Here is a 72,089-nt window from a genome sequence, read left to right on the forward strand (position 1 = left end):
AATGTATTAACGATAGAAGAAATTCGAAGTTCTCTATCATATACAAGAGAAAATTTCTAGTTAAATTTCTAGTTAACCATACTAACGATACTTGACATAACATTGATCTCTAATTACCTATAATTACCGTAGAAGTTGCATTGAATAATTTATCCTGAAGTCGTTAGATCAAACGTGAATATTTTTTTATCGTGTTATTTTACAAAGAGTGCATATTAGGGATAGTATTTCGTGCATTTCGTAATTTTCTAATAAGGTGGTTACGAAAGGAGAATGATAAAGAATCAATCGTGACAAATCTTCGTTAATTTAATATTCCATAAAAAACGATGAGAGAATTTAATGCGGCAAATATTATATTATTTGCAGGTTCCATACGTTTTCATTGCTTTCTCTTTTTCGACTTTCTTATTTACAAAAGTTTATTGCGATTTAAATTTGTTCTATTTTTATTAATAATTTATAATCTCGTCATGTAATCGCGAGTGTACGTAGCAGCCATCGACGCGAGCTTAGGTGCGGTGCGGCGAGACGTGGGAACGGCGACGACGCCACGCTTCTCCTTCTTTCCCCCGCCGCCGCCGGCAGCCAATGCTTGAAACAGTAGGCCGTGCTATGGCTCGAGCGGCTCGAGCCCTTCCTTCGGCGCGCAAGGCGCGCTCTCATTCGCATAATTAAAAAAATTTATATCTCGATTATTAGCAGACCAAACCCACAACAATATTGAACTTTTATGTTCATCTCGATCCCATCTACCTTTTTATGAACAGTGACCAGTATGCTCTGGGACTCCCTGTATATGACTACACGGAGAGAATTTTCTCTTAAAAATTACCTTGAAAATCGTAGTAATTGTGAGACAACGTAAACCTTGAAGAATTTTAGTATACTTTTAACAAAATTTACTAAAATTTATTAAAATGTACTAAAATTTTAATAAAATTTGGTAAAGTTTTAGTAAATTTTGTTAGAAGTATAGTAACATTTACAAAATTTTGCCAAATTTTATTAAAATTTTAGTAAATTTTGTTAAAAGTATAGTAAAATTTTTTTCAACATCTTTTCAAGGCCAGATAACACAGAGAGTTTAAAAAGAACTCAATTGTATGTCACCAATTATGAATTCTTTTTAAATATTTTTTTAATAAAAATAATTCTTTTTTCATCTCAAAAAGAATTCATAATTGGTGACATACAATTAAATTTTTTTGAATTTCTGTGCTATCTGGGAATATTATATTACAAAATATAATTTTATTTTATAAATGTATACATCCGCGAGTAGTTCGCAAGATCACTGCTACCCCTACAGCATGAAATATTGCTGCAACGTTGCAGAAATATTATTTTGCAAGATTGGAATATTGCAGAAAATATTGCTGCAATATTCCTATGTCCGCTCCAAAACAATATTGTGCAATATGTCTGCAATATTTCTGCAATATTCCCCGTAAGATTTCTGTAATATTTCAGCAATATTGCTGCAATATTTCTTGTAAGATTGCTGTAATATTTCTGAAACGTTAATGCGCAATATGAAGGAAATGTTGCAGGTGGTTAAATTAATCAAATAATATGTAAGATGTGTATTATACGAAAAACGGAAAATGAATTTATTGTCATACCGTTACGGCACAATAATAAAAAAAATTATTAATTAAAAAAGTAATTAATTAAATTAACATACACCAACGGATATCGAATATTGTTCCATTCTAGATTTAAGTAAGCATTAAAATGAAGCAAGTCCAGAAAATGCCCATCCTGATCAATTTATACGCTAGAATTACACATGCATGTATGGTTCACACATGTTTAATTAATGTATTATATATATAAGTCAGAGTGAACATCTTCTGGACTTGCTTCACTCAATCTAGTATGGGACGCAACGCTGTCGTGATTACAGAATTTGTTGCACATCTATGTATCTTTTAGCTCTAATCTTACATAAAAATTTAAAATAAAAATATCCTGCTCTATTTTTTTATTTGTCCCTTAAAACTATGTAAAATATTACTTATTGTTAGTTCTAGATTAAGAAATACGGATTATACAAAAATAAATTTTGCACGGTTGCAATATAATATTGCCACAATATTGTGCAATATCTGTTAGGAAATATTACATTTGTAATATTGCTACAATACTGCACAACATCTGCTAAGAAATATTACATTTGTAATATTGATGCAATATTGTGCAACATTTGCTAGGAAATATTATATTTGTAATATTGCTACAATATTTCTGCAATATTGGTTATATTATGCACTATTGCAATATTTCTGCAACGTTGCAGCAATATTTCATGCTGTAGGGGTAAGTAAGGCCGCGATGCTTCTTCTTCTCGTAAGATTTACTCCAAAAGGCTTATAAAAGAAAACCACTCACGGCTTACCTAGCACTAGCAGCAACGTGTAGCACATATTACTTTTATTATTCAAAGAGAGTTTGTGGATCTCCGCAATTCGGAGAGAGCTTCCGAGATTTGAGAAAATATAAAAATAAAATTTTAAATTCTATGTAATTATATACGAACTTATACATACAATCATATAGAGTTATATATGATTAAATCACAATACTACTTTAAATATAACTTCTTTAAATATAATAACAGCTCGAATATAATTTTAGATAATTTTATATAATAATATATGACCATATATGGCTTTATGCGGCCAAAATTTATATATGAACATATAAGATTACTTCTTATATGAGTATATAAGAGCATAAGAGGTATTTTTTCCCGAGTTGCGCAGTTTTTCAATAAGTATTTGTAATAACACAGAGAATTTAGTATATTATACAATTAAAAACCCAAACATTATCATTAGGAAAAAATGTTATTTCTTATTGAGTTTAAATATTTTAATATAATTATTTTAAATATAATATTATTATTAAAAATTCTGCTTTAAAAACAGCTAAAATAACCATGCGTGCGTGCGTGCGCGTATATTTGTACACATTTTTATTATACATGTATAAATATATATTTTTTTAAATATAAAAAGTACTTTTTGTCAGTAATATTAAAGTAAGTCAATAAACTTTCTTAAATCGGCAGTCTGGCAAATCCATTTATTAGATACACAATGTTTCGACCATTGATTTTAGTCCTATTCAGGTGTAAGTAATTAAACATTTCACTTACACCTGAAGAGGACCAAAATCAATGGTCGAAACTTTATGTATCTAATAAACGGATTTGCCAGACAAATTTTATTAATTTATATATTTTTCTATTTGTGTTTTTTTGAAAATAATTTTTTTTTTTTGAAACTTTTAGATAAAAAATACACGCTTTATTTTCTTAATTTTAATTTTTTTGATTACTACACACAAATATTTGAATATTTACAGTTTCATACCTAGCAATTTTAAACATTCCACATGCATGTTGACCACACGTAAAGTGCATTGATCCTGTTGATACCAATGCGGTGAATCCTATGCATAAAGCTGCATTTATGTGGAATTGCTGTATATAGTAATATCTTTCTTGATCAATAAAGTAACTACTTAAGATTTGCAGGCGACGTAATTGAGACTCATTTGTTGATAAAATAACATCAATAAAATCTGGCCATAATTGGATGCTGACCAAAATAAGTAAGTTGGAAACGAGAACTACTAAACAATATTAAAACAAACAATTACTCTTGTAAAGTAGTTTTTTATAATGTAAATTTAAGGGAATGCTGGAAATGTCTGTTTTACCGACAGAAAAAAAAATTTTTTGTATCGCAATATCTTTGTATTTTTTTATAGATTTGGAAATCCTCTTTAAAAAAAGTATACGCATTACTACCAGTCTATAAATTGGAGTTTATATAAAAAACGGAATAAATTGTTAATTTATTGTCACATCATAAAATGTTTGCTTAATATAAGAGATCTACAGTTTGTACTTATGTAATTCATATCCATAAATTGGTAGACAACAGAAACAGTCGAGTTTCGAAAATTGGATAAGGGAATGCCAAACTGCTCGTCAAACTTGATCGAGGTCGATAATGTAGAGCCATTTGTGCACGTCATTAACAAAATTTTGTACATATTTCTTTTATAGATTTAGAAATCCTTTTCCAGAATTAAATAAGTTTATGTATTAATATCAGCTTATGAATTAAATTTCATACCAAAAATTAAAAAAAATTTTGCAAATTGCTCTTTTGAGACATGAAATGTTTACCAATGCGTTATATCTTTTTTATTAAGACGCCTACGCTCAATCTGAAAGCATAGTATTGTTCCTTAATGTTCACTCGTGTACGGACCTGACCTTGATTTATACGTACAAGGTGCACAACTTTTATATCAAGCACATTTTGTTACGAATCCACACCAGACGCCAACAATTAAAAAAATTTTTTTGATTTTTCGTATAAAATTGTTACGTCCGTACACTGTTATCGTTTATATTATACTTTAATTGTAGAGAAGGATTTTTAATTCTGTAAATGCAATAAAAAGATTGGCATTGGTAAAAATTGTCGGTAAAACAGACAACTTTAGGATCCCCTTATGTATAATGATATGTCGATAATGATATAATGATATATATTTGTTTATCTTTGTTCATAAAAATATTTGTTTCAAAATACAAATTATATAGATTACACGTACAAATGAATGGTATCTCTCAGTTTAGAATAAATTAAGGAATAAAACTATATTCGTCAAATTACGATTAAAAATTGTAAGAAAAAGTTATTTGTGTGAGGAAATTTTATTTATCTAAGCGTTTTCACTACAGATTTCTGAAAATTTGATCGCACAAATAACTTCTTTTTACGGTAATTTTTAATTGTAATTTGATGACTATAATCTTATTCCTCAATCTATTCTGAACTGAGGGATACCATTCATTTTGTACATACATAATAAGCTACATAATTTATATTTTGAAGCAAATATTTTTATGAACAAGGAAAAACGAATGACTCTACATTATTGACCTCGACCAAGATTTATGGACAGTTTAGCATCCTTTTAATTAAAACAAAATTGTGCTACAAAAATGTAGATTACATACGCGTGAAAAGTCGATAAGTAAAACAATAAAAAAAAAATGTTTTTTGTTTTTGATATAAAGTTCAATTTACAAATTGATATTAATATGTGTATTTTAATTTGCCTTGTTTAAACTAACATCAGCCTCAAGTGGTGACGATGATAATTAACTTATCTGGGAGAATAACACAAAAGGTGTGATAAGTAATAATTGTTTCTTAATTAATTTTACAGATATATTGGAATATGTATCCGATCAAAAATTTTTTATGTAAAAATATGTAAAAATCTAAAGAATTATGTATTAAAAATGTCCATGCAAAATTTTGTATTGTATATTTTTATATAATTTTACATAATTCTTTATAAAAGCATGTAGAAATGAATTTATACATGCTTTTATATAAAAAATTTGTTATTGAGAAAAAATTATTTATATATAATAATAGATAATTAAATATAATTATATATAATTATATATAATTGTAAATAAGCAATTTTTTCCTGGTAAAAAATTTTTTATACGAGAGCATGTATAAATCTATAGAATTATATCAGAATTATATAAAATTATATAAAATTATGTAAAATTATATAATATAAAATTTTGCATGGACATTTTTGATACATAATTCTATAGATTTTTACATATTTTTACATGAAAAATTTTTGATCGGGTAGAGACAGGTTTACGGCTTTATCAAAAAGGCGAAACATTTAACGTAAGACATGTATTTTTGTGTGGCATTGTTAAAAACACAGTTTTTATCTATATAGATTCTCTCAAAGACAACTGACAAATTCTTGATACAAATTTCTAGACTAATATTTTTTTCCATTTGTTCAGAGATTATTATCTTATTCAAAGATCTCTTTAAATTAAGAGACGGTACTAAGCCTATCTTTATAAAAATTAATATTAATCTCAAACGCAATGGATTCTTTTCTATAAAATTAAAATGCATCATTGTATGACAATGATGTATTTTATTTGACATTAAAAATTTTGGCTTTTATTTCACAAAACACAACTCTCAATTGAACTATTGATAAAATAAATATTTATACTTACTATTATTTGGTATATAATCTTTTAATAAAAATGAGCAGAACAAACATTCATGTAAGAGGTTACTTTCTTTCCGATCCCCCCTGGAAAAAAAGTTCATACAAAATTGGTCATATATGGATTTTGTCAATATCTGATCATATTTTGTCAAATATGGTCATGTATGGTTATCATATATGAATACATACAATTAGATCTAAAATTACAGCACTTCTCATACATGTTTAGATACAATCAGATACAAGGATAAATAGGATTTCAGGAAATTTGTGCACGTGTAATATTTAAGGCTATATGAACTAATATTTTCTGTGTAATACGTATTGCATAACCAATCAGAGGCGTAATTCTGTTACAACATTTGGGGTGTGGTTACAGAGTTTGAAATATAATGAAATTGAAGAAATAAGAATTAACTTTATAATCAGAACAATTTTATTCCGTTGTTTCATTGTTTTTGATTGGTTAACACTTACTATTTGTTTTTTCCGTTCTGTTATTTCGAATGTCATGTGACCGTACTTTAACAGAAACACAACAGAATTATGTCTTTAATTATTAATTATGCGGTACGCATTACTCAGAAAATGTTAGTATATTGAAAATAGTAGCCTTTATTTTTAAATTATGATTAAAATATTTTATACAATATTCCATAATTTGAGATCATCAATTATAGTATTTTTTAAATAAAAAAGTTAATCTGACATGTACGTCGAAGTTGAACTACAAATTATGGAAAACTATACACAAAAACATAATATGAGAGAGAAATACCACACATGCAAAGTTCTGCACATTTTTAAAAACAATGTATGAATTTTGTAAAATATGTATTTTAATATCTTAATTATGTTTTAAATAATTACTGTTTAGCCTATAATACTATACAATACTGTAGTATGTATCTTATCTATAAAATTGCACATGCATTAAAACATTTTCTTTGAGATTTTTTTGAAACAGTTAATCAAAATAAAGAAAAGAGTAAAAAAATATTTTAATATAATATTCAATTTGAATTCAATTTATTACGGTCTCCTCTGATAGTTGCTGTGGTATTATAATATAATGTTTTCATATTAAAATTATTTGACCATTTCTGATTATATAAAATGTCTCCGTTAGGAAGATTTTGCAAACATTGCACAATAATGGCATTAAAGATTGTGCTAAGATGATTCGCCATAACGCAACAGTTTTGTCAGAATATAACTCTTAAATAATATTTATTAAAGATTAGACAAATATTGAAATATAAATATTTTGCAATTATTTTAGCATTTAAAATTATCACATTATAATCTTCAATATTTTCACAATATAATGTAGCAATAATAAAGTAATAATGCAACAATAATAATGTGCAATATTTACAGCATTTAATCTTCAATATTTAATTCAAAATTAATATTAATAGGTATTACAATGAATTTAACAAATATTGCTTATTCACTAGATATTTAATAAAAATTAAAAAAGAGGCACTTTGTCTGACAGATTAGTTGCGTCCGTTGGAGAGTTAAGTATCTCATTGATAATAATAGCAGTCAGAAACTCTTAAATCATTCTTACATTATAATGCACAAATATTGAAACATGCAATATTACACATTCCATGTTTCAATATTTGTGCATCATAATTTAGGAATAATTGGGGAATAATTTAAGTCTTTTGTGCACAATTATATTTCTAATGTTTTAAACATGTTACGAGTGAAATATTTTTCTCAATTATTGCACATTTTATTTCTAAATTTAATTCTGCAAACGTTTATTAATATTTTATAAAAGACTATTTTTACATCTATTTTCTCAACATTTATTAATGTTTTATAAAAGGTTGTTTCTACATCTATTTTTTCAACTATGCTTTTATAATGACGGATTATAAATCTTTTACAATTCTTTTGTCATATAATTTTATAAATCTTTTCCTATTAGGGGAAATAAGGTATCTAATACTATTTTTTATGGTCAGAAATGGATACTATATCTAAGCATATATGTACAAAACTAAAAGTTTTACATATGCTTTGATAAAATTGTATATATAATAACATAAATAATCGTATATAATTATATATTATATATTACCATATATAACCATATATAATCATACATAATACCATATAAAACTATGTATAACTATATATAAGTTTAGCTTTTTTTACATAAACACACGTGGACTATTTTTTTCCAGGCCTACATGCAATAATTCATTTTTTACGAAAATTTTTGTTTTTTGGAAATGTAACGTCCTGTTACTTTTAAAATTGAGGAACACTATACCATTGATGTGTTTTATATTTTTCTTTTTTATTAAGTACTTTTGTATGAAGTATTCTTCGTACAATAATGTATTTTAATTTTATAGGAAAGAATTCATTGCGTTTGAGATTAATATTAATTTTTATAAAAATAGGCTCAATACCGTATCTTAATTTATCAAAAAGATCTTTAGATAAGATAATAACTTCTGAACAATTGGAAAAAAAAGTTAGTTGAAAAAATCATATCAAGAATAGACAGTAGTTGTTTTTGAGAGAATCTATATAGATAAAAACTGTGTAATTTTTAACAATACCACAATAAATACATATCTTGCGTTAAATACTGTTTCTTCTTTTTGATATAACCGTAAACTTGTTCCTACATATTCCAATATATCTGTAAAATTAATTAAGAAGCAATTATTGCCTATCACATCTTCCACGTTTTTAGTTATTCTCCCAGATAAATTAGTTATCATTGTCACTTGAGCTAGTTTGAAGAAGGCAAATTCTGGAAAAGAATTTCCAAGTCTATTAAAAGAATACATATAAAATCTCATTAATGATGGGCACGAATGACTCTACATTATCGACCTCAGCAAGTTAGAGAAGCAGTCCAGCATCCCCTTAATTTATGTACATTATATACAGGACTACCATTTCTGACGCCAGAGCTAAGCAGCGTAAGTACACTGGCAACGCGCTATATTATATGTATACGCTGAATGCACATATCACCGGAAGAGTATACAAGATGAAGCATTGCGCATAATGGCGGTATTATAGACAGAAAACCAATCAGAACTGCTCCAAACCAAAAGCGGGAAGTTATTTTAAAATGAAATAACTTCAACCAAATAAAAACACATTTTTGCCAAATTAAAATAATAGTATTAATAAATATACATATACATCAAACCAATTTTGCAATTTTTTACAAAATAGCTTGGCATTTTCATTAATATAGGTAAATAAACGAGCAAGTTTTAGGTCTAATGCTACATATGCTGATTTATTGTAAACAACAAAGAATAATTTACGATATCTATAAGAGACATTTCAATTTTACTAACAAGAAAACCTCGCGAATTCGAAAATTCGGATTTTAATGAAACTTGGCATAAATGTAGAGAGAGTGAATACATGAATTTAGAAATTTTTAGTTGGTGCCCAAAAACGGTTTGAAGGAGTGAAACCACCCTTCAAAGTTGAGACAATTTTTGCGGTTTTCCGATATATCTCGTAAATTAAACAAAATATAAAAAAATGTTTTATACGAAAGTTTTACAGTATAAATACCTTTATTTAACTATGCTATTTATTAAAAAAAAATTTTTTTTTTCGAAAAATGAATAGCGCAGTTAAATGGAGGTATTTATGTTGTAAAACTTTTGTATGAAACATTTTTTAATATTTTGTTTAGTTTACGAGATATATCAAAAAATCGCAAAAATGTCTCAACTTTGAAGGGTGGTTTTACCCCTTTAAACCGTTTTTGGGACCAACTAAAAATTTCTAAATTTATGTATTCACCCCCTCTACAATTATGCCAAGTTTCATTAAAATCAGAATTTACGGGTTCGCGAGGTTCCCTTGTAAGTCATCCTCAGTCTATATTACAATCATCTTCAATAATTTGAAATGTCAACGATTTTCCCGCGTTCCTGTTTTCTCGCAAAGTTTTAAATTGATCATTTCAAAAAAATATTGTCATAGTATGCACTGAATACTTAACATTTATTAATATTATTTATGCTGAACAAAACCTGTATGAAAGAATTGGACTACTCACTGTAACACATTGCATGTATATTAAAAAGTCTTTTTAAACTATTAAATTTCACTATTGACATTGGATCAAAGATGGATCATTCGGACTCCACTTTTTCGCGCCAATTAACGCAGAAACAATAGGATTTTTTATGTCGACTATGCGATTTAACATTGTCAATATATTGCGGAATGTTAGAAACTATTTGTTAAATGCTCTCTGTAAAAAATGCTGCGATGTAGTCGTTATTATATGTCTATATTGTATGTATTCAATTTTTACACACATAAATAGGGAAAATCGTTATGACATTTCAAATTATTGAAGATGATTGTAATATAGACTGAGGATGACTTAGTAAAGTCGAAACGTCTCTTATAGATATCCTAAATTATTTTTTGTTGTTTACAATAAATCAGCACATGTAGCATTAGACCTAAAACTTGCTCGTTTATTTACTTATATTCATGTATATATGCTTTACATAGTTGAGCTATACACTGAACATTATCATTTTCATTAATTTGACACTTACTATCAACTGTCACTGTACTAGCTGTCGTTCACTCTGCAATCTTGTGTCGGCCATAGTGGATTTTATGTTTGGGGCACTTCTGATTAGTTAATTGCTCCCCCTCTACTTTTGAACGACTGCGCATCCACCGAAATGCTTTACCTTATATACTTCCACCATATTAGACGTGACGCGTCATGGATACATTACTTGTGTGCGTACGCTGTTCAGGTGCCAGAAATGGCAATCCCAGGAAAACGCAATATTTATACTATGACCGGTATTCATAGTCGGATCTTATATTTAAGATCATCTTAAATACAGTCTTAAGATGCCATCAGCCAATCACAGAGCCGAGTTAGCATTTTAAGACATTGCTTGAGACGATCTTTAAATAAGATTCGACTATGAATACCACCCTATGACACTTATGTAATCCTTATAATTCATATCTGATAGCACATAAAAAATAAATTGATAAACTAGTAGACTTCTCATGTACAAAACTAAGTAAGAAAAATTCTTAATTACATAGATAAGGAAGAGTAGAAAAAAATACTTTTTAGAGTTATTAAGAGGAACGGATAATAAAGAGGAAAAAAAAAGAGGTGGAATTATGAGGAAAACAAGGAAGGAACGTAAGAAGGAAGAGTGGAGTGAAATATGGAAATTAATAAAGAAGATAGTAGAAGGTTGCTAGAAAGAGTAGAAAATAAGAAAGCATCAGGAATAAATAGTATATCATATTATATAAAAGCAAGAAGGTACGAAGGTGCTGCCATAAAAAAAAACTAACAAAGTTAATAAGACAAATTTAGAAAAAAGCAGTATATTAAAAAATTAAAAAATAAGTGTAATAATACCGTTATATAAAATAGGGAGGAGTTTCACTTCTTTGTATAGCTGTATAGCATATAAGATTTACGCAGAAATTGTAAAAAAAATTTTAAAAAGAAACAAAAAGGAATAATGTGCTAAAGAAAGTCAAGAAGTTTTTAGGAAAAGAAAAGGGACGGTACACTGTAAAACATTTTTGTAAAATTACAAAACTATAATTTTGCAGTGTACAAGTAAAAAAATTTAATTTGTCGTAAATTTGTTTACAGTGTATACACAAGTGTAAAAAATAAATTAAGGAATTATTGCAAAATTTATTATACAAAATATATTTTACAAAATTACATACACAAGAAAATTTACAACTATTATAGTTGGTCCTAAAATTACTCACTATTATAATTGTAATTTTACAAAAATTTTTTACAGTGTAGACATACTTATTTCAAATTATATAGTGCAGAGATGGAAAATTAAAAGTTTTCACCCTTTTTATGGATTTATGGCTATTGTGTAATGCTACAATTCTCGAACGCAAGCGAAGGCGGGCCGCTTGAACATCGACAATGTCCGTTTAAAAATCGGCAGAAAATAATATTAAAAGTCGAAGCGAAGAGAAGAAGAGAGGAATCGGGTATACGATTACGAGCAGATCACTCTGTAACATTGGCGAATATAATAAATTCGAGAGTTTAACCATACGGATTGAGAGTGTTCATTTCTTTTACCCCAGAAACTCTAATTATCTACACACCAAAGTGGTAATTGCCAACGTGATATTTTTTTTTTAGCAATAGAAAATTACTTTTTCATGTTAATGACAACTCAAGAGCTTTGTAGTAATCGAATTTCGGGACACAGACAAATCCGTATCCGGTAGTGAAGTGCGTGAAGGATATTTACATAAGAAACGTCACTGCGACAAATAGTCAGCGGTGCAGAAACCGGCGAAGCAGTCAAATCTTATTCATCTCGAGCATCAGGGACGCCTCGTGGAAGCGTAACACCCGGCGATGACAATATGCAACCACATATCCGTCAAACGGGTATTTTATTTCTGAGCCTGAGATTAGCCGCGTCGGTATGCGTTGCGTATACCGGAATTCACGCCCACTAATCTGGAATTGTGGTTCAGCATCTTGGTCCGCAGGGCTGCGTTCGGAAACATCACTCGAGTGCTCTCGGATATCATTCTATCTTTGTTTCACATAGAACGAACAACAAGGATAGAATGATGTTTCCGAACGCAGCCCAGTTTTCAAGCTGCTGGAATAGCGGCTGATTTGACGAAGTTCAAGTACACGTTGACGGCAATCGGACCGCGTTAAACTATGGAAATCCGCAACATAATTATGCATCCGTTCGCGGAGCAGTTGTACGAGACCTTGAAGAGTGAGTTAATCAAGCGGTTTAATCTTTTGCAAGAACATAAGATGGAGGTTGTTGAACATGAGGAAATAAATGAGGAAATAGATGTCAAAAACTGTCGTAGTCATCTCCGCTATCTCGCGAGAAGCGTAATTGGAGATAAAAGACGATTTGATTGAGTCACTTGCCGGCCTATATTCAGCCACATTTGGTCACTAGAACGAATACACTTGATTGATTAGCGGAGATTGTCGAGCCCACTCAGGTGTCAGCATTTCAGATCACGGAAACCGCGCGGACTCCGACATCTCGTGATGTCGGACCTGAGTACAGAAGATGCAACATTAGTTGAGGCAAAATTAGAGTTGCGCTTCGCATAACTACGATTCTCTTTACAGCAGGAGATTACGGAACAGATGACAGCCATCCGGAGATCTAAAGGCGATCGGTGAAACCGGATCGTTGTGTGAAGTCGGAAGCGTTGTTGCGACCGGCGTTCATCCCGTTCGCGTTAAAGATCGCGTTCACGTGGCCGTGAACCGACCTCTGTGTATATACTCAGAGGATGGTCTGCGAGCCATTACAGAGGTCATCCTATGAACTTTAGCAGCAAATAACACAATTATTAACACATACGGCTCGGTGACTCTCGTACTCAATCTTGGATTAGGGTGCGCATTTATGTAATATTTTGTGATCGCGAACATATTGTGATTGATCATAAGCGCCTATTTTTACGCACATTACGGACTTCCTGTTGACTTGAATTCGCATCTCGTGGATTAGGTGACAAATTTCATCGCGCTAGAACGTTACATACGGTGTAACATCTCGAGTATTAAAACAATTACAAGAGAATTAATTATTGTACCATAAATTGTTGTCTCGATACTCAGCGATAACGAGACTTGAAAGACCGGAGATAATAAAGCATGTACGACACAATATTGAAACGGCACCAAAACCACCCATGGCGTGCAGACCACGGAGACTCGAAATGGATTGTCTGATCATCGCTAAAAGAGAATTTTAAAAGATGGTGGAGAGAGGCACGACCAAAGCTGTTGGTTGTCATTTTTATACTTAATGCCCCGGCCTCTGATACTGAACAGTTTCGCGTGACCTCGTTAGTGTCCGACATCCGCTAAGGGCGCTGGCAGTAACATAGTCCTTTTACAATTTGTTGCCATGGTTGCCATCAGTGCCATGACAGCGTACGATTGCACGCGACAGCAATTGATGACATACATAACAATAAATATGAGTATATTAATTAATCAGAAAATGTTTTTATTATTTTGTTTAATATTTGTAATTTGTAATTTGTAACATTTGTAATACATGTTTAATAACACACGTGTTATATTACAATTACATTATTGAGTGGGAAATTATAACTAACAGGCACGTTACATGTAACTTGGTGTTTGGTAGGTAAGTTCTTTGATATTTTTAGTGACAAAATTGTTTTCTATTTTTATACATTGTACTGTGACAAATGATTCAATTTTAGTTCCGTTACAGATGAGAGTACGTCTAGACCATTTTACTGGTAATTGCAATGTAGTACAAGCTACCAAATCTATAAATGAGAATTTAGGCTTATTTACTGTTTCTTGTGCATTTTCTTCTTCGCACTGTTGTACTATTTCATGTACCATTTGTGTCTGTGAAGTAGCGCTTTATCCACAGTAATTTCCGTCCATGGAAATTGTGATGGTACGGTGCCCTTCCGCAATCTTGGTTGCTTATAATATAACTGGAAAACAAAAATAGTTTTATCTATTTGTGTAGATAAGTACACAAAAATGATACAATAATTGTTTACTTACAACGCCGAGTACTTGTCCATCAGGACCTGTTAGTTCATGCTTCCACAATATATCTTGGGCCATAAAATGTTTTTCACAAAGAGATTGTCCTATCCTATTCGCATTATTAAATTTTTTCTTTGAACTGCATCTTGTCATAATTTTCTTATATTTTCGTCCTTTGGCACAATAAAAAAATGTACTTTCTCTGAATTCGATTTATATCCGGAAGTACGGATATAAATCGAATTCAGGTACGGATCCCGGAGTTATGCAATGTGGCATGCTTCTCGTTTTACTAATTTCTGTAAACGTTCACTGTTTATCAAGATATATTTATCACTATCACTTGCTATCACCATTTATCATTTGCGTGTGTTCACGTGCGTTGCACCACGCTGCACTAGGTTAGAGAGCTATAGGTTTATTCTTGATAACTGCACTGGCATAACTAGTGGTCTGTTCTTTCTAGCTGCACTGTTGCACCGGTGCAATAAGTTAAAGTAAGACAAGTATATTTTTTCTCATTTAACTTATTGCACCAGTGCAACAGTGCAGATAGAAAGAACAGACCATAGCACTGTACTGCTTGCACTGGGTCTAGAGTCAGTTCAGTCAGTGCAGTGAAAAACAGTGCAAAAAGTGTAATCAGTATAGTGCAAATAATAAGTAAGATGTTTTTCTACTGAACAACAGAAGTAAACAGATGTAGGTGGTTTTTGTGATGAAATGATAAAACAATTGTTGCTTTTTATTTGTGAATTATCGTATATTTATAGGAGACAAGTGTTAAAGCATTTGACATCGCCCTTTTTATTATTAATTTATTGACACCATAAATGTATAGTAGATTTATATTATCTAAAGCGTATCTATAGTCAATCGTATTAGTCGTGATACTGACAATAAGTAACTCGAGTTGCTGGCATGTATATTTGTTTTGCAGTATATGATCGGATCGAACGATATGTTATTTCTCTTACAACTTCACTTCGCATCTGAGTTTAGAACCGTAAACATCGCAAATTGTAAGATACAGTCCACGCATATTAAAATAAATAGTCACGTACAATTAGTAAAGTGAACGCAAAGGAACGTTAAAGTTGTTATTAAAATCCCAGACAGCATCAGATATCGTACGAATATTATACTCTCATACGTAATGTACTGTGATCATACCGAATATACGTAAAACATTCATATAACGTCTCAGTAGAATGTCATTTTGATATATCCTCAAGATAAACTTAGAATATAGCGACTGAACTTCGCAACTCCTACCGAATATACTGAGATTATATCTAATATACTCAAAACATCCGTAAAATATCCTATGATATATCTCATGTATATCTATCACATATTTCCAAAATATCCACGTAATATCGAAAGTGAATCATGTCAACGCTATCTATGATCTGTAACGTTACGCATTTTCGTCTGCCGTGTGATGCAGACACGTGGTGAAGTGTAGGGTGTGAACGTGCGAACACGAACTCACGGACAACGTGGTTTTCTCAGGAATTACGCCCAGATAACTCTGGTATGTACATAAGATATAATATAGTAACGTAAACTATAATAATATATATATATTGTATATATACATATATTATTTAGGTTATAACCTACAATTATCTGAGCATAATTTCCCAAAGCACCTCAGCGTATTCAACAGATATTACGATTCATTTCTCGCGATAGCTTCCTGATGTGCAAAATGATTAATTCCTCTTCTTATTTCTTCTTGCTAATTCTGTATGTTTAATTCCTTGTTCCTTATTCCTCTCATTATGCATGAGCCCATATAATGTGAACATACTGTAGACATATTGTAAATATACTGAAGATATACTTTAGACATACGTATAACATTCTTAAGATATATTCGGTATATTCTCATAAACTGCCAGCGAAATTCTATGGGATAAGGCAACGCGGACATAGTACGTTATGAGTATATACTCGCCATATCACAGACGTATCTCTAATATTATACGAATATTGCAATATACTTTCGCAATATCCTATTATCGTTCTCATAATCTACATGTGCTGTCTGGGATCCTATCACAAACGTAAAAAAAAAAAACGTTCTAAAATACAAAAACAACAAGATAACAATAGAAAACACTGAAGAAGTAGCAAAAATACGAAGGTTTACACACTTGACTGTGATTGTAATTCCAAATATGTTTTTGTTTCTATTTTAATTACAATAATAAGATAGTATAGTTTTATGTATATTTTACTAAAATAAATATAAATACAATATTTTATTGTATAAAATATTATATACATGCAATTTATTCCTCTTTTTAATTTATATAAAATAACACATTTAATATAAAATAACACATTGGTGCAATTATTTATTTTGAATTCTTATTATTAAGTTAATTGAAGACATAATTGATTTCGTTTTTGTGTGTCCGTTTTATTCCAAATAGCACAAAATATTATCATAAATATTTATAAATATTTTACAAAGGACCCCGCACATATCTTATGGAAAAGTGTTCCCGGTCAAATTAGCTGAAAGTGAGATATAATGTACTCCATGACGTGCTGATCAAATATGTCCATAAGACCAGGGTCTGAAAATCTCTACATTTTGATATACGGAGCTTTGAATGTTGAAAATATGGCATTTTTTATTATCGTGTTTCGTAAATGATTGGGTTCCATGATGCGGTGGGCCGTACTATAGCTAACATACATGTATATACACTATATACATATATACATGTATATACACATGCACTATAGTGTATATGTACTATACACTATACTACAGTACTATACTACAGTACTATACACTACATGTATATACACTATATACACTATATACACTCTATACACTATATACACTATATACATATGTATGTACATATGTATATACCCAAATAGCACTGGATGTTCCAAGGACATTCATTTTAAGTCCAATTCAGGTCCGCATGTCCATGGACATAAAATAAACATTCATAGGATGTCCATTATTGGAATTGAAACGGATGTTCTATTTAGAACACTTGGACTTACTTTTATATAATTTATCTTTATTATTTTTATTATATATATACATATATATGTATATATATTATTTACAATATTTATAATTAACATTAACTTATAAATAATAATAAATTATATTATTTATAATTTTTAAAAGATTCATTTTAATTGTTCTACTTTTAGATATAATATGAAATAATATGAAATAATACGTATTATTTTTTTATTATTAACATTATTATTATTTATTGGTATTTTTTAAAATGTTTGTTGTAATATATTATTGTTTCTTTTTTGTTTTTTATCGTTTTGTTTTTTTATTTTTATTTCTTTTTCTTTTTCGTTTTTTTTGTTTCTTTTTCCAAACAAAAGAGGGACACAGCAATTGGTCCGGGTCAAGCGCTGTCTCTGTCTAACCAGTAGCATAATGGGCGCTAGACAGAGAAAGAAATTGACCCGGATCACGTCTCCTCTTTGTCTTTCTGCCGGACACTTTTCAAGAGCTTTTTGCAGGAAATGCGCAGTCCATGCTTTATGTCGATGATTTTTACAAAATGTGGATAACTATTGCAACAAGCCCTTTAATTGAAAAAGGCCCAAAAGAAATAATCAAACCCCAGATAGCACCAGATATCGTACGAATATTATACTCTCATACGTAATGTATTGTGATCATACCGAATATACGTAAAACATTCATATAACGTCTCAGTAGAATGTCATTTTGATATATCCTCAAGATAAACTTAGAATATAGCGACTGAACTTTGCAACTCCTACTGAATATACTGAGATTATATCTAATATACTCAAAACATCCGTAAAATATCCTATGATATATCTCATGTATATCTATCACATATTTCCAAAATATCCGCGTAATATCGAAAGTGAATCATGTCAACGCTATCTATGATCTGTAACGTTACGCATTTTCGTCTGCCGTGTGATGCAGACACGTGGTGAAGTGTAGGGTGTAAACGTGCGAACACGAACTCACGGACAACGTGGTTTTCTCAGGAATTACGCCCAGATAACTCTGGTATGCACATAAGATATAATATAGTAACGTAAACTATAATATATATATATATATATATATATATATATATACATATATTATTTAGGTTATAACCTACAATTATCTGAGCATAATTTCCCAAAGCACCCCAGCGTATTCAACAGATATTACGCTTCATTTCTCGCAATAGCTTCCTGATGTGCAAAATGATTAATTCCTCTTCTTATTTCTTTTTGCTAATTCTGTATGTTTAATTCCTTGTTCCTTATTCCTCTCATTATGCATGAGCCCATATAATGTGAACATGCTGTAGACATATTGTGAATATACTGAAGATATACTTTAGACATACGTATAACATTCTTAAGATATATTCGGTATATTCTCATAAACTGCCAGCGAAATTCTATGGGATAAGGCAACGCGGACATAGTACGTTATGAGTATATACTCGCCATATCACAGACGTATCTCTAATATTATACGAATATTGCAATATACTTTCGCAATATCCTATTATCGTTCTCATAATCTACATGTGCTGTCTGGGACCATAATGAGTCCAAAATTTGGTTTATTTCAGACTTTCTATGAATGTCCGAAATTGTGACAAACGTATATCCTATGGACGTAATAATAAATGTATATGATCTATATAGTTAACCATCTAATTAATCATTTGAACGCTTCAAAGATTAGTGCTAAATAGATCGCAATTTCCATCAAATTATTAAGGTTATGGAAAAAGGTAAATTTAACAATGAAATTAATAAGTAAATAAATTAATGCTATTTATTTTTAATATGTTTTGCAAAATTTAATTACTTTTATAAAAAATAATATAGTCGCGTCAGTTTACATATAGGTATATGTAGACAATAACAAGTACCCATATCGATGAGTCAAATTGGCGTAGCAGGTAGAGTACAAGGTTCGTAATCCTAAGGTCCCGGGGTCAAACCTAGCAGCGGCAAGTAAGAATAAAATAAAAAATTACATAATTTAAATTTAATTAATTAATAAAAATTTATTCTAAATGTAGTATGTGCTGTTGATAAAAATAATTTTAAAAAAATGAAATTTTTATTTTATTTTATTTTTCTTTGTAACTGTTGTGTAACGGTTAGATAACATGTAATTATAACATGTTATATTGCTGAGTTGGAAATTGTAACTTACGTGTAAGTTACGTGTAATTTCAGAGTAACGTAACCTTATATTCGGTTACATTGCTGTTACACTGCTGCTATATTACTGTGTTCACTGGGTATAATCAAAGATTCGCCAATGGCGAACACAATTTTGATTGGTCACTTGAGTCACATGGTTTATCCGCCATTGCGTACCCACGCTGGGCGAGGAAGAGGGGAGAGTGCTCTGTGTTGAGCAGTATAGGTTAAAGGAATATCCCAGATAGCCAAGCGAGATTAAGCATATCGGGCAAATTAATGCACTGCATGTATGTTGTGAACTTGCCCACAATTTGCTGTCATTGTAATTTAACGTGGAACAAAGTTAACATCAGGAGAGCAAATAACCTTCATGAGTTTATAAAATTATAAGTGCATGCATTGAAGAATAATAAACTTGTCACATTGACAGCAATTGTGCATGCATGTTGACAACTTGCCGTCAGTTTGTTGAATTCTAATGTAGAATTTTACATGATGTCAGAACAACAGACAGTTTCAGGAAACACCTTGGCTTTAGATTGATAAAATTAATAGGGAATAAGTGACAGCAAAATAACAACACGTTGCCTTTATTTGGCTATCTGGGATGTGTCAGAACCCAGACAGCACCAAATATCGTACGAATATTCTACTCTCATACGTAATGTACTGTGATCATACCGAATATACGTAAAACATTCATATAACGTCTCAGTAGAATGTCATTTTGGTATATCCTCAAGATAAACTTAGAATATAGCGACTGAACTTCGCAACTCCTACTTAATGTACTGAGATTATATCTAATATACTCAAAACGTCCGTAAAATATCCTATGATATATCTCATGTATATCTATCACATATTTCCAAAATATCCGCATAATATCGAAAGTGAATCATATCAACGCTATCTGTGATCTGTAACGTTACGCATTTTCGTCTGCCGTGTGACGCAGACACGTGGTAAAGTGTAGGGTGTGAACGTACGAACACGAACTCACGGACAACGTGGTTTTCTCAGGAATTACGCCCAGATAACTCTGGTATGCACATAAGATATAATATAGTAACGTAAACTATAATAATGTATATATATATATATATATATACATTATTAACCTACAATTATCTGAGCATAATTTCCCAAAGCACCCCAGCGTATTCAACAGATATTACACTTCATTTCTTGCGATAGCTTCCTGATGTGGGAAATGATTAATTCCTCTTCTTCTTTCTTCTTGCTAATTCTGTATGTTTAATTCCTTGTTCCTTATTCCTCTCATTATGCATGAGCCCATATAATGCGAACATACTGTAGACATATTGTGAATATACTGAAGATATACTTTAGACATACGTATAACATTCTTGAGATATATTCGGTATATTTTCACACACTGTCAGCAAAATTCTATGGGATAAGGCAACTCGGACATAGTACATTATGAGTATATACTCGGCATATCACAGACGTATCTCTAATATTATACGAATATTGTAATATACTTTCGCAATATCCTACTATCGTTCTCATAATCTATATGTGCTGTCTGGGAAATTATAAGGTAATTCAATCTCTGCACTTTCGAGGGTTACTATATTTTGATGATACACTCAGGAAGAACAAGAAAAATTAAATTTGCATCTGTTATATGGCTGCGTACAACTTGGAGCAGGCTCGCATTGTTTACTATCTCCACTACTCCAGACCCCAGCCCCAGACCTCAGCCCCCGGCCCCAGCCCCCATCCAGTCTCCATATGGGTACAAGATGGTGGATAGCAGTCATGGTGGGAGGCCATTGGCGCATCTTTGATTATAGGTCTTTAGTCTGGAGTAGTGGAGATAGTAAAAGTAAACAATGCGAGCTTGCTCCAAGTTGTACGCAGCCATATAGCAGCTGCAAATTTAATTTTTCTTGTTCTTCCTGAGTGTATCGTCAAAATACAGTGACCCTCGAGAGTGCAGAGATTGAATTACCTTATAATTTCTGACACATTTCTTTAACCTATACTGCTCAGCACAGAGCACTCTCCCCTCTTCCTCGCCCAGCGTGGGTACTCAATGGCGAATAAACCACGTGATTCAACCCAGACAGCACCAGATATCGTACGAATATTATACTCTCATACGTAATGTACTGTGATCATACCGAATATACGTAAAACATTCATATAACATCTCAGTAGAATGTCATTTTGATATATCCTCAAGATAAACTTAGAATATAGCGACTGAACTTCGCAACTCCTACTGAATATACTGAGATTATATCTAATATACTCAAAACATCCGTAAAATATCCTATGATATATCTCATGTATATCTATCACATATTTCCAAAATATCCGCGTAATATCGAAAGTGAATCATGTCAACGCTATCTATGATCTGTAACGTTACGCATTTTCGTCTGCCGTGTGATGCAGACACGTGGTGAAGTGTAGGGTGTGAACGTGCGAACACGAACTCACGGACAACGTGGTTTTCTCAGGAATTACGCCCAGATAACTCTGGTATGTACATAAGATATAATATAGTAACGTAAACTATAATAATATATATATATTGTATATATACATATATTATTTAGGTTATAACCTACAATTATCTGAGCATAATTTTCCAAAGCACCCCAGCGTATTCAACAGATATTACGCTTCATTTTTTGCGATAGCTTCCTGATGTGCGAAATGATTAATTCCTCTTCTTATTTCTTCTTGCTAATTCTGTATGTTTAATTCCTTGTTCCTTATTCCTCTCATTATGCATGAGCCCATATAATGTGAACATACTGTAGACATATTGTAAATATACTGAAGATATACTTTAGACATACGTATAACATTCTTAAGATATATTCGGTATATTCTCATAAACTGCCAGCGAAATTCTATGGGATAAGGCAACGCGGACATAGTACGTTATGAGTATATACTCGCCATATCACAGACGTATCTCTAATATTATACGAATATTGCAATATACTTTCGCAATATCCTATTATCGTTCTCATAATCTACATGTGCTGTCTGGGAAGTGACCAATCAAAATTGTGTTCGCCATTGGCGAATCTTTTATTATAGGTCTTTAGCCTGAACTGGCTTGCACTGGTCGGGAGTATCCCGTTTGGACACGTAACGATTGGACACCGCTCGATTGGACACGCACGATTGGACACGCACGATTGGACACCGCACGATTGGACACCGCACGATTGGACACCGCACGATTGGACACCGCATTATTGGACACCGCACGATTGGACACCGCACGATTGGACACCGCATTATTGGACACCGCATTATTGGACACCGCACGATTGGACACCGCATTATTGGACACCGCATTATTGGACACCGCATTATTGGACACCGCATTATTGGACACCGCATTATTGGACACCGTACAATTGGACACACACACACATTTACGTGTGTGTATGCAGATTTCTAATACAGTTTGCATGGGTTAGCGACTTGGACGGGGTGGGTGCGGGAGGGGGGGCCGAAGGCCCCCCTTGCACCCCCCCGTGTGTGTGTGTGTGTGTGTGTGCGTGCGAGCATTTTCTGCACCACATAGGTTTGAAACTTTCCACGCAAAACGAGATGCTCCTAAAAATAGATCGTATATAGATATTTAAAATTCAATTTTTTTTCTGGCAAATCGAAGCTTTTTTCTGCCAGATATTTCTAAGCTTAGATAATCTGTCATATGATATATAAATGTTATTCACTAGAAGACTGCGGTGTCCAATAATGCGGTGTCCAATCGTGCTGTGTCCAATCGTGCGGTGTCCAATAATGCGGTGTCCAATAATGCGGTGTCCAATCGTGCGGTGTCCAATAATGCGGTGTCCAATCGTGCGGTGTCCAATAATGCGGTGTCCAATCGTGCGGTGTCCAATCGTGCGGTGTCCAATCGAGCCGTGTCCAATCGTGCGTGTCCAATCGTGCGTGTCCAATCGAGCGGTGTCCAATCGTTACGTGTCCAAAAGGAGGTCACCCCACTGGTCCAGTTCAGTACAGTTCCAGTGCAGCTACCAAGAACAAACCTTTTGTTACTACCAGTGCCTCTAGCGGATCTCTCGGACAATAAGGAGGTCACATTTTTGCTTGAAAATATAAGCGAGTGCCAAAGGCCTGTTAATGTCTAAGAAGGACAAAGAATAACGGTCTTACAGCGATTACAGGACACTGAATCGCTACACGAATGATCCCGGATCGGTATTCGGTCCGACACAATCATGATTTCGTGCAGACCTTGCAGGGTTTTGAGAAGATTTTCACCACGCTGGATCTCGTTCGGACGTATCACCAGATTCCCATAGCAAAAGAAAATCCTGAAAACTACCATCATCATACCATTTGGCACGTACGAATTTTTGTATACTGGTTTGAGAAATGCGGCACAAACGTTCCAGAGGTTCATTGACAAGATCTTGCGGAATTTGGATTTTTGTTACTCCAGATAGCTAGAGAGTCTCTGAGGGAGAGAGTGGCAAACCGCGTCTCTTCTGATTCGATGCGGGCGTTAAGCACGCGGTCACACGATCAGTTGTCGCTCTCTCTTTCTTAGAGGCTTACTAAATAGACAGAAAGACCGCGTCTTTTTTGATTCGATGGGGGCGTTCACGTGATCAGTTTGCCACTCTCTCCTTCAGAGGCTCTCTACAGATAGCACAAGACGTCCTCAGGATCATCCTGAATATGTCCCGGGATGTTCTGGGATCTTGTCAGGATATAATAGTTGTATTATTGTAAATATTTTATATAAATATTTTATGTATAAATTTGACTTCTAAAGTAAATTTAGAATGTTAGATTCTATAATAGTATTAATATAAATTAAAATTTTACTCATGTCTTGAAGACATTTTTGGGATGTCCTGAGGATATATGTATTCTAGTTAAAAACGTTATTCTTAAAATATTGTATAAAGAGTTTCATTAGCTACAAAATGTCTGAAAATAAACTTAAATATAATGACTGTATAAATATCAGACATTTTAGATAGCACAGAATGTTCTAAGAATATGATATCCTGAAAGTCCTCAGGACATCCTAAGACAGTCCTCAGGACATTCTAAAATAATCCTCAGGACATCCTAAGACAGTTTTTAGGACGTCCTAAGAGAGTCCTCAGGACATCCTAAAATAGTATTCAGGGACATCCTGGACGTGTAGTAATTTTTGAAAAAGACAGGTAAATTAATATAGCAAGTGAGAAATCTTTGAATATCGTACGTATTTCTAGAATGTATTGCAAAATTAAATGTGTAAAAATGTTGACTTCAAAGTCAAATTAAATTGTCTACACTTATTGAAACAATATGGTATGCCATAAAAATCGATACATTTATCAAAAATCCCCCCAAAAATCTAAAAAATCTGACAAAAAGTGGTGTTCGGGATTCAGCATGTATTGAGTTTGCGCCGTCACGTCAGATGGCAGCAGTTATCGATCATCGTTCACAACCGGCACATCGATCATAGATCGTAGGAGCACTAGCATGCGCGCCAACACGCGCATAGCACTAGAATCGCTCTCTTTGGTACGTACTCTCGATGGCGGCGGTTCACTCTTGTTCATCGTGCTAGTGCTTCGATATCGTTTGGTGTTCGAACCTATTCGTGAGATCGTAGACGTTTCATCCGACAAATGCTCAAGGAAGGACTCATTCTCATCATCTGTAGAGAGACTCAGCCACAATTCTCTGATACATCAACATCGAGAGACTCAGGGTGACGTCCCATGGCGCGTATTGCGATACGCGCGTATCGGGCGTATCGAACTCTGCAACCAATCACAGACATTCCGCTGCTTTCAGTAGGCCGAAATATGTCTCTTAAGGGCCATCTACAATGGAGTGTTTTAGTCGTAACAACGCTAAATCTACGACCATACTGTCAATAATATAAACGACGTAGCAATAATATACAAGCCGGCTATCATAGAGAGGTGACTAAAAACTAACCCCGAACACCTGAACGCTCATCGTAAGCACCCACTGAATTGACTCAATGTCTGTTGTAGGCCGTAATCAGTAAAACAGTACGTAATGAAAATATTGTTTACGACTACTGCTACGGCCTACAACTCTCCATTGTAGATGGCCCTTTATGTCCCATGAAGCGGATTACGCGGAAGCGGAACGAGCGGATCACCAATCATGGGACTGTTTCAACGGAATTTTTGAAAAGGTTCTATTAGAACGATCCCGTGATTAGTGATCCGCTGATTCTGCTTCCGCGTAATCCGCTCCATGGGACATAAGAGCCACATTTCGGCGTATTGAACATACACACACACAAGCATGCGTGGCCATTTCTAACCTTTTCGTGCCCATAAGAAGTACACAAAAAGTGACAAGAAGGAGTACCACGCGTAGTACTCATAAATCTGAAGAAGTTATAGTAAAAAGAAGTAAATATATACACCGCCCAGTGCACACGTCATGTAACATTATACGACTGTGTATATGTATGTGTGCGATCCGCTCGATTATGAATTTCCGCGGATCGTCAACGTATCAAAAACGGCGGATCGTCTGTCATTGGTTGAAATTTAATACGCTCGATACGCGCGTATCGCAATACGCGCCATGGGACGTCATCCTCAGGGTGCGGTCCCATGAAGCAGATTATGCGGAAGCGGAACGAGCGGATCACCAATCGCGGGATCATTCTGATAGAACTCTTTTAAAGATTCCGTCGAAACGGTCCTGTGATTGGTGATCCGCTCGTTCCGCTTCCGCATAATCCGCTTCATGGGACCGCACCCTCAGACTCATCACGCTACGCGCACGCCGGCGCCGCGTGACACCGGTTCACGGGCATCATCGTCTTCACCGGTAACAATTAATATAATTTCTGCCGAGTGAGTGGACATTATCTCTCAATTATAGACAATCTCATCAGTGCTCTCAGAACTCAGAAAACGCATGTAATGTGTATAAGTTAAGATCTGTAAAATATACGGTACGACTCGGACATCTCGGATTCCACGTGACACGTAATTGTTGTGCAATTAATTAAACACCCTTTCCACGAACGTCCTCTCACCCTGCATATCATCCTTAGGGGCATCCAGCGATCTCTTCGCAGAATCGCGAACAAGTGGTCATTGTTTACTATTTCTGAGGATGTCTTGAGGAAATTCTATGGTATCCTCAGGACGTCCGGTGGACTGTCCTCAGGATGTCCTGAGGACGTCCCAGGATAAAATTAGAACGCCCTCGGGATATCTACGAAGTTCGTCCTGGACGTCCTGAGGACATCCTAAGAACGTCCACTATCTGGGACCTCTAGGCAACATCCTTGTGATGTCATTGTCAAGTGAGGAACACTTGGAACATTTTCGAACATTTGAGCTTACAAAAATATGGAATGTTCATCGATCCGGCAAAATGCGTGTTCGGAAAATCATAGGAAGAATTTCTTGAGTATTTGGTGCCGGGAGAACGAACGTTGAACACATGAGTTCAGGCAATTATAGAGTACTGTTACGTGCCTAAACACGATAAAAATTCTCTTTTTAAAATATTTTTAACTAATTACCCTGTACAAACTGTGTCATAAAACTATCTCGATATATCATCCAAGATCTTTACTTATTGATAACTTTTTTCCATCTACGGTCTTTTTAAACTTAATATTTGTCTGTTTCCTTGTCCTGTAAACATCTCTGCATCCCACCTAAACTATTTTTTATGACATAGATATCAACAGGGTTGGGAAGTAACGCGTTACTTGTAACGTTGTTAGGACGTTATATTTTCTTTTGTAACGAGTAACGAAACGCAGTTACTTTTATCATTACTTTAAAAAATATGGCCGGTACATAAACGTGGAAATACTTGCCGTCTGGTAGAAAGCAAGAAGACTAGAGAACAGGAGAGAAAAAGAATTTTCCGCATAAAAAAAAATTTATCTTAGAAAAAGATTTCTTTTTGCATCTAAAGAAGAATTCATAATTGGGGACATAAAAAAATTACTAAAAGAATTATTTTGGATTCTTTGTGTTATCTGGATAATAGATATATGAAATAAACATTTAAAGTGTACAAAGTATATAAAAAATGTAATATGTAATATAGATATGTACTGAAAATATATAAAAGTATTTAAAAATAAATATTTTCCAATTTTATATTCTGTACGTCTTAGTATCCTATTTTATAAATCTGTCTTATCATTAAGAAAAAAGTAACGAAAAGTAACAATTTTTCGTCATTTTTAAAGTAACGGTAAGGCGTTACTTTTTACGACCGGTAACGAGTAACGATAACAAGTTAATTTTTATCAAGAGTAACGATAACGGTAACGAGTTACTTTTAAAAAGTAACTTTCCCAACCTTGTCTAAGTATCATCGATATCATATTACATATTATTTATACATTTAATAATATAATACTTAATTGTATTCTATACATATAGTACACATGCGGACAGAAATGCCTGGCCATACGAAGTTAGCTGTATTCCAGCGATTTCTACAGCGCATGCATGGGCACCATGGGCGCATGTAACCTATTTTATATAGAAATCGAAACATAGTTAACTTCGTATGGCTAGACATTCCTATCCGCGTGTGTACGTCTCATCTTAATTATATTCACGTGAACGTTACAATATCTCAAAAATATCATATGATTTTGTGTGGCTATTCTGTTCTTGCAACGTCCTTCAGTAAGAGTGTGCTATATGAGATTTGATAAAGATACATACATTTTGTTGTAATAAAAATATATAAATAAATTCATCTTTTAATAATTTTATTTGTATAAATTTATTAATTATAATTATTAAAACGTATTGAAAAATATATTTTAAAAACAAAGTGTACAAAATATTTTAATTTTGAGTATTTTTTAATTTTTTGCGCTTTTAATTTCTTTATTTTTTAATATATCTACATTTAAGAAAATAAAACATGTTGCAATTCAAGAAATTTGAAAAAACGTTTTGTTATTAAAGTTTTAAACACTTATTAATATATTATAGATGTGATGAATAAAAAGTATTGTCTTACTAATAAATGCAGTCGTATAACGTTTTGAAATGTTTCCACATCTTTCAAAGATGGCAATTTCATTATTATCTTTTAAGTCATCATAAACGAGCTGAAGTTGTTCCATTAAATATCTTAACTATTTGTTAAATAAAATATTATTTGAATTATACATACTTTTTATATTATAACAAGGGAAGCAAACTCTAATGGTTGCAAAATTATATTGTAAATATTTATTAAAATAGATATAACTAACTTACTTTGTCACTGTTAACGTAAAACGAATTGTATGTAATGGCTAAAGTAATAAAACCAAATGACAAAGAAAAAAATTTTAAGACATAATCTGCAGAACATTCGGATGTCACAAGTGTTGCAAACTGTAATTAAAAACTTTTTTAGATAATAAAAAGGATAGAAGCATTATACATGTCTTTATCATTTACTCTTTTAAACATAAATCTGACCATACATTATATTAATGTTTCGTTTATTGAAATCAAGTTTTTGCAACAATTTCTGTTGTTAAAATCCTTGGCTAATAATAAATTATTCTATTTTTTAATAATATTAAACAAAAATAAATTGTACTTATTTAGAAATAATGCTTTAATTATTTAATAATAAATTTAGATTTATTAATATTATTAAAAAGATTAAATCCCAGTAAGCAAGCTATCATTAGTACAACGTGTTATTACAATGATATTTTATAACATGTAACGTTTTTACATGTATAGATTTTATTGTTGTATACAATGTTATTGTAAAAAATGTTTTAGTAAAACATTAAAAATAATGTTCGAAGGAAACATATATTGAAAACGTTCGTGAGGCCTTAAAGTAAAAAAATAGAAATTTGGTAAAGTAAGCATGCTCAGAATAATCTTTTTGTGTATAAGTGCTAAGGTTTGCAACAAGTATTTGATTATCTTTAACTTATAGGACATAAATTTAATAAAACAGTTTTACTTTAAGTATTTATTTTATATATTTTACTTAAAAAAACTGTTATTAAATTGATTAAATTGTCTTATAAATTAAAAATAATCAAATACTAGTTGTATAAATCTCGGTACTTATACACAAAAGGATAATTCTGAGCGTGCTTACATTAACAAATTTCTATTCTTTTACTGTGAGCCCTTATAAAACGTTTTCAATATATGTTTCTTTTGAACATTATTTTAAAAATATTTTTTTACTGATATTTTAGTTTTCAAATTAATAAGAAAGTCCCCGAGTATTAAAATAATCCTCTATATTATGTAAGATAAGAAAACGTAGTCAGAAAATAGTAGTCGATATACCTGAAATATAACAGCAGTTACAATAATAACGTAACAACAAAATAAATAAAATCGAGCAAATTTCGATTGTTGATAAGGCCATAGACCAACTATCAGCAAAAAAGTACGGTTAAGACTGAAATACTTGTCTACGACACTGGTCATGTTTCTACTGACATTAAATGCGTTTATAAGAGATAAAAGAAACGAAAGTACTCTTATTCCTCCCCTATTAAGTATAAAAGAAATATAAATGTCTTTAGTTTTTACATTTTCTCTTTTTTAAAAAATGTTAAAGTGTTTTAATATTGCTTTAATATATTTTCTACAATTTAGTCTAATCTTGCAGTTATAAGGTAATACAAAATATTTTCATGTGCAATTGAAGCACTCGCAACTTAACGCTATAGCGTGTATATGATAGTTGCTGCCGATTACATCGATCCAATGCCGAAAGAACATCAGATGTTTCTTTCTCATGGAATATCTTTCTCATGAAAAATTTTGAAATAAAAGTTACGCACGCGCATAAACTTATCAATAGGTCATTCAGTTTTGTTCTTTCATGAGGTGCAGACGCAAGTTACCATTAAGAATATTCAAAATAGAAAAATTATTTATTATCAGATTGTAATGTAAGACATATATTATTTATCGTGAAATAATTTTAGTTTTTATGTATTTTCTTATATGTCAACGTTTTCGTCATTTTCTGTTAAGAACTAAAATATATTAGAATATAATAATGTATGTACATTGTGCGTGCGTGCGTGCGTGCGTGCGCGCGCGCGCGTGTGTGTGTGCGAGCGTTCGTGCGTGCGAGCGTTCGTGCGTGCGAGCGTTCGTGCGTGCGATCGTTCGTGCGTGCGAGCGTTCATGCGTGCGAGCGTTTGTGCGTGCGAGCGTTCGTGCGTGCGTGCGTGCGTGTGTGCGTGCGCGTATATTGTTACGCGCACCGCCCGATATACTTTTTGACCCGAGTCAGCTGTCCGATTACGAATATCGATCGGCGGCAGCAGGCAACTAATGCTAAGCAACAAAATGAACAACTAGTTGAAAAGAGATCGCAGCCTTATTCGGACGTGTCTCAACATTACTCTGTACTTGTTCTGAATAAAGTTCTTTGGTTCGTTCGGAAAAGTAAATGTGTGTTTTCTCTTCCGTTTGAAAAATGGCAGAAAATAATATAGAGTCGTTGAACGCGGAGTGAAGAACAGAGAGGTGGGTTGTACGATTGCGAGTAGAGCGGACACGGATTACTAGGTCACATTTGGCGAATATAATAAATTTGAGAGTTTAACCATATGAATCGAGAGGATTCATTAAACTTCTTTTGTCTCAAAAGTTATGATTACTTACACACTATAGATTTAAAAGCGATTTTTGATTATATAAAAGGAATTGTGAAGAATTTTATAAGAAATAAGAAGTAGCTGACGATTGAAAAAAAAAATTTACAAGAACACCAGAGTGATAATAAGGACAAAGAACGGTTTGACTGAAGTTTTTAGTACGACGAAGGGAATTAAACAAGAATGTATCATGAATCGTCTGCTTTAATTTTAATCTGTATATAGCGAATCTATATGGATACTTGGGAGAAAGAGGAATAAGATGTTTCCTAAAATTAGAAAACGAGAGGATTTAGTCACTAGCGTATACATATAACAAAGGTGATTGTATTCAATAGAAATGGGAAAGAGAAGGAAAAATGGAAGTGGGAAAATGAGGAGTTAGAAAAGGTAAGGACATTCAAATATCTTGACTTTAATAGGAAAGGGGAATGTAAAAATTATAAATAAAAGAGTTACCAAAAAAGAGAAAGTTGGCAAATAACAAGGTTTTGGTTCTAGAAGAAAGGCTTTGTAAAAATAATTTAGTAGATGATTGCTGTTTAGCCTTTAGAGAACCGGCTTATTTTGAACGACTTTTTTTAGTTTTAGTGCTAGAAAACTTTCGTCTCCGTCAGTTAATTGATCTCTGAAAAATATAACATCGCTCTAGCACCTACAGTGAAAAAAAATGTTGTAAAATCAATGAAAAAGCAACTTGTTTCAATTAAACGGTGTAGTTGCGGGCTGCCAACTAAATAAATGATTCATACAATATATTTGTTATTGATTGCAATTTCTATAATGCATATTAAACGAATTGTGTATATATATGAATCAATGACATATAATATTGTAGTGAATGGTTTATCCCACTATATTTTGTTGGTATGACAAGTTTTTAAATAATTTGATGCGCGTTTGTAGCATACAAGCACCTCTTGTATCAAAAGTGTGAAAGTGACAGTTTTCATCTGATGTGAGAGATCGATGACGATGACGTTTCTTACATGAAAATTTTGACATTTGGACTTTGCGTCGTGATATCTCCCCTCATAAGATACGTCGAGGAAAAATAAAAATAGTTTTCTGATACAAATTGACCCCACGCTTTCGATTGAGCCTAGTTAGAACTCGATCTGTTTAGCCGTTTCTGAGATCCGATAATTTTGGCTGCTCGCAAGTCGTGTACTCGCGTAAAACAGCACGGTCAGGCTCGCGCTACGGTTTACCGACAAAAAGTTAGTAATATCTTTGTTCCTACTATATCTTTTTATTTCTTTTATAGATTTGGAAATTCTTCTCCAGAATAAAAGAATACGCATTGCTACCAGTCCGTGGAGTGGAGTTTCCTCTAAAAACGGGAAAAATTCTTAATTTGCTGTCACATCGTATAACAATGTTTACTTAATATAAAAGATCTACGGTTTGTACTTACAAAATTTGTATTTACAGACTAGTAGACGACGAGAACAAAAAGTATTGAGTTTTCGAAAATTAGATTTTAGTGCCCAAGATGAAATTGTGAAACAAAAATTTAGATTATATACGCGTAAAAAGTCGATAAGTAGAGCAATAAAAAAAAAATATTTTTTGTTCTCGATATAAAGTTCAATTCACAGATGGATATTAATATGTGTATTTTGATTCTGGAAAAGAATTTCCAAATCTATAAAAGAACATATATACACAGAAAGAAAATGCTGTTGTATCAATTAAATCAGTGTAATTGAAATTAATATTATTAAAGTAACCATCAATATTAATGAACGAAAATAAGCAATAATTGTTTTAATAATCGTGACAGTTGGTTTAATAATATCAATGCTTTTGGAAAATGTAATTGAATGATCGATAAATTTATATATTTCAATTACATATTTTTTTATTAAAATTACATATGCAATTAATAGTTTTGTTTATATGTAGTTGAATTCTATGTAATTCATATAATTATGTCTGTTGTCAATTCAACTATGTAAAATAATAAAAACAAATCAACCGCAGAGTTGAGGGTACTTTAATTAATTCAAAAGCATTACTTTTTCTTAATTTAAATACAATGTATTTTATTTGTATATTTTTTATATATTAGAACAAGAATTTGTCAGATGTTATATTGACTCCTTATTGCATATATTATACAATTATATCTTTAGAAGAAATGGAAATGTGTTTATTTTAATTACATATGAACTTGATACAATCAACACATGTAATTATTAATGTTGTTGTGTATATGTAGATAAAAATATTATTAAGTATACGTTATAATTGCATCAAGCGTATGTGTAATAATTATAAAATCTTTTTACTCCCGGTAAATGAATTAATACATATGATTCAATAATATTGAAGTAAAATATATCAACAATACAAACATAAAATATATCATTCAAGTAATGCTATCAACTCAATTACGTGAAATAATTAAAACAAAACAACCAAAAAGTTAATGCTATTGTAATTTATACAAAAACATTATGGTAGAATGGAAATAAGATGCATTTAATGTTTAATATTGTTAAACATTGGTTCAAATCATTTATGTATTGTGTCAATAATAAATAGGTTTGTGTGAAGTATATTTTATTCTTAGGATGGCATTCTTCTCACTCAGCGCTACGTAGCGTGTCATTTCGTAAACAACATCCACTGTTTTATGAATAAAAATAGTTCGTCAAGAGCGCGGAAGAAAGCGAGATTTTGCCATCGACATATAATACTAAACTGAAATATGTCAGTCTATAAAAGAGACTGAGGAGGATAGAATTATGAAAACTCTTATTTAAGAAAGGTAATGTTTTAATTAAATTAAATTTATTTTAGATAAAGTAGAAAAAATTTATTAAATTAAAAATTAAAATTAATGCATGCACATTTAGTGTTGAACCTATGCAATTATTCTTTTATTAAAACAAATTTTGTTTGTAATTGTGTGTAAAAATGTTTTTAAAACAAACATTTTTTTATTTTCAATACAAAAATCAATTTAATCATATGCATAAATTATGCAAATATATAACTTATACATTTATTTGTATATTTAATCAAATCAAATATAAGTTGTATATAATTAACATTGAAATACAATTGTAATGTTTACATTTAGCATTATTAAATAATTATAGAGTATTTAATTCTCAACTTTAAAAATGTGTTACACTCTGATATGTATTCACTGCAATATTATATGTCATTGATTTATATGTATACATAATTCATTTAATATGCATAATTAAAATTACAATCAATAACAAATAAATTGCCTGAATCATTTATTTAGTTGGCAACTCGCAATTACACTGTTTATAATTGAATCAAGTTGTTTTTTCGTTGATTTTACAGTTTTTTTTCAGTTTACGAAATCTTATTAATGATGTGCACGAATGACTTTATATTTTCGACCTCGATCAAGTTTGAGAGGCAGTCCAGCATTGCATTAATGTGTAATTTATACTTAATCTTTAGTTATTGACAAATTACTTAATGTGGATATTTATAAAACCTTTTATTGTGGATTATTATAAAACTCCAAAATTAAAAAAGCTATTTATTAAATTTAATATATTTTTACCAAACAATGCATCCATAGAAAGATTATTTAATATTGTCACCTTCCAATAATCTGTGATGCGTAATTTATCCACAATTTTTTAAATAATTATAATTTTCTTTAGAAGGTTTAAATCTATAAAAAACATTATATGATATAATGTTTAGAGTGCTAAATTCATTAAAAATTAATAAAGTATATCGATAAAATTTATAGTGAATTTGTATCTTGTAATTTAGATAATTTTGATTTTTATGATTTATGTAATTTTGTAAGAACACTTGTTTAAAATTATTGCATTAAACATAAATTGGGCGTATAAAAAACATTTAAATTTGACTCTACCTATATGTTTAAGAAAAATGTTAAGAAAGTAAAAAGGATGTTAACGATTTTGGCCCTTTTCTTATAAAAATGTAATACAAAACAATATTAAATTGATCAGTAATTAATTCTTATTTCAACTATTAAAAGCACTATTGTTAATACTTTTAAAACTTGAAATATGTAATAATTGCTAGCTAAATTAATACTGCCCACTATTATTTTTATAAGTGTTACAAGTAAAAGTAAAAAAAAAAACAGTTTTTTTTATGGAAGGTGACCTCTTGAATGCGACAATAAAATTATTAAAAAAGTTATGGAGAACATCTTAAAAATTGGACAAGAACTGGTTTGAATTGGTTTTATATTTTATTTTTTATAAATTTTCTTTGTTTTAATTTTTTGGAATTTTTGTATATTTTAACTTTCTCTTACTGATTTTTACATTCTAGTAAATTAAAAATAAATCAAATTGTTATGTTATATTCTTTAAATTGATATATTTCTATATACATCATCCAAATTTCTAAAATAAACCATGTTTTTGCTTAATTTTTAAGATATTTCTTAAGTTTTACAAAATTTCCAACAATTTTATTGTATTAAAAAAATCAAAATCTACATACATAACGGTTTACTTATTTTATTTATCTACTTTAGAAACTAAAATTAGTCAAATAATTTTTATTTGCATTTTGATCGTATTAAAATTAAAAAAATTTTTGGTTTCACAAAATTAAAATTAATTTACTCCTTTTATTAGCATTTTAAATAAAAAATATTTTACAAACAAATTTTTTATCTAATCTTTATTTTTAAACCTTCGCATACACATTCATTTTTCCAATCTTCGCATATACACTAGATAGTTGTCACCAATGGCAATTTTCAAACAGCTATTTTTATAAAAATAATTCTTTTTGCTCAAAAAGAATTCATAATTGGTGACATACAATTGAGTTCTCTTTTAAACTCTCTGTACAATCTGGTTTAATATTAAAATTTAACGGAAAGAGTAACAAATCGTTACTTTTTAAATAACGGTAACGGTAACGGTAACGAGTTGCTTTTAAAAAGTAACTTTTCCATTCCTGATTATATAATGTAATATTAAAATGCGCACACAACAATAAACACTACTTGTTTACATTTCTATTAATTTTAAGAGAAATAAAAAAGGTAAAAAGTAACCTTATATTTTAGTATATATAATTTATAGACGTTATAATTTATAACATTATTGAAAAATGAAAAAGTGTCAACTGCAATTAATCGTTAAAAATTAATAAAATTATAATTATCAAATAATTATAATTTTATTAATTTTTAACGATTAATTGCAGTTGACACTTTTTCATTTTTCAATAATGTTATAAATTATAACGTCAAATGATAAAAGGTGGTTCCCCATTAATTGCAGCTGACACTTCTTCATTTCTCAATATTGTTACATGATTACCGTCGACGTAATGTACTTGAATCATATTTTGAGTAACCTTAAATAATTATATTTTTTATTAATCCCAGAAGTTTTGATGACTTATTGCAACAAAAAATAAATTATTATAAGTGCAACTTTAAAAAAATACCTTATGCAAACCATAATCTTCATCCGCCATTGATATATGTAATGGTTGTGTAGGTTTTAGCAAAATTATGGGAGATTTAATTGGTGGCAAGGTAGAAGGATCGTAGTGTCGAATAGCGGATGAATGTTTATAAACTGTGATACACAGCGTTTTTAAATTTGCTGGAGACAGTAACGTATTCATAACTAAAAACGATCTTGCAAAAATATCGTATCGCTCCTTCCAAGTATTACATTTCTCCAATTCCATTACAATCTGTTATATTATACATTTTTCAAAATATAAAAGTTTAAATTAAAACAAAAACCCATAAATTACAAATTATAAAATAGGAAATAATATTGATAATAATTTCCACAAAGAATAAAAAGTATTGTATAAATGTACAATAAATTTTAACTTATAAAACTAAGAAAACGATTATACCTTTTTACTAGATCCGGGGGAATAAATTTCCATAATATTAGTTAAAATGACAAACTGAAGATCCGTATCGTTAGAATTTGAGGTAAAATTTTTGTACATCATTTTCATTTGTGCAGGAGTGCCGTCGATAAGAACCAAACGACCTTTGAATTTCATGGCTTCCAATTTTCTTGTTAACTCAATTGCAATAATAGACCCGAAGGAATATCCTACCATTACAAAGTCTTTTCCGCCTTTTAATTTTGGTAATATATGCTGTAAAAATAATAAAGTAAATAGTAAAATATTTCTTGAATTTTAGATCTTATACAATAAAATAATAAAAACTCTATACAATTAAAATATAAAATTATTAGTGCATTTGCTTACATTGGTAAGACGATTAGTTGTTTCCAATATGACATCTGTTGCATCAATATTATTTATGCTATAATGCAAAGATGTTGCTGAAAATTTAATATTTGCTGTTAAATGGTTAAATACCGTTCCACATCCATCAATTCCTGGTACAAGAAAAACTTCAGTCGTAGTATTCTTTTTTTTAGTCGAAAGTTCGAAACAAATTTTGGAGATATAATCTTCGTCTTTTACAATACCAACTAAAAGTTTTATGACATTTGACTCTTCATCAAGATCCTTTTTATTCTGCGCATTATTATCACTGACATCTATTTTGGACATGTTATTAAGTTTCGCAAAAGTGAGATTAGATATCTCTTGTGAAGTAAGAAGTATATCAAATTCTCGCTCCAAAGTTTGTTTGACTTCTACGTTCATCATGGAGTCCATTCCAAGTTCAGCCAGAGATGTATGTTGACTTACAACTTTCATGTCTTTTATATCTGTAATACAAATAGAAAGTTACTTTAACTTGAAGTATAATGTACTACTACTGGTTAGGTAAAATAAAATGATATACTGAATAAATGATATAGTAAATATGTAAAAGAAAAAAGTAAGTTTACATCTACCTAAAATACCGGCGACAGCTTCTGTCGGACTTCCATGTCCGATAGATCCCAATTTCTTTTCAGCTACTATCATACTACTCACAACAGGGTGGCTTTGAAGTAAAAATTTATCAAGTTCGTCAAGACAGTAGGATATTTTTTGTTGTAAGGTACCACCGATAATCACTTCCTTATCGTCCTCCTGCATGTCAGCGACGAGACCCACGTCACCAACAGCTCCCCATTGAATTGCCAATCCGGGTAACCCTTCCTCCGCTCTCTTTTCACACACTCTTTCCATAACAGAGTTAGCCATGCCATAATTCGTCTGTCCAGCATTGCCTCTACCACAGGAAACGGAAGAGAACACTACGAAATGCTTTAGTTTAGGGCAAAACTTTCTGGACAGTTTGTCCAAATTTTGTGTTGCTCGAGCCTTTGACTGAAATGACTCTGCAAATGTCTCGGCCGTTTGATTCTTTAGAACATTATCTTTCAACACTACACCGAGGTTGAATATCGCGTCCACTGGTGCTTTGCTTTCTACAGTTCGCAAGAGGTATTCACAACCTTCGGGATCAGCAACATCGATATTCTTGATGATTAACACATTTACACCATATGATTCCCATAGTCGAATCTTCATGCGTTGGTAACCGTTTTTTATTCCACTTCGTGAAACCAATACTATGTTTCTAGCACCACGAAATATTAGCCAGTCTGTTAATTCCAAACCAAATCCACCCAAACCCCCCAATATAATATAACTTTTGTTCTTGAGACAATAATAACGACGATATGCGATAATGGGCTCATCTAAAGGTTTATTTCTTTCCCGAATATTTATAATAATCTGTAAACATATACATATATTGAAAATAAATATAAATTGTGTATAAAATATTTCTGTGCAACACTGTAACAAATAAATAAATTTTTTTGTTATTAATAATTACATACTTTTCCAATGTGTTTTCCACTCGCCATGTATCTAAAAGCTTCTTCAATATCTGTTTTCGGGAAAACTTTTACTTGGATAGGTTTGATGGTTCCGTTCTTAAGATCATCGTTTATTATTTTATATAATACAGATTTATACTTATGATCATCAATAACTATATTGTCAAATAAAATTCCATGAAAGCTAATACCTTTTTGAAAGTCAAAAGTGCAAAGAAGATTATTAGAAACAAGATCAAATTTTCCGATCTCCAAAAAACGACCGTTTTGAGCTAAACAACGAACGGAGGCAATTAGTTTCTCTTCTGCTAATGAATTCAACACAATGTCAACTCCGCGACCGTTCGTTTGCTGCATTATCATTTGTTCGAAGCTGGTATCTCGAGAATTTCCAATATGTTTATCCAAAATTGTAGGAAACACCTTTTTAATAAAATTGCGTTTGTTGCTTGTGCCTACAGTAGTGAACACTTCGCATCCTTCTTTGAGAGCGACATGAATAGCTGCCTGTCCAATGCCACCAGTACCAGAGTGAATAAGTATTTTATCGCCTTTTCTTATTTTTCCATAAATGTATAAGGCGAGGTAAACTGTACTATAAACGCATGGAACTGTCGCAGCTTCTTCAAATGTCCATGCGTCCGGTACTTTCCAACATAAATCTTTACTTTTTACGACAACATTTGCTATACAACTAAAAAAATTATTTCAAGTCAAGTTTAATTTTTTAATTACAAAAAAAATTTCTTTTTGTTACCAATGCATGAAAAATAGTTCTTTTCTCACGTGTCACTTTACACAAAAGGACAAATGTTTTAACTCACAGGTAACAGAAAATATTTTATGCGACATGTGTGGATTAGCTGTTGCACGCTTGTGCGGGTGGACACACGAGCCAAATACCTATGTCCATATCTCGAACTTACGGGCAATTAGCCGATCCGCACATGTCGCATGTAATATTTTCTATTATCTGTGCGTCGAAATATTGGTCCTTTTGTGTGAAGTAACCGCACTAGTTGCATAAATATCTATTTTAAAATATTATTTACTTAGTATAATTTACTCCCATTACTCGTTGCCCTGTGGCATCGAATCCAACGTATTCCAATCCAATAGGATTACATTCAAATAACCGTCCTCGAGAAAGCGCCATATTATTTATTAATTTACCAGTAGTAAGCATTACATCTTTAAAATTAAGGGATGAATATACAACATGTACTAAGTCTTCACGACGATAGCGGACAGATACATCACTTTCTGTCCAACAAAATGTGCTCAGATGACCACAAATCTGTCGAAAGAGAATAAATTATTTTACATAAGATTACGTCATACATATATTGTATATATACTTACATTGTTAATAAAAAAATTACAAATAAAAATCAGACAACTTAAAATATAAAAGTACATAATGTTATTGCGCATCAACACATTGTCGACGTGCTTTAAAAAGATTTTGTACGTACCGTTTGGCTAACGTGAGCGGTAGGAACAGGTTCAACTTCCCGTCGTGGTAATCGTAAATGTCTGTACGAACCCCAAATTTTATTAGTCCGTAATACATTGACAGTCATGTCTTTCTTCAATTGTTCTAAATAGAAGGGGTCTTGAAGAGAAAATTTCGAAGCCTCCGTGTCTTGAATAAACACACCCCTAACACGTTCTCCACCTGGTTCTTTTCTCAAGCAGTTAACAAAACCCAACAGACCACACTCAGAGTCTCCCTCTCCAACAACTATGATTCTACTATCCTCCTCGAGTTTGTTTTCGCCACTTACAAACGGTTTTAAATCATTTAACCAGTTAAAATTATTATTATTTATATGAACAACAATCCGGTTCTTTACATAAACTTTCTTCTTCAGAAGAACAATTATTTCTTTATCAGTGCGTTTTTTAAGAATAACGTTTAATTCGTATTGTTGTTGATACTTGCTGTAGTCACATATGTCGCACTTTTCACGCGTCAACAGATAGCCACCCTCTTTTAGAAATGACAAAAGTCGCTCTAAAGAAGTTTGTTGTTTAGACAAAAGATTAAATCCGGCAGCTATTAAGACTTTATCGTTTACAGTTGGTTTGTTCATATCAGCGATTAAAATATTTTGTGATAAGTCTGCTGAACTAAAACGATTTGGCGATGTTAATAGAGTGATATTTGTTTGTATTAATGGCATATCCTCAAAAGCCTGAATTAGTAACGAAGATGAAAGGAATTCTAATGTAACATCGTCAGCGTTTTCCACCAATTCAATGGCTTTCACTTTAGTGATTTGATGATCTTCTAGCGCGAGTTGCGCCGATATCCGAATCGCTTCATTTAAAGGAATCTCAACGTGATCTTGATGCGCTATAAATCTGTATTGTTCGATAACAGCATCTTGGTTTAATTTCCGACGCGAAATCTGAGTAGCCTTAAGGCCTTGTATCTCTACTCCGCCAGATATAATTGTGTCTATCTCTCTGTATATATGTATCGGTAATAAGACATCTAAAATAACGCTCAATATTACAAAAATTTTCTAAACAATTTATATATTAAAGCAAAACGATACTTAACAAGTGAAAAATATTTACGTTTATTTGTCTGTGTTGCAACAGCCACGTTATTCCTTTCGTAATGTAGCTTGTTAGCATGAAGTGTAGGATCAATCACCAATTTTCGAATACTCGTAGGGACATACAAATTCCTGGTGTCATATCCGATAATATGCATTTGTAGCATGTTATCCATAAATGTTACCCAATTTCCTTTCCAAACGACATGTCCTTTGTTGCCTGAAATGGATGCGCTGTGTAATCCGCGAAACCAACCACTGTACTGGTAGCCACGCAATTTTAATTCTTTGTAGATATCTCGTGCAGTCATATATTCTTCTTCCTTATTTTCTGGTAATATATTTGTAGAAGTAATTTCTTGATCTGCATTCGATATATTTATTCTACCTGTTACTACAATGCTGTTTCCTTCAGTTATTTCAAACTTTCCATCTGCAACATTTTTATATATTTGACGTATTATTACATGTATCTTATTGTTAAGCCGATTTAGAAATACACGTCGCGCAATTACCTTTCTGTATTGCAATCGTTAATTTTGTAGCTTCATTGCTTGATAAATGGGTAGCACGAATAAAGTTTACATCTTCGAATATTATCGGTATTGTTGTATATATTTGCTTTTTTATCATGCCTACAGTTTCCCAAACAAGTGCAAGATAACCTGTTGCCGGTAATAAATTTTTCCCATCTATTATATGTCCACTCATATAATCATAGCCCTCATCGCTAAGTAGGATTTCGACATGCCTTTCTCTGGATTTACAATACTGGTATGATTCGTATCTAGTTATAAACCAATCTTTGGAATGATCCCATCTAATCACATTAAAATGTCATTTACAATATTATTATACAAATTACACAAATTATACAAATAAAAGGATAGCGTGTATTTATTATAGATCCTTTAAAACCGTATTCCTTCATTTCTCGAAAACTAAACATTACACTCTGTTATACTAATAAAAACATGATATGCTTAGATAATTTAAAAAAAAAGAAATATATTTATGACTTTTTATATCAAGTCTATTAAGAAGAATCTAACTAAATCTAATCTTTATTCATAGTCGTGTTACATTTGAGTAACAGTATAAGATATTTCGACAAAAGATTTCAGAATTTCAGCTTTTCAAATTTTCAGGTTTTTAGAAATAAAAAGCTTTTAGAAGTTTCTCAAAAATGTTAAATATATTATACGAATGACTCATATTAAAGAGGAAAATAGAAAAGTTACCTGCTATATCAAATTTTAGAGCATCTAATAATGCACCTACTTTTTTTTTATCTATAAACAACATTTCATTGTGATTATGAAAATAGCATGTACCTGATTGATGGAGAGATCATAGGAGTTCCTCGGCTAACTGGAAATTCTACTGATGGGTATAAATTGGCAACTTGTGGTTGTAAACCACAATTGTAGAGCTTACCAATTCCTTGTAAAAATAGTTCGATATCTTGTTTAGTGCGTTGTTTTAATACAATGTTTGTCACTTTTGGATGCAAGGATTCTTTCAAAATGTGTTGCAAAATGCAGTCTGGTCCGATTTCGATAGTCACAGCGTTACTTGGAATCAGAGGCATTATTTGTTCAAAGAGGACAGTATTTAATATGCTACGCGCATGATAGTCAGCCGATGATAAGTTTGACGCTGAAGTGAACCATTCCGTTCGAGGTATTGAAGAACTGATCCACTTTGAACTCCGTTTCTTTGGCTGTGGTATTACATTGTTTAAGTTTAACAGAAGCTGAGTCTTCACAGTTGCGAGATAAGAACTGTGATATGGTACGTCGCAGTAGAGCTCTTTCACGTGAATATTATTAAGCTAATAATACAAAAATATATAATTTATCACGTGCCGGTGGAATAATTTGAGAACTTAATATTTTGAAAATTATTAAGTTAAATTAAATTTTTTATTCATTTATACGAAATGTAAGATTTAGTTTTACCTGTAATCTTTTTATAAATTTTTTTATGGATTCTGTATGTCCACACACAATGTTACTGTTTTCGCTATTGCGACATATTATTTCAATATCCGTTGAACACATATTTTCTAGGCTTTTGTAATCAAAACTGATAAGTGCCATAGAGCTACGAATTACTTTTCCTTCGACACATGCCAAACCTATAAAGTATGCTGACAAAATGGTTTGTTCAATTGTAAGACATTTATCCGCGTAGGCACAACCGAGTTCCCCAGCGGAATGACTAATCATGTAATCCGGATTAATTCCTAAGGATGTCAAGAGGTCTACTAAGCCAATCTACAAATATGTATGAATAATTTTATAAATGGCACTATATTAAATAAATAATTAATACTTATATAAAAAAACAATAAAATATATAATGAAGTAAATAGAATGATAATATAATAATTTATTGTATCTTTGAAATATATTTTACTTGAACAGCAACGATGCCAATAAACGCGTACAACGCGTTTTCGCATACTTTTCCATCTGTTTCTAACAAAATGTCTGTGACATTTATACCATACGGTTTTAAAACTATATCGCACTTTTTTATTGTATTTGCAAATACATGGAATTTTAATAAGTCTTGACCTAATTTTAAATTAAAAATTATATTATTATATAAATGTTATTGTAAATAAATATATTATACAAAATATAAAATATACATACCCATTCCTGGCCATTGCGTGCCTAGAGCAGAAAATATAAACCAAACAGGTCTTTTTATGCTTTCACAATTTGGAATTTCTTTTATTGAATTATCTTGTATCATGTTATTAAGTATAATAAATCCTCTCCATGGATGACCATCTATAACGTCAGTAAAGATGTCGTGTAGTAATCGAATATATTCTATGTCTGTTGAATGACTAACGACCTAAAATTTAAAAAATTTTTTAACACCAAGATTACAAAAATAAAATATACTGTTTAATTATTAAAAATAATGCTAAAATTGTTTTCAAATATCTACTAACGTCGTTTAAAAATATTTTCACTGATTCTTCAGTGCGACCAGATAGTATTACAAGTCTAGGTAAATCATCATTTGTTGCTCGATTATTAATTTTCTGTTTGCTATTCCATTTTAACAACATATGAGCGTTAGCTCCCCCAAAACCGAAAGAATTGATACCTATAAAACCATTTTTAAGTGGCATTGGTTCTTTGACTACGCAAATAGTTCCATTTATTAAAGCATCTATATCGTTCCGTGGTGATGTGTAATTGATGTTTGGCGGTACAAAACCAGTTTCGAATGCTAATAGAGCCTTAAAAAATTAAATCAATTTGTCAATCATATATCGGTCGAATAATTAACTTACCATAACTTTTTTATTAACCATTTATTATATTACGTATAATATATATGAATTTCAATGTCTACCAAACTTGGAAGATATTCTCAATCTTATAATTAACCTTCGCAAAACAATTAATCTGACATTATATTATATTCTATCTGACATTATTATTTGTCGTCAATTTGACCAAAATGATGGCAAATAACAACTGTTCGCTACCTGGATATGTGTTTAAATAACATGTCAAATAATTTTTGTATAAAATAAATCTTCTTTCTTTGTTTGTATGTACATTTGTATACAATGTGTGGATAATTAAAATAAAGATACATTTCGAAATAAGAAATGATAATACTATTTGTTTTACCTTAACTATCTGAGTAAAACCACTTGCAGGTTCAGCATGACCAAGGTTAGATTTGACGGAACCAATCATTAATGACGTTTTTCTGTTCTTACAAAAAACATCATGAAGAGCTTTGACTTCCTGAAGATCGCCAACTTTGGTTGCGGTACCATGTGCTTCAATGTAATCCAAGCAAGATATCGGTATTTCACACTCATTGTAAAATTCTGTTAGTAAAGTACTTTGCATAAGCGACGATGGATACGTTATTCCTTCTTTTTTATAGCCATCGCTATTTAATTTAATATACGGACATATGGCATAAATCCGTTTTGCATTCTTTGCTTTCTGTAAGTATGCCACTGCTATCGTATCGCTACGCGAATATCCATCTGCTGCGATGTCAAAAGGCCTGCAGTAACCATCGGATGACAAAACACCTCAAAGAATACAAAATATATATCAATTTACCTAAATGTATATATATATATATATATACACACACGTACTTATTTAGTATAAATTTACATATATTTTGTCAATTTATGCTAAATTTAAGTTACCGGACAAATTTAAATTTGAATTTTGTATACGTATACATATAGTACATACCCATATGTAAATATGTATAAAAGTAACCCTACAAAAAATCTCTACTTCCCGAATTTAGGATAACATTTCTATTATATTTTTGTTTCTTAAATATATAAAACTTAATTATAAAACTTATCCGAAAGTATACCCAAAAGAATTAGAATATTATTTGCCTTATCAGAAACCAATATCTTAGTTTGGCAAACATTTTAGTACAAAAATTTTTCTCAAGATTAGGCCAGTGAATGTTGAATTAATTTTTTATTAAATGAGAAAATGTAATTTTTTAGACTTTTATGCGTAATACATTAAGTAAGAAATTAATTTAAAAGATACCTAGACGTGAAAATTGAAGGTTTAAAACGGGATGAAAACATATATTTGCACATCCAATTATGGCATCCTCGCATTTACCCGACATGATGAAATCATAACCAACGGCCATGGCATAAAGACTCGAACTGCATGCCGTATCGATTGTATATGATGGTCCTTTCACATCCAAATAGTGTGAAAGCGCGGTTGCTGTTGTAGATTTACTACATTCAACAACTTTCAAATCATCTACCTAATTACGAAATCTGAGTACATTACAATTTTCCGCATGTTAATGATAAATGCGATTTCTTTTCAGTATTGTTATAATTTAATAAATTTTTTACCTGAATATTATTATATAAAAATTTCTCTTGCATTTCAACAAAAGATATCCCTATTATTACGGCAGTATTTTTTCCTTGCAGTTGTTTTGGGTTAATCCCTGCATCAATAATTGCTTCGTAAGAATGTTCTAATAACATTCTCGCCTCAGGTGAAAATGTATGTGCTTGCTCGAAAGATAATCCAAAAAAGTCCGCATCAAATTTTTCTACATTATTAATTGTTCCCATACGGCTTGGTAAGTCCGGATGCTCTAATAAAAAATCGACAGATTCACATATACCTTAATTATTTATTTATTTTTTATATAAAATTAAATTATATACAACACTTCTTTAACATATTAATGTTTAATTACACATGCATATATACTCAAAATTATTGTAGAAAAAGTAACATATTCTAGCAATCAGGCGTAAAATCATAATTATATATCAATTATTTACCTATTTTCCATCGGCCATGATCCATTCCAACAAGATCGATTTTATTAAATAAATTTTCTCGTAACTGTTGTATATTATTTGAATTTGGAAATCTGCCAGCAATTCCAGAAATAACAATCTCCTCGCCTGAATCAATACTTTTCCGCGAGCCAAATACTTCTTTATCATCCATAATTTTAATTATTTCTTTTGGATAATCTAGAAAAAAAACTATGCGTATATTATGTACTTATTTTTTCCATTCTGTTAACTATACCTATATGTGTGTGTGTATATGTATATATGGTTTTAAACTTCTCAATATCACTATGATATCATTTCAATAGCACAGGAAAAGTAACTCTGATTCACTTAACGAAAAGCTCCTTTATATAAACAATTCAAATGACTATTGCAATGCAATCTAGTAGAATTCCATAACTATTCATTATTGCCATATATATATTGCCTTTAGCTCTTGCTTTCATCACTTTATAATTCTAATTGTAAGTACTTCCTTTGCGTCATGGCAGGTCAATAAGTGAGGTCTCTCTTTTAATAATTTTCACGATTTGTTAATTTTTTACAATTTTTTTGCTTTTTGATAGTTCGGGATACCTTACTGTTTAAAAAATATATGTGACACAAATTTGTATTTATTTTTACTTGCTGTAAATAAACTAATATCAAAAATTTGCAATTTTTTTAAAAGAAATTTATTTTTTCTTATAGAAGAGTGCCAATTTCTATAAAACTTTGCATCTGGGAGATCGTTGATTACGAATCCGTCAGATTATCGAAAATGATGGATCTAATATAGCAAGTATAAAATTAAAAATTCAACTAATTTCAGTGAAATTCAATATTTATAGAAGTTTTTTCATATTAGATTCGCCATTTTAAATTTTAAAAATCTGACAACGGATTTGTAATCAGTACTCTGAAAAACCCCTAGGTACTAAGTTTTACATGATTTGGTTTAATTTCTAGCTTTACGTCCGTCATATTGGATCCGCCATTTTTAATTTTAAAAATCTGACATTAGATTCGTATCAACGACATTTATTGAAATTGGTAAAGAAGTATTCGTGGTTTAAAGAGCTGAGAGAGAGAGAGAGAGAGAGAGAGAGAGAGAGAGAGAGAGAGAGAGAGAGAGAGAGAGAGAGAGAGAGAGAGGGAGAGAGAGAGAGAGAGAGAGAAATAGGTGGAAAGGGAGAAGGAAAAAGAGTAAAAAGAAAGAAAATTATAATATTAAAATAAAAATACAAAATACGTCTTTTTTAAAATTATGTAAGGAGTTAAAATATTTATTAATAACTTTTTTTTTAATATGAAATTATGTAAAAGAAAATTGTTAGTACTACGTTACTTTATTATTAGATAGTATTTTTTAATTATTATCTAAAGTAGAACTTAAAAAATTTAAATATAAATGTAAATTAAAAAGCATCTTCTACTAAATTATATAGTAGTTTTGATAATACAGTTTTTATATTTTGCAAATATTAAAATTTATTAAGGACATCGATTCGTTTATACAATAAACGGTATGTAATATTCTGTTATGTCTTTATCTTTTTAGAAACACGATCTAAATGCAGGTCACAAAGTACAAAGTCATTATTTTATTCAGTCAATAATCCTTTCTAATAAATTTATACTCGTATTTTTGTGCTCTAATAAATTTATAGATATATGTAAAAAAAATCATGTAAAAACGGAAGAGCAAAGAATGACGGCGTTACTGTTGAATTCACTTGGCGTGAGTCACTACCGTGTCTCTTGATATTTTAACATAAATGATTTCATTAAAAAATTTCGCATGTCATTTCATTAGTGTTTGATCTTTTCTTATTAAAAAAATCTTATTTAACGTAATACGTGTAAATGTTATTGAAAAGTTTATAAATTTTTTGTGTGAAGAAAATTGCATTTCAAAGGTAAATTATTAATACGTTTTATATACCAAATTATCTATATATTGTTGCTTCGAGACGCTTTTTTTCACTCACATACCTACACTCACTCGCGAAAAGAAAGCTAGGCGAGATTTTAATATAACATCAACTTTATTTAAAAAATAGAAACAAATTTGTAACGCGTTCTCCACGGCAGGAGTTCGACACAGAACTGACCACCTATTTTTATTTACAAACAACAAACTTGTTGCTAAACATAAATCTCTCCCGCGGCAACTGGTCGATCAATATTATCTATCATTGCAAACTAATGTTTGAACTAGCAAATATGATTGTTTTAAACAAAATTATTGTTTTTTTAATAAAATATTTTTTGGAAAAATTTAATTTTTTTAACTTAAATAATAATATTTATTTACACAAAATAATTGTTTTTTTTAAACAAAATATTTTACAATATTAATACATTACTTCTTATCAACCGGTATATGTTAAACATATCAATGAATTCTAAATCGTTCAACGGTCTACATCGGATCTTAGTGGTGAATATAATTTTTCTATTAAATTTAATTTCTTAGCTTTATTTTTAAACTGCGCGCCAACAAGTTTTATCAGACTTGAAGTTACACAGTTACTAAACTAAATTTCGATGCTCCAGAGCACCTTATAATTTCCCCTTTTCACCTTCCTCAAAAAACTGTAAATTAATTTATTGCAAAAATAAAATAATAATAAAATAATAAAAATACATTAAGGAGTTATGCTTAGTCGCAAACACGTAATTTTCGGGAATTTTTATAAGAAAGTTTAATTTATTTATTCTTACAACAATATGTTGATATAAAAGTACATATATTAAACAACATTCAGGAATTTTTTGTTATAAAATATTGTACAATAAAGAAGTTACAGCCACGTTAAAGAAACCAGAGGTAACCATGTGTGGTAACCATGATTTTTTATTTATCTAAAATCAAAATGTCCAAAAAATTCTATTAGTACATGAATATATCTTGGGCCTGAACAAAGGATTTTTCAAAAAAATAATTTTAAACAAAATGGCGGCCGTTGTAAGAAAAAATAAATTATTCTTTTTTATAAAAATCTCCAAAAATCACGTATTTGCGACTAGGCATAATTTACATACATTATTATAATATAGAAATAATATTATTATAATCGTGATGTGAATATTCTAATTATAATGTATATTGTTAAAGTTATAAGTATATTTTTTTTATAAAATTGATTTAAGTTTTGAATAAGTAGCATTATTAATCTGAAGTAATAAGCAAAATATAAAGTAAAACATTATTTGGGAAAAATAGAGCTCACGAACTTCGCAAGATGTTGCATGCGTTAATAGATCTAATTAATAAAATAGACTATGCCAATTATCAGATTTACAGGCGTTTCGACCAGGAATGTCGTCTTTTTCAATTTATCAAAATTATAAGGACAATTCGTTCTAGTATTTGTTTGTTGCAATTCATTACTGAAGGTTTTTTAGCATCAATAAATTTTACATTATTGTTAGTTGTATAAAAGTTAGATGTGGTGTTGGTGTTGTTGTGTCCCGTGGGTTTCGAGACACAGTATTGGGGATCGCTGCCGTAACTCCTCGGGTCAGGTTTCATAGAGATAACGCCGATTGTGGTTTTAAAACGATATATATTCTTTTAACTGAGTTACACTAACTTGTTAATCAATAAACCCGTACAAAAGGTGTAGTGTCGAGCGACATACGTCCGTCGCTGTATGGTGCGCAAGTAAGCCCGTTTGTTATCTTTACAGCGGTGTTTATATACATAGACCGATTTTTGGCGTACCGGGGAGGGTACTTTCGCGGTCACTGGCCTTCGATCAGTGCACTTGCTTAGCCAACAATTTGCTGAAAGTTACTTGGAGGATTTATTAAAAAACCAATCAAATGAATGAAATTTTTTAGAAATTGACAGATTATAATCGCTGATGACTTTTTTTTAAGAAACAAGAAACAGAGAATAATAATTCTGAAGAGTTGCAAGAGTTTTTAAAATTAAAAAATATTAATGTTGAAATGTTAAACGATTATCAAAACATTAAAAAACTTTTCATAAATATAATACAGCTCTTCCAAGCAGTGCATTTGTTAAACGAATGTTCAGTATCGGTGGGTTAGCATTGACATCACAAAAAGGACATTTACACGATAATGCAATTGAACAACAAGTTCTTTTGAAAGTTGATAAAGAATTTTGATAAAATTTAGCAAAATTTTTATTTGTCGTAAAATAAACCCTGTAATATTTAATAAACTTATATTAAAAATAAAAAAACAACGGAAATTGTAACGACGCGCGTTACTCTTCAATAACGATAACGGTAACGAGTTACTTTTGAAAATTATTAACGAGTAACGGTAACGCATTATTTTTTTAGAAAAAAGAACGGTAACGGTAACAAGTTACTTTTAAAAAGTAATTTTCCTAACCCTGATATATGTATATGCATGTATGTGCGCTGACATGCGCGATAGTTATTTCCGGTAACTTTAGAGAAAAAAGTACTAGAAAGTCTGTTTCTCTCTCGCACCTCTTCTGAACACTGTTTTCTATACACAAACTGGCAATTGCCAATCCATATCTGTAAGGTCTATGATCGCACGAAAAAGGCCGCGATGGCTGTTCTCAGGCTTCTCTCTGGTTTACACAACAATTCCCAACTTTTTCCGGGTTGAATTTTTGTTTAATGTGTTCGTATAATTTTTCTGAATAAGAATCTGCAATAAAAGTGCCTTTTACATTTTTTTCTCGGAAAAGTCTAATTTTCCTATACTATTACTCTTTTATTATATGTAATTAGAATTGGCAATTTTATTTTTCTTTATTAGCAAAAAAAGAAACTTAATTTATTGTTCTGCAAGCCCGACATCTACACAATTGAATCCGCAATTCCATAGGCCATCGCAGTTACAGTTACGATAAAGCAGCTCTGTTATACGTCCTGTCAGTTTGCTCGGATAGTAAGAACATCGACTGGCGATATAAATATAAATGTTTATACCCGCTGTTGAATACATTAAAATTGATGTTTATTTTATGACTTCAATTTACATTTTGGTACTTGGAAGCTTTTAAATGCAATTTGATTTGAATGTCTCTTCATGTATAAGATTACATTCGATTATGAATACAAATGGGTTTGTAACGCGAGAGAAGAATATGGAGAATTCCATTTGATTCTCGCGACATTGATTCTGATTCTAATTGTAAGTAATCCAAAATATTTATTTTAATTATTTTTGAGATTACAAATTATTTGGCAAAAGTTCTCGAATTGTCAAAAGTTTGATTGTCAACTGTAGACAACAGCAGACAACAATGTAAAGTAAGTCATGCAGCACAAACTTGATAACCAACAACCAATCAGTATTGTAGAAAATTGGTAACAAAATCAATAACAAGCCTTTTTTAAAAGTGTATGTATTAAGTTAATGGTTTATAAAATTTAGTTACTTTAAAAGTTACGTGAACAAAAATCTAACTCAATTAAAAGTTACGTTAAAATTAAATTAACTCAAATTAAAACTTTAATTAATTGTGAAAACTATTATTAATTAAATTCGAAATTTATAATTTATTAAAGTTAAATTATCAGAACAATTATAATATAAATCATTAAATACGTTTAATACACACACACACACACACACACACACACACATTTTTTACTTGTTAAATAAGTTAAATTTATATTAAATAACAAAAAATTTTATTTTTATGTCAAAATGTTTTTTTCTTTATAATTTTTTTGCATAGATAAAATTTTAATTTTGGAAAAAAGTTAATAAGTTTAAATTTATATATTTTAAAAATAACTAGGTAAAAATTAAGTTATTTGTAACTAATTAAGTATGATTCGCAACTAGACATATAAAATGTCGTGAAAATAATGTTGCGAGGAATATTAAATGTTACTGTGTCATTATCTTATTGACAGCAAACGCGCGATAGTTCAAATAAATTTTTTTTAAATTTCTATTTGGTATTAAAAAAATAAGTCACATTAAAAAAACAAAAATTAATCAAAAGGATAACTTTTGCATTGCTTCTTTTACAAAAAGTTAAGTATGACGAATTTCGTATAAAATTACATTTACATTTATATTTATTCTTATGTAAAAGAAATTTTACCGAGCAGTTTAACGTAACACAATAAATTTCTCATCATCTAAGAAGAAGTAGATCAAAGCGCGCGATAATAATCAGCGGCAATTGCGATTGTTTTTTAATGACAACAAAAAAACGCCGTCGTACATCACAACTGGAATGTCTGAATAATTAATAATTAATGTCGGCTACTGATATCATCATTTATTCGCAATGTCTAATGTCTTATTTGCTTTTTTTCCTCTATACATTATTGAAATAAAATAATTAACATTCTGCTGCTCGGGACTCGGGACGCCGTTTTACCGACGCGCCCGCCGCTCGTTCGCCACACGGCCGACAGATGGCGGCGGCGTTGCGGATTGGCGCGCCGCGCCGCGCGTCAACAATCGATGATGGTTCCGTGCCGCGCGAGTCGCGAGCGGCCGCGAGACGGGCGTCCCGTAATATCGCCGTTTTAACCGGTGCGTAAACGCGTCCACGGTTTTCTGACGATTCTCTCGCGCGGTGCGTCGTCGTTCGCGTTCCCGACCCCGTCGGGCCACGCTCGTGCGTGTCGCGCGCGTCGTCGGCAAGAACGCGTCGTCGGGGCCACCTGGAGTCGCGAAAAAATTCCGCCCGCACGCGGCGCGTTCCTGTCACTTTTCGCCGTTCCTCCTCCCCCTCGCCCCTCCGACCCTCCCGGCCACTGCTTCGCCCGCGGTATTTATTCGTCGCGCGGCGCTGCGTTGCGTGTGTGTGCGTGCGTGCGTCTGTGTGTATGCGCGGCCGGCTATATGTGACCGCCGCCGCGTCGCCGCGATTTCCCCGTGTGATCGTCGTGGATCCTCGCCGCGTCCCCGGGGACGGGATCCTCGTCCGCCTCGACATTCATCATCGCCACCGCGGTTCGGGAAAGCGCCGTCGGAGTTGTTCGCCGAAAGGCGCCGGAGCTCCTCCGTCGGAAGAGGAGCAAGAGGAGGAGGAGAAGGAGGAGGGGAGGAGCAGGAGGAGGAGGAGGAGGAGGAGGAAGAGGAAGTTCTACACCACCACAACCACCACCGAGAGGACTCGAGAGGGCGACCAACAGCGGATACGGTTAACCGGGGATGGCGGACCACGGCAAAATGTGAGCGAGCCTTTTCTCTTTAATTCTTTCTCTAATTGCGTTCCTCGCGCAGAGGCGAGCCTTCTGCGAAAAAAAAAAAAAAAAAAAAAAAAAACTAAGTATGCCAGTGCGATTTAAATTGATTCGGGATCCGTTCCCGATATATATTTATATGCATATATATAGACGGTTAAATTCGAGTTTCCCTTCGATCGACGCTGATCGGTATCAGCAGCAGCGTCGATCAATATTTAACAATTACGTAGTTCATCTATCAACACATATATACGCACAAACCTGCGGATATGGCGGTTTAACGTTTCAGAAGGCTGCCACCTGATTTCCCTTCTTCGCGTCGCTCTCTTCATTACGTTCTACAAGATGAAGGTTTAATAATTTGCTTATTAACTGCCTTTTGAGGGGAAACGTGCCTTTGCATTACTGATGCGCTCAAGTTTCTTCGTAATGAAAAAAAAAAAAAGAGTTCGCGATTACAAAACGTTTAGAGGTGATTTAAATCGTCGGCGGCTACAAACGTTGATTAATGGAGAGAAATATAGGAATACCTTGAGGGTTAACTGGTCCCTCGTCTTCATTTAAGCTCGAGCTGTAGAAAGGGATGCGAGTTAAGTTTAAACCGACGTTGATGAAACCGATTCCAAAATGAGCTTTCGAGCGCGCCGGCGTCCTTCGGGATCTGCGTCATCATTCTTGACAACGAAGGAACACTACGGCGATATTACCGTATGGATATTGCACGCAGAAAAGTATTGCCAAGGAAAGCGATTACTCAGTCTACTCTTTTTCTTCTAATAAGTAACGGTTATCTTCAACAAGTATATTTTCTCGATAATAATCTTAAATATCACACATTTTATAGAAAAAAAAAAAAAAAAAACACTATTATATATTATTATTTATTCTTTTTCGAAGAATCCATTCAAATTGAATCGAAGAAAAGCCAAGACAATAAATAAATCGTATTTTTATTTTTTTTTTTAATATTCTTAATTGCAATATTAAATTATTAGGATTCAGAAATATGTTTTGAATAAATTTTATGATGAACTTAGGATATATACAGAAAAATATCAATTGTATTGTCAAGAAAAGCGATTACCTAATTCACTTTTTTCCTCCTAATAAATAACGGTTATCTTCAAAAAGTAGTTCTTTGATAACAATTAAAAAAAAAATTTTTTCCTTCTGATAAGTAACAGTTGTCCTCAACAAGGTACATTTTTTTGATAACAGTCTTACAATATATTTTTTCCTCTAATAAGTAACGGTTATCTCCAACGAGTATTTTTTGATAACACCATTTTAAAATACCACAAATTTTAAACAAAAATGTATTATTATATGCTTGAAAAAAGAATTTGTACTCTTTCAAAGAATATTTAAAAAATTGAATCGAAAAAAAAACCGAAACGTTAAATTGAATTTTCATTTTAATTTAATATTTTTAATAGAAATATTAAATTTCAACAGGATTCAGAATATATTTTAAATAAAGATGCTTACGACTAGATTTGCGTATATATAAATTATGAATTATTCGATATAAGTGGAATTTTACTATACTTTTTAGTAAAATTTACTAAAAGTATAGTGAAATTTATTAGGCTTTTAGTACAATTTACTAAAAGTATAGTAAATTGTACTAAAAAGTATAATAAAATTCCTCGAGGTCATACATTATCCCACAATTACCAGATTTCGAGGGTAAATTTAAGAGAAAATTCTCTCCGCGTATAAATATTACTTATTTTAAAACAAATGATAAATGTATTTTGATATTTATTATTAAAGAGATGTATTCTTCGCAAAGATAATCGTTAAAACAAGAAAACTAGTAGAAAATAAGTAACTTTTCTTAGCATGAACATATTTTTATGTACGTATTTGCATCGAATATTTCCACCGAATGATCTAATTTCTCTATCATTTTCATTAAATTTCTTTTTTTTTATGTAATTTATTTATGATCGGAAAGGTGATGTCCACATTTCGCGTCGTATCGGCTTTTAATATATAAATGTCTTCAGCATCGATGCGATTGAAAATACAGGATTGACGCTTTCTTTACGCCGTATTGAAAGTTGTCACTTTCTTCATTAAATTGTCCTTATAGTAACAAACTGACTATATGTAGTCCTGCCGCAGATATGCAATTGTAGACAAGTGAAATTCTATAATACATAATACTAACGAAGTATCTCCGATATTCCGTTGTATCCGAAGTGATGACGCACGAATTCGAGAAAAATATTCGATCTCGAAATCGAAACGACTTATTCTGATATTTCCATTGTACTTCTACGGATATTAATAACAATATAGCGTATGAAATGTTCAGTTAAGAGCATCGAGACATGTACGATTTTTTTATTTTCTTTCGGAATTGTGCATTAGTCAATATTTTAATTATGTTAAGTACTGATATAATATGTATTCTTAAATATACATGAGTGCATAAATAGTACTTTATTTGTAAAACTAATTTTATTTGATAAGCTTTTGTTAAAATGTTCAATTGGGAAATAATGAATATTATAAAGGTCAATGAGATATTTTGTGCATAAATGTCAAATATCTTAATAAAATTAGGTATCAATAAACATAGAAGTGATATGAGATATATTTGCAAAAATTTGTGAGTGTAATTTTTCAATCGAATGGATCTCGCGGGGATTTAGTTATTTAGATTATTTCAATTTCATCGCGCTTATCGGAAGCGCAAAATTAAAAAGAGATCTAATAAATAAACTCCAGTTAATCTCGATCGATGCTTTTGAAATAGCTTCGTTGTAAAACGTTAAAAAATTGCATATAATATAGAATAACCGATCGCGTGACCCGAAATCGTCGTAATGCATTGCGCTCGTGTAAATTCCGGCAGGTAACGCGATCGCGAATTGAAATGCTCTTCGGATTTGCACAGGCGCCTCTTGTTGAAAGCTGCTTGGAAACGTCCTCTGCAAGGATCGCGGTCTTTCTACGCCCACATAATGAGCGCGAAATTATGGGTGCTGGCTCGCAGTCGCGTGCAGGGTCGAGATGCAAACGGTCTGGGCCCGAAGCAACAGTGTACGAAATAGAAATGAGTCTCTCTCTCTCTCTCTCTCTCTCTCTCTCTCTCTCTCTCAAAAGCCACAATGTAATCAACTCCGTTTTTATCAACTTCTTACTTACCTTTTAAAATGTTTTAATTAGATCCTATTAATTAGTTACCATCTCATGATCAACAATTTCATCAATTTTTTTCTACATTTTATTCTATGTAAATGTTGATTGGTTTGGTCTTTGAGGAGCTCGAAATGAAGGAAAATTTAAACTGCAGCATACTATATTATCAAACGTAACTGCGTAGATGCTATTAACGTTTGATGCCATGACGATAACACGAATTTTCGTAAGCGGAGTTTCTCAATAGTACGACGGTAATTATAAATTTGCCGATCCGTAAGCACGTATATTCAAGATCCTGCAGGTTACGTATATTTATCAATGCGTGACGCAATTTACATTTTTATTTATCTATTTATTTATTTATTGAAAGTCGACTTTTTTTCAGATATTAATTAAGTTGCCTTTTTTTTTTAAGCTTTGTACATAAGTTTTTCATTCTTTCGTATACACTTCTTGATATTAGTGTGGAACAGCAATAAAAGTTGTAACAAGTCTTTATGGTGGAAAAGCGTAATACACATATATAAGTGCGCAAAGACACACCCTGAACTCAATCTTAGCTACGGCTGTGGCGGGCTGTTACACGTTTCACTGTGTGGTTCGTATACTCGCGCATTTTGTCATATATAGCATATACAGCGCGATAATGTAACGTCTTAAATGACATTTTGTTGCGAATGCCATTTTCTGAGTATTCTCAACATACTTCTATTGTAACTCGCGACAGTGATACACGGTATTCACGTTCGTCGTGATGGACGGTTTCCCGTAACAAACGTAACTTCGAATAATTCGATTTTATAGTATTTCCTACTGAGTACTTTGGATACGTACCTATGTATATTATGTACGTATGTATAAATATTTTTTTAAGTGTCACTTAAATAGAAGTCAGAATGCGAGGTCAGCATAATTTGCATAATTCCATGTTTTCGATTTATTGATTGCGCGTTTTGATTACTGAGACTTGATTATTAAACTACTAGATTATTAAAGTGCATTAGCAAAGCGACGCGCTTTGTTCACGGTAATCGATAAGCGTTTCCGTTTTCTGTTTGTGGCGTGTGGACAGAACGATTATGTATCGATTGGGCAAATCAAGTTTCTACTTGTGTAAATTCAAAAGGAACCGAAGCAATCGTCGAGTCTTACAATTCATACATGTCGAATTGTATTACGTATCACGCTGTATAAGTATGGGCTTATGCAGCGGTCGATATTTGGGCTAGATTCCTCAGAAGATGTATACGATATCGAGACATGTGTTATATACCGGGTGTCCCGCGATGAAATATTGAGAACCGAGAGATGTTTTATATTTGATTCCTGTGTAGAGGTCGGACGAGCCCTAGAAATCTGTCGTTGCGAATATGCGATCGCATTTGACCGTATAATTAAGAACATAAATCCAATTCCATATAATCTTTCAAATATAAATCCAATTTGTCATTTATAATTTGTTTTTAATATTTCGTAACGTAATTATAATGCATACATATTAATATTACTAATTATATATTAATTATAGTAATTTATTAATTATTAATATGAATTAATATTTTAATAATACATTTTGTTTGATTATTTGGCTATGTTTTTCATCGCCGGGTTTTATTTATTTTGATACAGATCAATATTTGTAATCTTTTTCTTTAGATTTAATTTTTATCAACATTTATGGTGTTTTCCGGTGCTGGGTTAATCCGTCTTAGGTTCTTTTCCTTTGGTACTGGCCAATCACAGTTGTTCCTTTCTTCAGAAGAATGGCTGTGATTGGCCTTATGACATCATTAATCGCTCCCGGAGCGATTAACCTAGGCCGGTCGAAAACGCTATTATTTAATTTCACACATACGCGTTAAACTCCGTCTATTTACTAATTGCTAATAATTAATAAAATGAATAAGTGAATAATACAGTATAAAGCTATAAATAAAAAACTTTTTAGTCTCTTTAGCATCACCTTTTTGATAAGAATTTTTATTAAAAATATTTCTGTTAAGTGCTATATTTATTTATACAGACGTCGCCTTATCTTAGAAACGTCTGCTTACAAGATGAGATTGTTTGTCTTGTAAAACTGTGCACACGTGCTCTATCACGAAGAGAAAAGGTGCCAAGATTGTCGGTAAATTTTACTCTTTTGTTCACACTACTTATCTCGCAGAGCTAACGTATATTAATTACGGCCACCATTCTGTTTCCGTCATTGCTTATCAGTAAAATTTCGTACGTGTAGACTACAGGGATGATTAATAGCTTCTAATTTGGGAAGTTATAAAAATGTCGGAGCAGTGGCTTAGTCAGTTTAAGAAAATTAGTGTAGTACTAGTAACAAAACAATGTATAAATCAAGTTATCGGATTGATAAAAAGAGTAACGTTAAAGTAACATTGCTTTTATTTTTTTATATTTTAAGCAAAGAAAATTTGCATGAAAAATTTGATTTAATTTTCCGTTGAGTTTACATACAATTTAAAATGGAAAATTCTTTACTTCAAGTTTTTATTTAAATAACAAACACGATGTTTTTCTTATCTAAATTATTACATTGTTTCTACATATCAGTTCGACAACAAGGGAAATAAGACATAGGCTAGTGAGGAGAAAATGTTATTAGGACTTTTGTAAGTATTATGGCCATTCGGAATATTTCCGTTATTAGATGAGGAATTTTAGTGATTACTTATGGAATTATTTGTTTCGTAACCCCCCCCCCCCCCAGTAGTTATACAGTGGCATTAATATACCAATCGCGACAACCGATATTTTTAAAGACATTTTTACTCTTATTTTGAAATTTTTTCAATGTATATTTTAGCGTTGAAATGCAACATACTTTCTCATTAGTTTAAATTTAGACGTATTGTTACACGAATATATGTATGATTGAATTTTTTTGTTATTTTACATTTTATTTGGTTGTACACACTTTGCAAAGTTAAATAATAATGGGATTTTGCTAATGTAATTCCCTAAACATTACTGATATCTCAAGAGGCTTGACACGGCCTCTTCTTCAAAGTTTTCATATTGAAGTAGTTATTTAATAAGTTGATCGTACCTCTACTGTTAATCTATAGTTTACATTACATGTATTTTAGATTTTAATATTGCCTATTTACTAAAGAATATACGTACATATATTTGTATCTATAGTCTGCAATATTTTCTCTTTATTTTAACTGAATATATAATTTTAATGAAACATTGTTTTTTAAACAAAACCAATTTTTTAAATCTATTTTAGTGGAAAGGTCACATTGCACTTGTTTTTTTCTTTTGACTCATTATGCAGTCACATTTTTATAAATAACATTCTGACTATTAGATACTTTGTAATTTTGAGTCTAGAATCAATTGAACTACATATGATAAAATGGAAATTTTAAGTTTTTAATTAAAAATGTTTTTGATATTTAAAAAAATTAAATATTATATAAAACATTGTATAAAATATAAATGGAGGCCATAATACCCCCCTTCTCTATTTCTATGCAATCATACGTGCAGTGTATGTGCATGACAAACGGAAATATTAATGAATGTTTTGTCGCTTAGTCGTGCCTATTGAAATGATTGTTTTGGCGCAATAATCGTCCGAGTATTGGTTGAATTATGCAATTTTTAATTAGAAGCGATGCCGAACTTTAGCGCTTGGTATAACATTTACACGTTTGACGTCAACTGAGAAACATGAGGCAAGTAGCAGTTCCTTTGCTCTCACTAAGTCACATGGCTTAATTATGATCCTGTTTGATAACTTTATCCTCACTAAAAGTTAAAGCAGAAAAGTTATTAAAATTTATATCGAATTAACTTAAACGAATTTACTTGTAAGTACACTGCTCTTTGTAAATATTAAATCGAAGGAAAAGTAAATGGATTTATTTTAATCTTTTTTTAACAAATAAATTATACTTATTATAAGAATACAAATTTCCGCTGTTCTATATACATTTTATATAATTATATTGAGAAAAAATTCCAGAGAATAATGATCGGATTAGCGTATCAAAAAATAACAAACGGATATTTATATCAGATAGAAATCCGATCACGGTTTGATGGAAATGAAATCATCAGAATGTTCGAAAATGAACGGAAAATAAATACCTATTTATCAATTTTTAAACCGATAATTCGTTTTTTTATCATTCCGATGATTGCAATCCTATAAATAAATCGTAATCGGAGTTTTGTTCAATCTAAATATCTGTTTGTTACTTTTTGAAAAGAAAATTTGGTCGGACAGTTTTCTTAATGTAATTAACTTTTGTCTAAATAATTATCTAACAATTAAATTTAATTGTTTACACAAAAGAAAAAATTGATTGTTTACGCATTTTATTTCTAGCATTTTGATTAGTTGGCGTGCTGGGGGTAATTACGCAAAGAATTTATATTATTACAATTAACATTATTATTATATTATAAAGATTAGAAATCGATATCATTTCATGTGAATGCATGAAATAAATCTATTTATTTGCAGTTGCGATAATTAACATGTGCTACATTTAAAAAATTGAATTTATTAAAATATATTAATTTTTACATGTTACGACATGTTCTCGATTTCTTCAATTTATCGACATCGCGTCGGACATATTTTTATTATACGTCTGAAAGACAGGAATTGATATATAGTAGAACATGTAAATTTTTCGTTGTCGCAACTTTGCTTGATTTATCCATCGCATGTAATGCTTTAATATATAATCACTATTAATAAATCAATATAAGATTACGTAAAAGATTTTATTAAAATTGTACAAATTACATATAACGAAAAGAAATACCTTTGAAATGAAATGGATCTGAGTATTCCAATAATTTTCCAATGTCTTACTTATCATCTTGGATGTACAATCTTTATGTACAATTTTCCTTAGCTGTACATTTTCTTTATTAATTTAAATGCATTTCCATTTAAAGTTTACAATTGTTTTTGAAAATTTCTTGATGTTTATTATCGAGAACGCAGTGGCCGTCAAGTCTTTGACAAAAGACTAGTCGAATAAAAGAAGGCCGAGATAAGACACGACGTGTTTTGCTTGTAGCGTCCATTCTGTGGAAATGTTTGCGATGGTGTATCTCAGTTCATTTGCTTAGATATGTATGTACAAGCGCGACCCATAGCTGATTATAGCAGCAAAAGCCACGTGTGTGTCTATGGGGGGAAAGTGTTTTCACAGTCGGATAAGCTACTGCGTTCGCTTTTCTGCAAACCAGTTCTTTCGTTGCTAATTTTATCGGACAATTTTGTAATAATCCCGTGAGAATGATGACAGACCGCGATATATCATCATTTACTTTCTGTCGCGATTGACTATTTGTTGGAACCGTTTCGATCACCATTACATCATGAGGCTTTTTAAAGTTAAATAAATAAGTTAGATCAAATTTACATTTCGCGTGTGAAGGTTTCAAATACGGAATTTTGTACCAAATTTATTACAAATTACGAATATTATTCTAGCTTTGTATGTTTTACATTATAAACGAGGCTGAGTCGAGCAAAATTCAATAATTACTGTCAATAGATTTATTTTGCTTTAATAGAAGCACATTATTAAGAAGATTGGCGCTGTAATGATATTACTTTCTCAGTATCGTAGTTTTTGAAATTTTTCGTCTTTAGGATATATCAATGCGAAGCCTTAAACATGCATTCCAAACGTTGTTGCTTAAATAAGAAGTTTGTAGGGTTTCAGTCATCGTATGAAATAATAATCATTAAAAGATCTTATTAAAGGTATACACACCATGTCTTAGAATATTTTCATAACGTATTCTAAAGATTAATTAATGACTAAAGGATTAAAAATATTGGGGTTACAATTTTTTTCGAGTTGTAAATGATAAAAAATATGCGCGTATGATGCTCGTATTGCAGATTCAGATTTGTCATTTGTTGTCGATTTTTATTGTTTATAGTTATATAAAATTTGTTAGAAACAAAGAAATATATGCTTTGGAATAGTCTGACAAAAAACGGTTTATTAAATTTAAAGAAATCTTTTTCTCTGTGTATTGCTTTATTTAGACAAAATTTTAACTAATTTAGTAATTACATTTAAAAACAATTCAAGTTTAATATTAAATCTAAATTGAGAAAAATGAAGAAATGTATTTATTATTAATTATGTATATTCATTATAATTTGTATTCATTATAATTTGTATTTATTTTAGAAAACAGAATTTATATTTATTATTATTGTTTATTTTATAAATTTATTTAAATAATTTTAAAATATTCTGAGAGGAATAAATTTATCAATGCTTTAGACAAATGAAGAACAATTAAATCGCTATATTTTTCGCAACGATTTAATTTAATTTATTTTTGATTTACTAAAATCACACATAATTTTACTTCGTTCGAAGCGTATTCGGAGAAGAGTAATGATAATAACTTAATTTGCTTTCAATTTGTTTTTAATAAAATATTTTTCCAATTAAAACGAGGGTAAATTTTATTCTTTAAACAAATGTTAGATTTAAAGTGCGCGGTAATTGTTTATTCATTATTGAAAATAATGTGAAATATAAGGAATAGAATATATTCAACGTCCAATTATATATTTGATATAATTAAAAAGGAATATGAAACATGCATTTATTTTATATAATATATAATGTAAAATATGTTACGTATAGTGGTTGAACGGCGAGTCGGTTGACTACACGACACTCGGCACTCATTGTTTACATTAACGTGTAGCACATTGTTGTGTACACGCGATCATCTTACCGCCATTCGCACGGTGGGCGAATCTCAAGCAGGCAGACAGCAGCGGCATGAGTCGGTTCATTATTATCTCTCGAAATGCTATTATTCCTTGTGAACAAGTAACGATTATCAGCTCACGCGTTTAATTAATTCTCATGATTAACGAGTCGTAAACGTACCGAAACGCGATGTCTGCCTATCGAAGCAGCTATTTTGCATAATTTATCCACTTGAAGTAACAATCGATGAATATAGAAATTATAACTTATTATTTTACGGTAATTAACGTGCGATAATTTCTTTTACAATATTTTTGGATTCAGATGTATCTTGTGTCGAGCGAGATAAACTTAACTTTTTGCTGATTTACAATGTACCTACTATTTTTTTTTATTGAAAATATCAATAACGCGCGATTTTCAGATTGAGTAATTTAGTAAAACTATCTATCAGTTGCTAATAATATGTATACTTTGCGGAATTTAGGTATTTGAATTTTTGTATTGTTTAATATTATAATGTACAATTTTAATCGCTTATTTTGGTCTCGAATTTATTGCTCGCCTCTAATCTTTTACTTGTTATTAATCTTTTTAAATGTTTTTACAAGTATATGAAATAGATTGCATTTAATGAGTTTATACAGTCATAATTAACTCCATATTTTAATATTCGTCTTCCGCGTATCATAAATTCAGTGTATATACGTCGATGATTTGTTGACATGTTCCACCGCTCAAGGTTCATCCGCTCTATTATTTGAGACAACACGAATGTTGAATGGATCAATTTCGAGCGATTATATTATAATTATATTTTCACATTTTTTTAATACTTTAATGAATACACGGGCGATTAACATCGGGAGTGCCGTGCAGAGTGCCACATAATCGTCACTTTGGTAATTAATGTTTGCGTGGTCGTAATTAAAATACATTTGCGAGTGAGAGCTAGGTACATGTGAATAATGTCAAATAACGACGAATAAAGGAGAAGGAGGAAAAGATCCGAAAGCTGATAGACACGCGTGTAACTATAGGGATGAATATTATTTATTTATTATTTGTTCCTTACGGAATTAATTTAATATATACAAATGTATGTAATTGTACGTACGAGAGAAAGACCGAAAGACAAGATCAGCTGAGCAATAAAAGCCAATATCACCTGAGCCATGAAAATCAATAACAGATGACATAGATGCACATGTAAGCGCAGTTAGGACATTGGCGCGCGAACTCCATATGTCTATGATATCACGGCCAACATTGAGCGCATATGATTTAGAAGCTACATTTTATAGAATTATATTAGCTTGACGTTTTGAGATACAGTATATTAATATAGTATATAGTATTTAAAATTTTGTAAAATTTTAATTAATCCTGGAATACGTTATTAAAGTATTATAAATGTTTGTTAAACTGATTGTTGTAAGGAAAAATCTATTGTTATGGATTAAACGGTGATTTTATAAGTTAATTGTGTATAGCACATCTAAAACCAAATGCAGACAAGTAAACGAATGTGAACAAACACGAACGAAGGATATACCTTCAATGATTATAAACGGTGTTGTGAATATTGGTATTCATCGAAACGAATGTTATTCGTATTTTGCGCTTATTTGGATATGGTTCAAGAAAATGGACCGTTAGAATTCTGAGATTAACCTTTATTTTCGAATTTCAGTCGCAGTTTTCTGAAATGAATGAAAAAAAGAAAAACGCCCGAATTCTCATTAAAGATGGCCTTGTCGCTTGAACATATTCTCTACTTTTTTTTCTATTTTCGATTCGTCGAGCTTCACGTTTTCATTATATCCTCTCGTTGCACTGTGTTGACGTCCAAGGTCTTCTATAAAACGTGAAGTACGCTTTTATATAAAACTTGCGAGGCATATTCAATAGTACGATTATAATTAGTCAATGGTTAACAGTAGACTGATAAACGATCAATAATGTTGCGCACCTGTTTTCAATCCGAATGTCGAATAGTGAAATATATGTAGATTGCTTTTGCTCAGTTGTGCAAAGGATTGGCACGTTAATTCATGTGTTAGCTTAGTTTTATAAATATCTTATTTACCGATATAGGTTTTCAAGGAGAAATATATCTGGACATAGATATTTACTATAAAAATATATATACGATAAAAAAGAATTTTCCTGGCGCAGTAAATAGCTGCTACTACGTATTTAATGTGGAAGTTGAAATTTTGCTGCACCAAATTGTCCGATATTAAAATTAATTAATAATTAAAGAAACGAAATAAAATTAACCAATGATATGACTTTTAATTAATAAGTATATATACAGATACTTACCCATTTTCTGCAAAAGCATGTTTTATTATTGCTACATCATTGTTTTAATGACAGTATAATAGGAATTAATTTTTATTGTAACGAGATAATTTGTGGATTTAATAAAACTGGATTTCTTTTCTGTATAAGATTACTTTTAATCATTTAAATTTATTTTTAATATATGTTCTTGTACTATATTTGCATAATATTATAATAAAACTGATATCATTTGTTACGACAGTATGGAATACGTACGTTATGTTAGAAAACTTTTTTTTGTAAAATACGATTTATAATAGTTACTAAATATAATATAAATATGATACATTTACATAAATGTTTATTTCTACATACATACGCATCTATTACTTTGCGTTTATTTACATTGGGATTTATCGTTAATTTTGCATTCGCTGCCACGCTTTTGAATTGTGCGTCAGTAATGGTTTCATAGTTCGTGGCGAGGGGTTACGGATAAACTGACATTGACAGAGGTGTATGTACGCCAGTACGGTAATAATGCGAGAATAATAATTCCAGCGATAGATTTTGCTATTAATAGATAGCGACGGACCTTGTTAGTTAGCTAGTTGCGAACGCTTGCCGCAGCGATATGTGGTAATACAATTTTTTAATCACGAGTATCTAACCACGCGTGACATCAATCGCCTGATCAGCTGATGAGCTTTCTAGCATCTCTTTAAAATCATCAGATTGATTCCGGCAGAATCTATCTTATGATAGACTTGATTGAAACAATAAGAATATTGGGATTAATTATTGAAACGATCCTGAAGATTCGAATTAAACTTTTACATTTAATGATTGATTTAAATTAAACTTTAAAAAATTATTTGTTAGTTTTTTATTTAACATCTTTGATGGTATATGAATCTTTCGTTGACTGTAAATTGGTGGAATGTAATATTTCAGTAAGATTTCCAAGGCTGCTTTATGTAAATGAGGATTAATTTGGTATTTTTTAAACAACATTAATTATCAAAATTCTTTCCTCATTTGAGTCTATAAAAGAAATAATTACAATTTCTTAATCTTTCCATAATCATTAATCACGTTTACCATTGAAAAATATTACAGTATCGATTAGCTCTGACCTAACATTGAATATATTGATACCTTGGCCTCGGTATGGGTGACAAAGTATCGAGCAGAGTCACACCTTTGGTAGCAACCGTGTGTGATTTATGCCGATGGTTAGAAACGTCTGTCACACGCTGGCCCTCAATGAATCGTGGCAGAGTAACGAAACGTCAATTGGATCGGGACATTCTGGGCAAGGGGGGATTGGGGGGGGATCGTCGATACCGAACGACCTTGCGGCATCGACCAACCCTCTGCTTCTCTCTTGGCTTTTTGAGTCTATATACAGTGCTCCTCCGTTTACTACGCCCTCTTACTGTCCTCCCTCTCTTTCTCGCTCTCTTTTGCTCTGCCCTCTCTCTATCTCTTTATCTTTCACACATACATACACGCAGGCTCGGTTCCCTTCTCCCTACTGAGTACCGTCCTCCCACGCCGGCTGACCCTCTTCAGCCTTCGAGAAAGTTGCAATGATCCGTGTACTCAATTTGCGCGTTATCGAGAACGAATTAAGTACCCACTCGCGTCAGGCAGATGATTTAACTTGATGCACATTGCATCATTTGCGGTGTGATATTTTTATCATCGATACGTATGGGCGTACGTTGTTTATCTTGGCGTTAGTTCGACAAGTTTTGTCGCGATTATCTGCTAATGCAGTAAATTGTGTCTGAAAAGTTTACATTTATCAAGCAGTTGCTGGCAGAAAATTTCATGCATTTAACGTACAGGATTCTGCAAGAGATTAATATCGGATATAATCGTTCTTTCATCGCGATGTAATAGCGTATCTTGATTTAATGTTGTGTGTGTGTGTTTTTTTTAAATATAAATGAAGAACGTTTTCACTTATCGATTTTGAATTAAACGTATTGCTTCTACAGTGATTTCAGTGTCTAGAGCGTTCTGTATAATTTTGCTTCTTTTCGTCGTAAAATGTATTTTTAAAGTGTTTCACAGTCATCGAATTGTCGTAACGACGACGTATCGGCGTCGCGGTAGCAATGTTTTTACGATGAAATAAAGATCGGAGTAGTCTGCAAAAAGCTGCTGCTCGCGCAAGTACCGGGACGGCGGTCTCTCTCTCTCTCTCTCTCTCTCTCTCTCTTATCTTCTTTGTTGGACGCAATTTCTCAATGCATCCGTCGCGACGACACACTGACGAGTAAGACAATGGCGGGTAAACGAGGAGGAGTCCATTCCGTTGGCAACTCGACAACAGATCCCGTCTATCTGCGTCGTGAGGGACGGGCGGACGAGACACACGAGTAGCGAGAAGGGAGGTGGAGTCTCCACCCGGCGGGGTGGCTACGGTCCTGGGGTCGCTGAGGGTGGGTTAGGCCGTGACGCGTTCGGCCCGAGGGGTGGGAAAGGTTACCCCGCTGGTAGAGAGCGGGAGGGTGCCCCCGAAGCGCGGAGGGTGCGCGCTTCCGTTTGAACATCGGTGAAACGTCAGTTACCTCGCGACGATCTTTCCGCGAGGACTTTGTCCGATCGCGCGCTCGCGGAAACGTTCTCGATTATCTTGATTGCGTCGCGCTCGTTTACAGCCAGTTCCCCGGTTAACTTTATATGCGTAGATTAGTTAACCTTGGCTGTGCCAGTGCTGCAATCTTGAAAGAGAAACCGGAGCGTTGTCAGTTTTCCGGTTCCGATTGTCTTTCCGGTTCTGTTCGACGGTTAACCGCAGGTGTAGGAAGAGTTGCGTTGGACGCGCATTACGATTCTTCCCTTCAACTTTCGTTATTTAATACGTACGTTAATTCATCTTAGGTCTTTTTGTTGCTATCGCTTGAAGAAGGAAAAAAAAAAGAAACGAGAAATTTATTTTCCGGAAGAAACTTTTTGCCAAACGGAGTTAAAATGGAGATGCAGAGATGAAAGGGATGAATAAAAAGCGTGAGTTCCGTATGCGTTTTCAGCGTCAAGTTCGAGATAAGATGAAGAAATATTAAGGTGAAGGACATTAAAGTGGATACGTACGACGTTTACCTCATTGCTCTCTTTGCGGGGACAGCGAAATCATTTTTTTTTTTTATGGACGAACATTGTTTTTTTAATGGACGAAGCGCTAGAGATTTGTTTGTTTCGTCTACCGAGACAAAGTAAATCTGTCTACATTAAGTTTGATAAATCTGTCCACATTAAGTCTGCATATATTCGTGAATAATGAATATTTTGTGGATATTGGAGCTCTGACAGTTTAATTGAAAATTCAAATTGGTCGGAGAATTTATCATTAAAATTAACACCCCCCGCGTTTACAGTCGCAAATTTTCTCAGCCGGTTATAATGAACGAGCTTATGCTGGTAGACATAACATCGCATCATATGTTTATTTTATTTTATTTTTTGTCATCTGACGTGTGATAAAGAGAGATTTCCTACGTAGATATCATAGAGAGATTTTTTACGAGATCCGCATACGTGTACGTGAAATTGATCGCATAAATGTTAAAGGCAAAGGTTCCGATACTTTCTTACATGTAAACAATGACATCGGGGAGTTGAGATGTGCTATTGACGTACCACTGACGCATTGTTGTGCATGCAAATAAATCTTAAACGGTCGTTCTAAACGTGGCCCTTGTTACGAACCGGGATATTTCTTGATTAAACAGGCATTAACACGCTGTTACGCGCGCGCGCGCGCGCGCGCGATGACGAAACCGATAAAAACAATTTCCATGCCGACACGATGGCCAATTACAGGACGATGATAATCACTCACGCGCGCCCGCGCGTGCAGACTTTTGTTCGTCAACTTTTGCGTTTCTTCTCGCTGAAAATGTTGGAGAAAATATGCATCGCTGACGCGTGAATTAAAAGGGACGCGAGTGAGTTAGACTTTTGCGGAGACTGCGTTTTCGTGATCGCGAAACCGGAGCTGGTTAATCCTTTCGGGTCTTTTCAATGTACATAGCCATTTGACTGATTTCCATGCTGGCACATTGGCAATTACGGCGATAACGATCGTTACGCATAATTACATGCACGCGGACTTTTGTTAACTTTAACACCTCGTCGTTGGAATATACTTGAAAGAGAAGTTTGTCTCATTTTACGTAAAAGGAGATGCGGATTATTGAAGTATAAAACAAAGTGTAGTCCGCATAATTATGTCTTGGAGGACAAGTATTTATTGATGATTTAAATGAGTTTATTTATTATTATTATTTTTTGAGCTGTGCAAATACCTATTTTTTGCTAAAAATGTATGTAACGCTTGTTAAAAAATTTATAAATATAACTATTTTTTATTTTTCTTAGATTAAGATTAGAAAAAAATGTAAGAGTATTTGTTTAAATAAAATATTTAGTAGGGTTTAAAGATAGGACTGTTCTATTTTAATGAAGACAATATTAATATAAACAATATAAACATTTTAGAAAAATATAAACTTTTTTTATATTAATTAACAGAAAGTCAAAAGAAATATAAATTAATACATAAGAGGGCAGAGGGGTAACAAATTTATTAAAGAAAATTAATTTAAAATTGTAATAAAAATGCTTGCTAGATGTAGTGTCGATAGTAATTTGATCTATTTCCGTTAAACTTACGGATTGTACGAAAACACGTGCTTTAATCTAGTGCCTAGTTTGTCTAGGCATAAAATAGTATTTGTGTATAGTACCCGACAATCTCATTTCTTTCGATTTATTTTTCGTTTTGTTTCTTTCTTTCTTTTTCTCTCTCTCTCTCTCTCTCTCTCTCTCTCTCTCTCTCTCTCTCTCTCTCTCTCTCTCTCTCTCTTTTGTCTTAACGACAAGATGCGACGCGGTAACACCATGGGAAGACCTTATTGACTAGCTATGGAGCAAGAGATAAAGGAACGAGTCGATCTCTTCGAGATCGAATAACAGGATTCATTGAGTCGCGCATCGTCGTGACGAGTGGTGAAGGGGGAGAATGAGCTTTATCGCTTTTCAATCTACCGAGGGTTAAGTACGTCGGGGAAGCACTCTTCTCGAATGCACTCGACTGTTGGAATTCTGCCAGCGAAGGATAATAACCTTCACCCTTACCGGAGATCATCCGGACGTTTTGCATTAACGTCGAATTAAAACGTTGCGTTGTTTTGCGTGACATCGATTCTAGGCGTGATTTTTTTTTCTTCCTGGCAGATTATTCTTAGTAGCTTTATTCGTTTTATCCATGTAATATGGATAAAAAATATTTTCTGAATTTTCTCAAACTATACTTTAATATAAGAAATTAATATTACGATCAAAAGTATAAGACAAAAAAATGGCTATATATATAATTTATTATTTCTGAATTTATCTTCTGAATTTATCTTTTATATTTTACTGTGATGTTGGACGGATTAGTGCCTTGGTTTTAACAATCTTTATGTTTAATTTAAGTTTCAACTT

The 72,089-nt window shown here is 31.8% G+C and overlaps 3 protein-coding genes and 1 long non-coding RNA gene across 4 annotated transcripts; 1 reads left to right on the top strand and 3 right to left on the bottom strand.

Annotated features, from left to right (window-relative positions):
• Positions 1–2,908: 2,908 nt before the first annotated feature.
• LOC118644496 lies at positions 2,909–30,991 on the bottom strand. Its single transcript, XM_036283137.1, has 4 exons — positions 30,205–30,991; positions 29,155–29,274; positions 28,913–29,030; positions 2,909–3,642 (listed from the first exon to the last, which is right to left on the bottom strand). The coding sequence occupies exons 1-4, from the start codon at positions 30,346–30,348 to the stop codon at positions 3,329–3,331; spliced, it is 696 nt and encodes a 231-aa protein (XP_036139030.1). The 5' UTR covers positions 30,349–30,991; the 3' UTR covers positions 2,909–3,328.
• Positions 30,992–31,235: 244 nt separating this feature from the next.
• Positions 31,236–34,351, top strand: LOC118644503. Its single transcript, XR_004962282.1, has 3 exons — positions 31,236–31,404; positions 31,761–31,925; positions 34,114–34,351. It is a non-coding gene; the product is annotated as an uncharacterized LOC118644503 (long non-coding RNA).
• A 2,392-nt stretch (positions 34,352–36,743) lies between these two features.
• Positions 36,744–46,674, bottom strand: LOC118644460 (fatty acid synthase-like). The gene is made up of 17 exons (XM_036283056.1): positions 46,461–46,674; positions 45,552–45,970; positions 44,858–45,151; positions 44,550–44,757; positions 44,308–44,468; positions 43,848–44,165; positions 43,221–43,720; positions 42,402–42,706; positions 41,906–42,319; positions 40,795–41,819; positions 40,372–40,616; positions 39,320–40,013; positions 38,381–39,212; positions 37,779–38,251; positions 37,410–37,664; positions 36,984–37,238; positions 36,744–36,890 (listed from the first exon to the last, which is right to left on the bottom strand). Exons 1-17 carry the CDS (start codon positions 46,567–46,569, stop codon positions 36,780–36,782), a joined length of 6,618 nt encoding a protein of 2,205 aa, XP_036138949.1. The 5' UTR covers positions 46,570–46,674; the 3' UTR covers positions 36,744–36,779.
• Positions 46,675–46,678: 4 nt separating this feature from the next.
• LOC118644461 (fatty acid synthase-like) lies at positions 46,679–47,804 on the bottom strand. The gene is made up of 3 exons (XM_036283057.1): positions 47,487–47,804; positions 47,231–47,428; positions 46,679–47,037 (listed from the first exon to the last, which is right to left on the bottom strand). Exons 2-3 carry the CDS (start codon positions 47,400–47,402, stop codon positions 46,715–46,717), a joined length of 495 nt encoding a protein of 164 aa, XP_036138950.1. The 5' UTR covers positions 47,403–47,428; positions 47,487–47,804; the 3' UTR covers positions 46,679–46,714.
• Between the last annotated feature and the right edge of the window lie 24,285 nt (positions 47,805–72,089).

The sequence above is a fragment of the Monomorium pharaonis genome, chromosome 2, assembly GCF_013373865.1.
Source record: "Monomorium pharaonis isolate MP-MQ-018 chromosome 2, ASM1337386v2, whole genome shotgun sequence".
Taxonomy (NCBI): Eukaryota; Metazoa; Arthropoda; class Insecta; order Hymenoptera; family Formicidae; genus Monomorium; species Monomorium pharaonis.

Excerpts from the sequence above, each read along its gene's own strand:
- LOC118644496 (XM_036283137.1), bottom strand. The coding sequence starts at position 30,348 with ATGACCAGTGTCGTAGACAAGTATTTCAGTCTTAACCGTACTTTTTTG. Across the intron at positions 29,275-30,204 it reads TAACTGCTGTTATATTTCAG|TTTGCAACACTTGTGACATC; the intron begins GTATATCGACTA and ends TTTTAATTACAG. Across the intron at positions 29,031-29,154 it reads TTTACGTTAACAGTGACAAA|TTAAGATATTTAATGGAACA; the intron begins GTAAGTTAGTTA and ends TTTAACAAATAG.
- LOC118644460 (XM_036283056.1), bottom strand. The coding sequence starts at position 46,569 with ATGGCCGTTGGTTATGATTTCATCATGTCGGGTAAATGCGAGGATGCC. Across the intron at positions 42,707-43,220 it reads ATGATCTCTCCATCAATCAG|ATGGGATCATTCCAAAGATT; the intron begins GTACATGCTATT and ends TAATGTGATTAG. Across the intron at positions 37,239-37,409 it reads CCCCCGGATCTAGTAAAAAG|ATTGTAATGGAATTGGAGAA; the intron begins GTATAATCGTTT and ends ATAATATAACAG.
- LOC118644461 (XM_036283057.1), bottom strand. The coding sequence starts at position 47,402 with ATGGATGATAAAGAAGTATTTGGCTCGCGGAAAAGTATTGATTCAGGC. Across the intron at positions 47,038-47,230 it reads TCATGGCCGATGGAAAATAG|AGCATCCGGACTTACCAAGC; the intron begins GTAAATAATTGA and ends ATTTTTTATTAG.